The following is a 72089-nucleotide window of genomic DNA, read 5'->3' as shown; positions in this document are numbered from 1 at the left end:
CACCGCTTTGCTAAAGTTTTAGTAGATATAGGTGCCACTCATTCCTTTATTAATCCTGATTTCATGTGTGGCATCGATATAAAACCTACTAGTTTACCATACGACCTAGAAGTTAGTACCCCTACGGGGAATCATCGGCTGGTTACTAGTCTGGTTTATAGGGATTGTGAAGTTTGGGTAGGAGAGAAGAGGTTATTAGGAGATTTGATAAGCCTGTCCATCAAGGGGTATGATGTGATTCTGGGCATGGACTGGTTAGCTAAGTATAATGCCCAACTAGATTCTAAGAAGAAAGTGGTGGAGTTCCGTATTCCTAGGGAGGCGACCCTAAGGTTGGATATAAGGGGTAGGTTAGCCTCATCTGCTTTGATTTCGGGCTTTCGGGCTAGAAAACTGCTAAGTAAAGGGGCACAAGGATTTTTAGCCTTTCTAATCAACACCCCCACAGATAAAGCGAAGGTAGAGGATGTACACATAGTAAGGGAATTTTCGGATGTATTCCCCGATGAGTTAGTAGCTCTACCTCCGGAAAGAGAGATAGAATTCAAGATAGACCTGCTACCTGGAACCTCACCTATCTCCAAAACCCCATACCGGATGGCCCCTGCGGAGCTCAAGGAGCTAAAATTGCAATTACAAGACCTTTTGGAGCGGGGGTTCGTTCAAGAGAGTGGGTCTCCTTGGGGAGCCCCTGTGTTGTTTGTAAAGAAAAAGGACGGAAGTTTGAGGATGTGTATCGACTACCGGGGCCTGAACAACGTCACGGTTAAGAATAAGTACCCACTGCCCCACATTGATGAGTTATTTGATCAACTGCAGGGAGCAGTGGTCTTCTCAAAACTGGACCACCGACAAGGGTATTACCAGTTGTTGATTAGGAGAGAGGATATTCCGAAAACCGCTTTTAACTCGAGATATGGGCATTTCGAGTTCGCAGTTATGCCCTTTGGACTAACCGATGCTCCTGCCGCCTTCATGGACTTAATGCATAGGGTTTTTAAGCCCTATTTGAACCGATTTGTCATTGTTTTTATTGATGACATCTTGGTCTACTCCAAAACTCGTGAGGAGCATAAGCAGCATCTGAGAGTTGTGTTGCAGACCCTAAGGGAGCATCAATTGTGTGCCAAGTTCAGTAAGTGAGAGTTTTGGCTGGAGAAAATTAGTTTCCTAGGGCACGTAATTTCCCAAAAAGGCATCTCGGTTGACCCAGCGAAAGTAGAGGCTGTGACCAATTGGAAACGGCCAGAAAATCCCACGGAGATTCGTAGTTTTCTAGGGCTGGCTAGATATTACTGGAGTTTCATCAAGGACTTTTCCGAACTGGCCTGTCCTTTAACTGACCTGACGAATAAACATGGTCGGTTCGTATGGAATGCCCGATGTGAGACAAGTTTTCAAGAGCTAAAGAAAAGATTGACCATGGCTCCAGTTCTAGTCTTGCCTAATGAAGTAGACGGATTTACTGTGTATACTGATGCATCGCGAGAAGGCCTGGGATGCGTTTTAATCCAGAATCGTAATGTGATCTCTTTTGCCTCTAGGAAGTTGAAACTTTACGAGCAGAATTACCCGACCCACGATCTAGAGCTAGCCGCCGTGGTTTTCGCGCTGAAAAAGTGGAGACACTACCTATATGGGGTGACCTTTGAGGTTTACTCGGACCATAAGAGTCTTAGGTACCTCTTCTCACAGAAGGAATTGAACATGAGGCAGCGACGGTGGATGGAATTTCTGGAAAATTACGACTGCACTATCAATTACCATCCGGGGAAAGCGAATGTGGTGGCCGATGCCCTAAGTCGTAAGGTTCAAGTAGCAGGGTTGATGATCAAAGAGTGGGATTTATTAGAATCCGTTTGTGAGTGGAAACCCTGCCTTGTGAGTCATAAGGTGATTTTTGGCAATATTAAAGTGACCTCCACCTTACTGGAATGCCTTAAGGAAGCTCAAAAAGAGGATCTACTGGTGCGAAAATGGGGAGAGAAGGTGGAAAAAGGGGAAACGACTGATTTTAACTTTAGTCTTGAGGGTATTTTAAAATACCAGAACCGAATAGTGGTGCCGAAGGATGAATCGTTGAAAACGGAGATTTTAGAGGAAGCTCATCGGTCCAAGTATACAATACATCCGGGTAGTAGCAAGATGTATCAAGACCTGAAAGGAACCTATTGGTGGGACAATATGAAGAAGCAAATCGCTTTATACGTGCAAAAATGTCTCGTTTGCCAACAGGTTAAGGCGGAGCATCAAACACCATCGGGCTTGTTACAGCCCCTTGAGATACCCGAATGGAAGTGGGAAAACATCACCATGGACTTCGTGTCAGGGTTGCCGCGAACGCAAAAAGGATATGATGCCGTGTGGGTGATCGTCGATCGATTAACCAAATCGGCTCACTTCCTGCCGGTAAACATGAAGTATGCCATGGACAAGTTGGCTCAAGTGTACATGGACGAGATTATAAGGTTACACGGCGTTCCTGTGAGCATCGTCTCCGATCGAGATCCACGTTTCGTATCTAGGTTTTGGCAGAAATTCCAAGAGACTCTGGGGACGAAACTCAACCTGAGCACGACCTATCACCCTCAGACGGATGGACAATCGGAGCGAACCATCCAAACTCTCGAGGATATGTTACGGACTTGCATTCTGGATTTTGGAGGCAACTAGGGTCAACACTTGACCTTAGTAGAGTTTGCGTATAACAACAGTTACCATTCGTCGATTCAAATGGCTCCATACGAGGCACTATATGGGAGAAAGTGCCGGTCACCAATTTACTGGGATGAAGTGGGTGAAAAGAAAGTCCTGGACCCAATGGCTATTCCATGGATGGAGGAGGCGCGAGAAAAGGTGAAATTGATACGGCAACGACTTCAAACTGCTCAAAGCCGACAAAAGAGCTACGCAGACAATCGAAGGAAAGATTTGGAGTTCGAAATTGGGGACCATGTGTTTCTTAAAGTCACACCATTACGAAGCATTACGGCGGGTAGAGGAAAGAAATTGCAACCAAGGTTCGTCGGACCTTACAAGATTCTCCAGAGAGTCGGTACAGTAGCATATCGACTAGAGCTGCTGTCCAGTCTCTCTCGAATTCACGACGTCTTCCACGTCTCGATGCTCAAGAAGTACTATCCCGATCCATCCCATATCTTACAACCGGAGGAGCTTGACATAGATGAATCGCTCACTTACGACGAGAAACCTGTACAAGTACTTGATCAGAAAGTTAAAGAACTGAGAAACAAGCAAATTCCCTTAGTGAAGATACTGTGGAAAAACCACGGGGTAGAGGAAGCTACCTGGGAGATGGAAGAAGAGATGCAAAAGAAATATCCAGAACTTTTCGTGAGTCAAGGTGAGAAATTTTGAGGGCGAAATTCTTTTATGGGGGAGAGGGTGTGAGACCCCGTAATTTTCTCAGTTTCTAGGTTTTATTTTATTTAATTGCATGCTTTTCTGCATTTTCTTTATTAGGAAAATTTTTCAGATAATTTTTATGAGTAAATACAGTTTTTAGATGATTTTTCTAGTAGCGGGTAATTTTTGAGAAATTAAGAGCGTATGCCGGACGTGGGACTCGCTAGTGCGAAAATGTGAGAGCCCGTAATTTTTCCATTTTAGGGTTTTATGATATTCAATGGCTTGTTTTCTGCACTTTCTGTATCCGGAAAATTTTCTAGATAATTTTTATGAGTAAATATTGTTTTTAGATGATTTTTCTAGTATCGAATAGGTTTTGAGAAATTAAGAGCGTATACTGGACGTGGGACCCACTAGTGCGAAAAGTTCGGAAAAATTCGGCCAACTAGGTTAAGTTTTGGATACTGGATTTAATTTACCGGGTGTTAAGAGATAAGTAGAGGATGCTAAGTGGATTGGTGTGAGAGGAAACAAAGTGATAGACTTGCATTAATGGAGGTGACAAGTGTCACCATTGGATTGGTCCTTAAGTAAGACTACTATTCCTTTTCTTACCATTGACCAAATAAATCAAAAAAATAACCAAAAATTCACCATTTTCTCTTCATCTTGGCCGAGCTCCTTGAGCAACAAAAGAAAGAAAACTCTTCAAGATTTTGGCTTCAATCTTGCTTCAATCAACTTACTCAACCATCCAACCTTGATTTTGCTCCATAAAACCACTTAAGGGAGTGATAGTGAAGTGTTGTGTGGAGTTATTTGGAAAGTTAAGAGGACTTGTTGCTCTCTCTCTCTTGTTTCTAAGGTGAGTTGTGAATAACCACTCTCCTCCCTTTATTGATGCTTAAATCATGCTTAATGGTAGTATGAGATGCAATATTATGGATTATTTCTTGATTTGTGGTTGAATTGCTGAAGTTTTATAATTTTTGGGGATTTTTCAGTTTTAATATGAACATGATTGTGTGGCTATATATGATGATTGGAAATTATGTTTAAGGAGTCTATGAGGTGGAAAAAGTGGTTAATTGCAAACAATTTCTGTTTTGGAAGAAATCTTGGAAAGTTAGGGTTTATGATGATAACATTCTGCCCGGTTTTGTAGCTCCTAGTTAGAGGCCGAAATGACCTTGGATTAAAACATGAAAGTTGTAGGAAATGATATTTTAGAGGTGCCTACAAAATTTCAGGTCAATCGGAGTAGCGTAGCTTGAGAAAAATCGAAATTACCCTTGCTATTCTGGTTTTACCCGAATTGGAGAATTGCGTCTGTAATTGGTTATTTTGGTTAGGAATTCTTCCGAATTGGTTGTTGAGGCCTTTTGATGAAATGTAGCCCTGTTTCTTAGCTTTCAGCTGGTTTTGGAGTTTCTGGATTTGGACTTGGGTAGCCTGATTTATGATGTTTCCGCTAGAATGCGTTCTGTGAATCTGTTTTTGTGATTCTGGTGTAGTATCTTGCATTTTTGACCTGGTTACACTCAAAACTGGGTTGAGTGACCTTCTGTAATATTGTAGCCCTATCTCTTAGCTTCGAAACGGTGGGTCTTGGACCTTGATCCGATAATCGTAGAGTCTTTGGTGCCATTACCGTAAAATGAGGTCGAAAACTATTTTTTTTTCAGGGTTACAACTAGTTTCATTTCCGGATTTTCTGGTTAGTCCTGGCGAGAGTTGGGCAGGCAGTCCGCTAACCCCTTTGGTTCGCCTTAGGGGAAGGTGGGGCTGTCACAGGTGGTATCAGAGCCACTTCGCGTGGTCTCTACGCGGAGTGAGCTTGGGCCCGAGTGGCGTTATGGTCCTGCTTTTGGTGAAGGTATCTAAACATAAGTTATGAACCGGGCATGTTGTGAGGACTCGTAAAAAACTATTATTTTATGCCTAATTTATGGCTTAATAAATTATTTAATTGGATTTTTGCCACGAGGAATATTTTCTAGTCTTATTAGACCTAAATACATGGAAATATAACTTCGTCATATTTTTAAAATGATTCGTTTCGAAAATTAATTTCCCGGAGTGCGTTTAGTAAAAATAGTGAATAGTGCTTGGAGATTTTATCCGCGTAGTAGCACGATAAGCTTGGAATATTGGAGACTTGTACTATGGTCCTAAAATAGGTAATCTTATGATTAAATACTCAAGTGATAGTTAGTAGTGCAATCGTTATAAGAATTTCTCGGAAGTTTCGCGTTATAGCGGTAAAATTGACGGTACGCGTTTTCACACGCGCGACTTCATTTGAGGGACTTTAGATCCTTATTTCGAGACAATTAAGAGTGAAGAATATTTACATGAATATATATGCATTAGAGGTTTAGTGCATTAGTGAACCAAACGCGCGAGGAAATCGAGCCCTAATCACGCCAAACACACCCTAATGAGAGTTGACTTATGGGTGAATTTACACCACTTATTTCACCTTCTCTTGGAAGCTAAAGGAAAGTCTGATCACTCTCCCTCCTCCTCTCAAGACAGCCGACCAGCTCTCCCCTCTCTCTAACTCCATTACTTCAAAATTTCTGCTCACTAATCTCACTCAAAACCACCCCAAATCATCTCCAAATTCAACCAAACTTGCACCACACCTAGCTTGACACTTGAGGAGCATTTTGAGCTGCAAACAAGGGCTGGAAATCACGGTTTTTCTGGGGTAATAGAGGGCCGAAAATTCTGCTGAACATCAACCCAAAGTAAGTGATGATCCACTCTTGGAAACTTGAAGTTTGGAAGCTATCTTACCTTGTTAAGTTCATGCATGCATTTGGTTAGCTTGTGTATGGTGTAAAAATGTGATTGTGGGCTCTTTGAATTCCCACACTTGGGTTGTTGTTGCTGATTTGATGATTGATGGTGATTATATTGTTGGTTTAGTGGTTAAAATGATGCATTAGTGGTGGGTAATTAGTAGAAACTTCATTGGGTGTAAGAAGCTAAAATTTCCGATTCTGCCCCTGCCATGTTCGGCCATTTCCAGGCCAATTTTTAATGGTCTAACGGCTTGAATTGGATGTTTATAGGATGTATTAGATGTGTGAAAAATTTCATTGGAAAATATTGAGGCTTGATTGAGCAAATGAATTTTTCTTGAGAAACTAGCAAATCTGGAAAACTGTTCGCGTATGATTCTGACCAGTGGTAGTATTTTGGCTATAACTCTGTCCTCGGATGTCGAAATCGTGTGCCGTTGGTGGCGTTGGAAACTAGACATTCCTGGCTTTAATTTGGTATATAATTCACGTTCTTATTCTTTGTGAGCAAGCCGAACCAAATGTTTTAAGTTCGCTGTCCTGTTGCTCTGTTCATCTGGAATGAAGTGTTCAGGCAGCAACTTGATGCCCGAATTTGAACCAGATGGGTGCCGAATTTGGAAACGATTTCTTCTGTGATATTTTAGCCCTATGAATGTATTTTCCAACGGAGTAAGTCATGATCGATTTCGAGTTAAATTGACTGAGTTGTGACTGAAACAAGTGGACTGCTCTGTTTTGGAAAAACCCTAATGTTGGACTGGTTTGGAACAAGATCTTGGAGTGAACTTGTTAATTGATGTTCTTGATACTAAACATTTACCAAAGGCATTATGGATGTTTCTTAGGCCTTTATTTCACAAATGAAACATGATCGGATAGTTTGCTTGATTAAACGTTTTGAAATGGGTAATAAATGTCTAAAGGCAGATTGCCTTATAATTTTTCCTGAACTTTGGTTGGCTAATTAGCTATCTTTCCGAAAGTATTTTTCCCTGAAATTTGATAGAACGGTACCTCTCATATGGGAGTAAAATACTGCCAATTTTGGTACCAATCCAAGTTCGTTTCGATACCGAATTAAATTTCTAGTTTTGGAGGCTCAAAACTGGAAATTCTTCTCCAGTCTTGAATTTCCCCAACTTCGGGCTACCGTATCTCGGTACTCGAAACTCCGATTCTTGATCCGCTTGTTTTTTTATACACCTCACTTGTAACACTAATTGAGCTGCAAATTTCAGAGGCCGGTTTACAACGTGTGAATCGTGCCGAATTTCCAAAGTTGGCCGAGATCCAACTTAATTCTGCCATGAAAACCAATCCTGCGTCTTCAAGCTCAATTTTGACCACTTTTCACTTCGATTCATGGAAAAGTGTCTTCTAGGAACTTATGGTACTTTCTAAGAGGTTTCCAACGGTATAAAGTTTTCCAATTCTCGACTTGTACTGAGCGAGTTCCGATTTTTCAAAGGTTCATGATAAAACTGAAAATTTTCCAATTTCAAAGAAATAGAGTTTTTCAACAACTCTTTATTCTTTTAATTTTCTTAAACGTTTTGTTCACGATTTTCATGATAAAAACTCAAATAATGTTGTACATAATAAAAGGCAAGTTGAACCTCGATTTACGTGTAATTGAGGTTCCTTTTGCGAAATAATCCTTAGATTGTACTAGTGTACAATCTTCTTGATAAGTGGGTTAATTGTGTGATTATCCACTGTTAATTGCCAGGCGCACAAGGAGACCTTCAAGAGAATCTCACAGTGGACACTTGAACTTCCAGAAAATAATTCTTATTGAAGTGCTCGGTGAGTGTCAAGTGTGTGAAATTTGATACTTGCTTATTTGTGGTAATTGTTGGAAGTTTTAAGAAAATGGGGACGGGTGCGTACTTTATCGCACTTGTTCTAATTTCAAATGAATGAATGAAATGTATTGAATGAATGAATGAAATGCAATGTTATGTCATGAATGCATGTGTCGTTGGAGTGAACCTCCGCGACTTTCAAATGAATGGGGGACGCCCAAACTCATAGGCCGACCTTAGACCCGAGCCAGCAATGGGCTTGGTCGGGGACTTAGGCGTGCCATGAGATATAAATGAGCTCGACCTATTGAGAGGTTTTGCTCGGCATACTTGTGGAGTATCGCCCTATAAATGACTTGTGGGCCCTTGAGGTGTACGGTGGACGGAGGGAAGTAAGTGGTGATCTACGGAAATGGAAATACCGACCCGGTTGACAGGAGGGTCAACACGGGAAGGTATACGAATGACATCGGCAGAGCGAGTGGAACTTAACTCCTGAGAGCTATTATATCCTTGAATTGTTTCTGATTTCTTTCTTGTTTGAATGATTGTTTAATGTAGGGGCATGGTTTTATTTATTAAATTTGGGATTGTTATTTGAACAAAGTGCTTGCATGTGTGTTCTTGGCCTCACGAGCGTCTAGCTCATCCTATAGTTTTGTTTTCCTTAACAGGACCGAATCTTGGAGAAGTAAGGAGAAACCATTCGTGGTACTTTTGTTAAGACTCCTGTTATATTTTGACTAGGCCCTAGTTTGGATTGTACTTTTGGAAATTTGTAAACTTGAAAGTTTGGGCCCTGACGTGTACGTTGAATTTAAGTTGTTTTGTGATTACCGATGTAATGGTTATATGTTAAGTGATTCGATAAGATTGAACGCTTCCTCATTTTTGTATTCATGTTGTTCTCTTCGAAGTGTTTAGTCCGGTTTTAAATTGAACGGAATTGCTTGAGTCCTGGCGAGAGCTAGGCAGGCGTCCGCGGATACCCTTTAGTCCGCCTTAGGGAGATGTGGGGCGTCACACATGTTATAACTGTAAAAATCTTTATTATGAAACTTGAGGAAGATAGATATGTATGTCGGGTAGGAATCTATAATATGGATGATTTACTCTTGGGACCGGCCGGCTCGAGTTGGGAATTATCTTATTTTAGATTCTTGGACCTGAGTACTAAAGGGTAGAGAGAGCTAGAATGAGAGTCGGTATCTTGATTGAATTTGAGGCAAGTCTTGATGGCAAAGGTCAAGGTACGGAAGGTCTTTACATTTGACCTAGTAATTAGACCGATTGAGAGGATTGGAGGTGGAAGTGTTATCATGGACGGATCTCATACTCGTCTGGCTAGGGTTTTCTGGAGGAGGACTAGATTGTCAGGTACATGGAGAAATTCACACCTAAGACTTGTTTTCTTTTACTATGACCTCTGTACTCAGCTTAGGGAGACGCGTGAGCGCGAGTCTAAGAGAACTCGAAAGGTGAAGGTTCGAGCCGCATCGATCCTAAACCTCTGTACTGATGTGGTCGAGGGCGTGAGCGACGAGGACTCATGTGCTGGGCCTGAGGCTGGGGTTGGATCCACTCCGTCCGGTGGGTCTACTAGCTCGTCGTCGGACTAGGTCAACCCTTTTTGCTTCTGTACATAGGGCGGATAGGGAAAGAGCCTTAGCTAATCGTTTTGTACGGCTAGATTAGCTACGTGTATATTTCTTTGGATGAGGCCATTCCCTTGGGGATTGTCCATGTTTGTACTTGACTTGACTGTACTTGACTTGACTGCTTGTTGCTATGTGTGTTGTTTGCCTTGTTTGGAATGTATATATCTGCTTGGAAAAGTTTTGGGTTTTACTTACATGCATTGTTCTTATATTGGTTTAGTACATTTGTCTAGACCAAGTAAAGTTCATGGAAGGCACACGTAGTGGACGGGGCCGTGGGCGCGGTAATAGACAACCCACACCGGATAGGGGTGTGAGAACCCGTAATTTTCCATTTTCTAGGTTTTATTATTTTTCATGGCTTGTTTTCTGCATTTTCGTGAGTAGGAAAAATTTCTAGATAATTTTAAGGAGCAGATATAATTTTTAGATGATTTTTCTAGCATCAAATAGGTTTTGAGAAATTAAGAGCGTATACCGGACGTGGGACCCACTAGTGCGAAAAGTTCAGAAAAATTCGGCCAACTAGGTTAAGTTTTGGGTACTGGATTTAATTTACCGGGTGTTAAGAGATAAATAGAGGTTGCTATTTGGATTGGTGTGAGAGGGAACAAAGAGATAGAGTTGCATTAAATAAAGTGACACGTGTCACTTGGAGATTGGATGGGACTTTTGACTACTATTTCATGTCTTACCATTTGACTTAATAAACTCAAAATTTACCAAAAAATTGCTCCATTTCAAGCTCTCTTGGCCGACCACTTCAAGGTGAAAAGAAAGAAAGAAACTCTCCAAGTTCTTCATTCCATCTTGCTCCAAATCATCAAACCAACCATTTAATCTTGCAATTTCTCCATAAAACCTCTTCACTTAGTGTTAGTGAGTTGATTTGGAAAGCTAAGAGGACCTATTGCTCTCTCTCTCTTGTTTCTAAGGTGAGTTATGAAGAACCACTCTCCTCTCTCTAATGATGCTTAATTGATGCTTAGTGGTGGTATAAGGTGCCACTTTATGGATTATATTGTGATGTTTGGTTGAATTGATGAACTTTTATAATTTTTTGGGGATTTTCTGTTTTAATATGAACATGATTGTGTGGCTATATATGATGATTGGAAATGATGTTTAAAGACTCTAGAAGGCGGAAAAAGTGGATAATTGCAACCAATTTCTGGTTTGGAAGAAATTGTAGAAAGTTAGGGTTTTCTTGGGAACATTCTGCCTGGTTTTGTAGCTCCTAGTTAGAGGCCAAATTTGTGACGACCCCACCTCCCCCTAAGGCGTACCAAAGGGTTCGGCGGACCGCCTGCCCAGCTCTCGCCAGGACTCACTCACTATCTCAATCGAGTCACGTACACACATTCATGAACCAAAAATAACATTCCCAATTCAAGCTTATAATTTACATTAATAGAAATCGAAGTACGAAGTCTCAATACACCAAACTAGATCAAAACGAATACAATCCAAATACAACATGTTCCATTCGAGAAATAGCGTGAGTACAAGTCAAAATCAAACAGCTAGTCTATGCTAGACTTTACATATCTCACACCTCGCTCGTACCCCTGAAAGGAAAACAAATGGAGTGGAATGAGCTAAAAGCCCAGTGAGGTTCCAAATAGCAAATTGACCATTATTTATAAGTACGAGTTTTCGATATAGCAAAGTAACGAGCATAAAGTGTTCATAAATGTGAACAGTAACACGTCAAGTAGAAATCTTAAAATGGGCGAATGTAAAAATTTTTCAAAAGAAACAATAATCCAATAAACAATAATCACTCCAAAGTATAAGGATACGGATGACTCTCAGGAGCCAAATTCCCATGGCATTACCAGAAGCTTGATCCCGTAGTAGTTGACACTCCGTCAACTTTCAAGTAAGTAACCAATCCAGTAGAACACCACTTACACGACTCTCCGTCCACCGTTCAAACCCCCAGCTGGGCCCAAAATCCTCAATAAACACGGGTGGTAATACTCGAGTATACCGATTAGTCGAGGAGATATCACTCCACTCGACAATACAAGAGACCCAGGGTTCGTTACCCAATCGACCAAGCCCTTGCCGGCTCGACTAGAGTAACTCGCCACAGGGTTTCTGGAATTCCAGGAAGTGCGCGCATCATAAACAAGTATATCAAGTCAATTGCAACAATAAACAAGTATATCACGTAAGGGCAAGTGCGATAAAGTACACTCTTGCCCTTACAATTCACGTATATAACATGTAATCAGATTGGTCACGTATCAAGTTCAAGTATCAAGTTCAATTCGGTATTTGAAAGCACTCACCCAAAAGATATAGTGCTACTGGTCACTTTCAGGTTATACTCCGAGTTCGGAGTCCAAATCTGCGATAAAACTCAATTTGAGAACTTTGAAACATGACTAGAGTTCGAAACTTAGACGTTTCGTTCAATAAGAATCAAGAAATTGAAATTCACTTAGAGAATACTCGTGAGATACTCGTTCACTTTTTAAATGATAAAACTTTGTAACATTTATACTTGAAATGGTCATGCGGGTCGAAAGTACAAGGGAAAACGTACTTTGAGCAATCATTATTTCATTTCTCAAGGGTACAAGTTCGGCCAAGTCCTTACTTATATACCTCGAACAAGAAGACTCAAGTACCCTAGATGGTTCAAGTACTATTCATATCAACTCGACCCAAGTCGCAAGTGTATTTATATAGTCCTTGAGCGTAAATTTGGGCAGCATGCCCTTTGTGTTTACCTAATTTTCCAGCCATTTAGGCTTCATTATTTTTTTTCAACAACAGCCCAACAACATACATATCAGCAATTTATGTCAAGAGCCGTTCCATAGGCTCACAATATCATAACAACAAGAACCGCATCAAGTACAAGTGCAGAAATTCAATGTGGCACAAGACAGATTTGATGTAGACAAGCGGAAATAACTTGTCCGAGGCTACGCTTATCGGATTAAGGCGAAACCTATGCCGTTTCGAAGCTAAGACACAAAGCTACAACATTCATGAAGGTCACTTAGTCCATTTCCTAATGTAACTTAGTCAAAATCTCAGACTACTAAACCAGAAACCAATTCATCGGCTGTTTAAACGCATTATGCTGTAGCGGACCTAACTCAGTGTACACAAGTCCGAATCAGGTTTTCTTTGAGGAATTTTAAAGCTACTTCAGAACACTACAACTTTTATGTTTTGGCCCAGAGCTAAATCAGAATGGATCCTGATCAAAAATCGTGATAAACTGTACTGAACTGAAGAAACGGACTGCTGGGAAATTCTTAAAATAGTAGGGGTATTTTGGACTTTTCACGTTCTACGTTGCTCCGATTGAGCTGAAATTTTATAGGAACCTATAAAACATCATTTACTAAAACTTTCCTTCTTTGACCCAAGGCCAAATCGGCCTCTAACACATAGATACAAATTCGGACAGAAGTGATCAAGAATTTTCCAGAAATCTGGAATTTGTAGTTTCTAGTGAAATTTTCCCTAATTTCTCACTCCAATCACTCCCAAAACACCTTATAAAACCTCAATGGTAACATACAAGTATCACACATCAAGTTGGGCAGAAATTCCACAGCCCTAGTTCATCAATTAAATTGGGGAAAAACTTCTACACATGCTAGCATCCATGAATCCACCACCAATCAAGCTACTAAGCTTACTTTAACCATGATTGAAAGAGAAAGTTAGAGAGATATCATCCTCTTACCTTGATTTGAGTTCTCCAAGGGTAGCCCAAGCCTTCTCTTTCCAAAATTTCACCACCAAACACTAGCTAATTACTCAAGGAGAAGATTAATCGGTTTGGTTTGGTTTGATTCTTGCTTTATAGATGAATCCAAGAAGAAATGAAGAGGTTTCTCTCTTATTCTTCCTCTCTCCCTCTCTCGGCTCTTAGCAGCAGAAATGAAGGAAAAATGGGGCTTAACTTGTCTTATAAGAGAGTAAGAGAATTAGGACTAATGGTGTCCACAAATCTTGGCCAACACTTGGACTAATCTTGACCACAAAATTTTCTTTCTCTTGCCTTGCCTTTGAGCCACACATTCAGTCAAGCTATCATCATGAGGGGGAAGATATTTTGCTCAATTAGTAATGAGCTTATACAGTAAGAAAGTGGTGGTCAAGTGGTGCGTTCAAACGGTAGTGCGCGGGACCCGCCGGTTGGCGCCGTTTTTCTTAAAACTCACGTACTAGGGTTTTTACTTCCCATTCACTAACTTTATACCATTGCTACTAATCACATATTATTTCTCACTCAAAAGTCACTTTTAATCTCCAAATTTAATCCTTACTCTGTACCGAAAATTCATCCGGCGAAAAATCGCGAAAACCCTAATTTTGCTCCAAACTTGAAACCGAAGCGTAAAACCTTATTTTCTAGGTTTATTTACACTTATCATGGAATAATTGGATAGTAGGGCTTTAATAAATGATAATCTTCAAATAAAAAGAAATTTTTAAGAAAACGTGAGGAATTTTCCAATTCCAATAATTAAAATTAGGGTTTCAATTAAAATATGAGACATTTAGGAAAACCGGTTAGTCACAAGTAAACTAGGGTTTTTGGCTACAATATTAGGGTTTCTAGTCTTTTAAACCAAAATAAGGTTTTAAATCAACCCAAAGAAATACACTTTAATATTTTCTTCACAAACAACCTCCTAATTTTCGGGATGTTACAATCTCCCCTCCTTAAAAGAATTTCGTCCTCGAAATTCATACATGCACTTCGAATAACATAGGGTATTTTCCTTATATATTCGTTTCCGACTCTCAGGTCTCACTATAGCCAAAACTTAGTTAAATAGTAGGAATCACGGATCGTACCTTCTACGTTCCCTTCCTCATTCGACGGTCCAGGGTTGGTCTTGGTCGAGTTATGGGCCCTTTTCTTTTCTCGTAATAGAACTGGACAATCAGCAATCCAATGCTTGGTACACCCACATCGCAGGCATTCTCCCCCTCTTTTCCAACAATTCTCCTTAGTATGATTGGTTTTTCCACAATAGCCACAAGATAAGTGGAGGATTGAAGTTTGATCTCCTTGTGAGACAGCTTTTAGTTGCCCTTCTCCAGCTGAGGCTCCTCTCGGAGTACCTTCTTTTGATGTCTCCAAAATTTTCACACCACTAGCTCCTCGACCTACTTTAAAGGGCGGCCTATCTTGTTCGCCTTGCTCTTGACTTTGACTTTCACTAGGTACATCCCTTTTTCTTGAATAGAAGCCCTTCACTTGTGCCCTTGAAATTGCTATCCTTTGGGCTTTTTCTGGGTTCTTCGTAAAAGTTTTACCTTGTGCCATTGCTAAAACCTCTTCAGGCATCCCTTCGTATTGTCTTTTTAATTCTATGTTCTCGTGCAATAGCTCAATTTTCTCCGAATATTCGTGTTTCCATTGCCCTTCCCAATGCTCGGCTAGTCTCTTTTGGACTTCTATTTCATTTCGAAGAACCTCGATTTCCTTATATATATCATCCAATTGTGCCATCTCACAGATTCACTGGGACTCAAGTGATAGCCTGTCAGGCAGATCAACAGATCAGGGTAAGTAACTAAGCACAAGTAATAATCTAACCATATATCGGTTGGTTGAAAAATCGAATTAAACGGACGGGAGGGTAGAACATAATCAGGGCCATATCTTAAAATAACATCAAGGGAGCATAACCAAGGGAAGAAGAAAGAAATCGGTCTTCGGCAAGACTTTCTCGTCATATACTACAACCTAATCATCCTCTATAGGAACCCTAGCCAAACTATTACTCGATTCGTCCATGAAAACACTCCTGGGTGTTCAGGTACAAGAATCCACAATAAGGGAATTCACAACTCGAGCCGGCCGGTCCCAAGAGTAAATTACCCATATTAGAGATTCCTACCCAGCATACATATCTAAGGTCCCCAACAATAGACAATTGTTCCACACTTAACAAGTCAATCCCCACAGTCCAAGAACCTTCTCCCGGCACGAGCTCGATAGGAGCTCTGATACCATCTGTGACGACCCCACCTCCCCCTAAGGCGTACCAAAGGGTTCGGCGGACCGCCTGCCCAGCTCTTGCCAGGACTCACTCACTATCTCAATCGAGTCACGTACACACATTCATGAACCATAAATAACATTCCCAATTCAAGCTTATAATTTACATTAATAGAAATCGAAGTACGAAGTCTCAATACACCAAACTAGATCAAAACGAATACAATCCAAATACAACATGTTCCATTCGAGAAATAGCGTGAGTACAAGTCAAAATCAAACAGCTAGTCTATGCTAGACTTTACATATCTCACACCTCGCTCGTACCCCTGAAAGGAAAACAAATGGAGTGGAATGAGCTAAAAGCCCAGTGAGGTTCCAAATAGCAAATTGACCATTATTTATAAGTACGAGTTTTCGATATAGCAAAGTAACGAGCATAAAGTGTTCATAAATGTGAACAGTAACACGTCAAGTAGAAATCTTAAAATGGGCGAATGTAAAAATTTTTCAAAAGAAACAATAATCCAATAAACAATAATCACTCCAAAGTATAAGGATACGGATGACTCTCAGGAGCCAAATTCCCATGGCATTACCAGAAGCTTGATCCCGTAGTAGTTGACACTCCGTCAACTTTCAAGTAAGTAACCAATCCAGTAGAACACCACTTACACGACTCTCCGTCCACCGTTCAAACCCCCAGCTGGGCCCAAAATCCTCAATAAACACGGGTGGTAATACTCGAGTATACCGATTAGTCGAGGAGATATCACTCCACTCGACAATACAAGAGACCCAGGGTTCGTTACCCAATCGACCAAGCCCTTGCCGGCTCGACTAGAGTAACTCGCCACAGGGTTTATGGAATTCCAGGAAGTGCGCGCACCATAAACAAGTATATCAAGTCAATTGCAACAATAAACAAGTATATCACGTAAGGGCAAGTGCGATAAAGTACACTCTTGCCCTTACAATTCACGTATATAACATGTAATCAGATTGGTCACGTATCAAGTTCAAGTATCAAGTTCAATTCGGTATTTGAAAGCACTCACCCAAAAGATATAGTGCTACTGGTCACTTTCAGGTTATACTCCGAGTTCGGAGTCCAAATCTGCGATAAAACTCAATTTGAGAACTTTGAAACATGACTAGAGTTCGAAACTTAGACGTTTCGTTCAATAAGAATCAAGAAATTGAAATTCACTTAGAGAATACTCGTGAGATACTCGCTCACTTTTTAAATGATAAAACTTTGTAACATTTATACTTGAAATGGTCATGCGGGTCGAAAGTACAAGGGAAAACGTACTTTGAGCAATCATTATTTCATTTCTCAAGGGTACAAGTTCGGCCAAGTCCTTACTTATATACCTCGAACAAGAAGACTCAAGTACCCTAGATGGTTCAAGTACTATTCATATCAACTCGACCCAAGTCGCAAGTGTATTTATATAGTCCTTGAGCGTAAATTTGGGCAGCATGCCCTTTGTGTTTACCTAATTTTCCAGCCATTTAGGCTTCATTATTTTTCTTCAACAACAGCCCAACAACATACATATCAGCAATTTATGTCAAGAGCCGTTCCATAGGCTCACAATATCATAACAACAAGAACCGCATCAAGTACAAGTGCAGAAATTCAATGTGGCACAAGACAGATTTGATGTAGACAAGCGGAAATAACTTGTCTGAGGCTACGCTTATCGGATTAAGGCGAAACCTATGCCGTTTCGAAGCTAAGACACAAAGCTACAACATTCATGAAGGTCACTTAGTCCATTTCCTAATGTAACTTAGTCAAAATCTCAGACTACTAAACCAGAAACCAATTCATCGGCTGTTTAAACGCATTATGCTGTAGCGGACCTAACTCAGTGTACACAAGTCCGAATCAGGTTTTCTTTGAGGAATTTTAAAGCTACTTCAGAACACTACAACTTTTATGTTTTGGCCCAGAGCTAAATCAGAATGGATCCTGATCAAAAATCGTGATAAACTGGACTGAACTGAAGAAACGGACTGCTGGGAAATTCTTAAAACAGTAGGGGTATTTTGGACTTTTCACGTTCTACGTTGCTCCGATTGAGCTGAAATTTTATAGGCACCTATAAAACATCATTTACTACAACTTTCCTTCTTTGACCCAAGGCCAAATCGGCCTCTAACACATAGATACAAATTCGGACAGAAGTGATCGAGAATTTTCCAGAAATCTGGAATTTGTAGTTTCTAGTGAAATTTTCCCTAATTTCTCACTCCAATCACTCCCAAAACACCTTATAAAACCTCAATGGTAACATACAAGTATCACACATCAAGTTGGGCAGAAATTCCACAGCCCTAGTTCATCAATTAAATTGGGAAAAAACTTCTACACATGCTAGCATCCATGAATCCACCACCAATCAAGCTACTAAGCTTACTTTAACCATGATTGAAAGAGAAAGTTAGAGAGATATCATCCTCTTACCTTGATTTGAGTTCTCCAAGGGTAGCCCAAGCCTTCTCTTTCCAAAATTTCACCACCAAACACTAGCTAATCACTCAAGGAGAAGATTAATCGGTTTGGTTTGGTTTGATTCTTGCTTTATAGATGAATCCAAGAAGAAATGAAGAGGTTTCTCTCTTATTCTTCCTCTCTCCCTCTCTCGGCTCTTAGCAGCAGAAATGAAGGAAAAATGGGGCTTAACTTGTCTTATAAGAGAGTAAGAGAATTAGGACTAATGGTGTCCACAAATCTTGGCCAACACTTGGACTAATCTTGACCACAAAATTTTCTTTCTCTTGCCTTGCCTTTGAGCCACACATTCGGTCAAGCTATCATCATGAGGGGGAAGATATTTTGCTCAATTAGTAATGAGCTTATACAGTAAGAAAGTGGTGGTCAAGTGGTGCGTTCAAACGGTAGTGCGCGGGACCCGCCGGTTGGCGCCGTTTTTCTTAAAACTCACGTACTAGGGTTTTTACTTCCCATTCACTAACTTTATACCATTGCTACTAATCACATATTATTTCTCACTCAAAAGTCACTTTTAATCTCCAAATTTAATCCTTACTCTGTACCGAAAATTCATCCGGCGAAAAATCGCGAAAACCCTAATTTTGCTCCAAACTTGAAACCGAAGCGTAAAACCTTATTTTCTAGGTTTATTTACACTTATCATGGAATAATTGGATAGTAGGGCTTTAATAAATGATAATCTTCAAATAAAAAGAAATTTTTAAGAAAACGTGAGGAATTTTCCAATTCCAATAATTAAAATTAGGGTTTCAATTAAAATATGAGACATTTAGGAAAACCGGTTAGTCACAAGTAAACTAGGGTTTTTGGCTACAATATTAGGGTTTCTAGTCTTTTAAACCAAAATAAGGTTTTAAATCAACCCAAAGAAATACACTTTAATATTTTCTTCACAAACAACCTCCTAATTTTCGGGATGTTACAAAATTGGCCTTGGATTAAAACATGAAAGTTTTAGAGAATGACATTTTAGAGGTGCCTACAAAATTTCAGGTCAATCGGAGTAGCGTAGTATGAGAAAAGTCGAAATTACCCTTGCTGTCCTGGTTTTACCCGAATGTAAGAATTGCGCCTGTAATTGGTTGTTTTGGCTGGAATTTCTTCAGAATTGGTTGTTGAGGCCTTCTGATTAAATGTATCCCTGTTTCTTAGCTTTCAGCTGGCTTTGGAATTTCTGGATTTGGACTTGGATAGCCTGATTTATGATGTTTCCGCTAGAATGTGTTTTGTGAATCTATTTTTGGGATTCTGGTGTAGTATCATGCATTTTTTACCTGGTTACACTCGAAACTGGGTTGAGTGACCTTCTGTAATATTGTCGCCCTATCTCTTAGCTTCGAAACAGTGTATCTTACACCTTCATCCGGTAATCGTAGTGCCTTGGGTACCATTACCGTAAAAAGAGGTCAAAAACTGTTTTTTTCAGGGCAAAGCTAATTCTATTTCCGGATTTTTTGGTTTCCTCTATTGCTTGTGTATGTTTAGGGAACCCTATTTTGGTGGTATGTAGAATTGGTTTATGACTTGTAATCGAGTCTTATTGTGTTTATTTGAATAGTTTAGGGCTTGACTTTCATATCCGGTCATTTCCTAGCTAAATTTTGTACTTGAATGCCATTAAGCCTAGTGAACGGCTTTTGGGAATGAGATTATTTTTGTACGAAATGTTGGGACTGATTTGAGGAAAGAATGAAGCCATGATGGCTGGAAAATAGGTAAACACAAGGGATATGCTGCCGGAATTTTTTCTTGAAGGCTAGTTGGATTTACTTGTGATTTGAACGAAGGGCTTTTGGGTTGTTTGAGCCTAGGTCTTCATGTTACCTTTTCGTTACCAAAAATCATGTTTTGCACCCTTGCTTTAGTAATTATTTGGCGAGGCATATGACTGGTAGTCGAGCCTCACATGTGCATTCTGTATACTCGATTTTGAAAGTGGAACCTTCAATTGTTTTCCTTGGATTATTTTAGGGTTTCTTGGTAATTAAAGCTCTCTTTTGGGAGGTATCTGCACTGACCCTGGTGAGTGTACTACTCACTTGTGTGTTACTATATAGCTTTGATACTTGAACTTGATGAGTTGAATGTTAATTGATTGAAGTGAGAGCGTACTTTTTCACTCTCACTTATTGTTTCTCATGTTATTGGAATGTTACCTGAAATGTTACATGAAATGAAAGTACTTGACTTGGTGTCGATTGGACGAGTATCCAACGACTACAAATGTTATCATTGAGCTCAACCCCAATGGTAGTTGATTGAATCGAGCCGGCAAGGGCTTGGTTGTGACAATTAATGAGCCTTGGGTAAAGTTATAAGGAATCTTGTAGTATGAGAGACTCTCGATTCCGGTATACTCGAGTAATACCAAAGTGCAAGTGTTTGGAGTTCGGGCCCGGTAGGGGTATGTTGGGTGGAAGGAATGGAAGTAAAGTGGAGTCTACGGTTGGTTACTTTTAAACATTGACGGAGAGTCAATGAACTTCGATCAAGAATGCAAATGCGGAAAAGGGCTCTTGAGAGCCGCCCGTATCCTTTTGTCACTACCATTAATGTGTGCCTTTGTTTACTTCTGATGATTTTGACTGAAAAGCTTGATGCATCTATGAACTCGGTTGCTTGAGTGGTACTATCTCACTGGGCAATTAGCTCACCCCGTTCCTTTTGTTTTCCTTACAGGAATCTGACTGCTTATGGAATGACTTTTGATAATTGGTTGCCGAATGAACTAAATAAATATCCCTTTTGTATAGTTTATGAGTTGAAACCCTACATGTGCCTTTGGGGCCGTTTTCACTTTTATTTTGGCAACCGTACATGTATTAATTTTTGAGGAACTTTCCTATTCCATTTTGGCTTGTAAACGCTGAATTTGATGTTGTATATGTGTCTTTGATGTTTGGTTGGGTTCTGACGGGTCGGTTACTATTCATAGCCGACTCCGAATTTCATTTTTTTTTATTTTTGGGATATTTTGCCATTTTGACTTGTTTATGCGCGTTATAAGTTCCGGAACGCAATAAATCGCTCTAATCAGCACCGTTAGTCCTGGCGAGAGCTGGGCAGGCAGTCCGCTAACCCCTTTGGTTCGCCTTAGGGGAATGTGGGGCTGTCACAAGGGGTACTGGGGAAACCTCTTCTGGACCTAACCCTGACCCCAATGTGCAAATCGCTGCCGCTATGCAGCAAATGACTAACATGCTCGTACAAGTGGTGCAGCAACAAGGCCGGAACCCAAACCCTAATCCTGGAAACCCTGGAAACCCTGGCAATCATGTCGAGAGCGAAGACAGAGCTCTCGAACATTTTCAAAAGTTTGCTCCACCCAAGTTCATTGGGGGACCCGATCCGGATGTCGCCGAGAGGTGGCTTGAAAAGATGATCGATATTTTCACTACCCTGCACTATACTGAAGAACGGCAGGTGACTTTTGCCATTTTCCAGCTGGAAGGGGCGGCCCGCTCTTGGTGGAACGTCGTTCGGCAAAAATGGGAGCGGGAGCAAACGCCCAGGACGTGGGTAAATTTTATGAGAGAGTTTAATGCGAAATTTTTTCCTCCTCTAGTTCAGGAGTGGAAGGAAGACGAGTTCATCCGACTCCGCCAAGGGGCTCAATCTGTAGCGGAGTACGAGAGCCAATTCACTCGCCTGTCCAAATTTGCCCCTGAGTTGATTGTGACGGAGCAACGGCGAATTAGGCGTTTTATCCAGGGCCTAAACGTGGAGATTCAGAAGGACCTCGCAGTGGCTCAAATCAATGCTTTTAGCGAGGCCGTTGAGAAGGCCCAACGGGTAGAGAGTGCTAGATTGCAAGTCCGGAACTTCCAGGCGAAAAAGCGAGGATTTCCTGGAAGTAGTTCGGGGTAGGGGGATGAGAGTACCCCTTCCAAGTTTGGGCGGGGAACGGGAGGAGAAAGGATGCCGGGAGTGTCTCGAGAGGGCTCGTCACGAGGCGGCCAAGTGGGGAAAGGCCAGAAAGGAGGCTCGGCTTCTGCAGAATGCGGACCTTGCGGGTATTGCGGAAAGTCAAACTACTCGGAGAGCAATTGCTGGAAGAAGGAGGGAAAATGTTTGCGCTGTGGAAGTGCAAACCATCAACTCGCCACTTGTCCAGTCCTATCACGAGATGGAAAGGGGAGTCAGCAATCGATGAAGACTAATTCCGAACCGGCAATGGCGGAAGGGACCAAATCTAAGGTGGCAGCTCGAGTGTATTCACTGGAGCCACAACAGGTCTCCGATTCTCCTGAAAGTGAGGAAGGTACGATTGTGGTATTTCTGCGGAAATATTAGTAGATCCCGGTGTTACTCATTCATTTGTCAACCCCAATTTTGATAGACGGAATAGATACCAAACCTGCTCGTCTACCCTATGACCTGAAAGTAGTATTCCTATGGGGACAACATCGTTTGAGCACTGGTATGGTTTGTAAGGATCGCAGTGTTTGGGTAGGAGAGAGGATAGTGTTCAGGAATTAAAGCGAAGGTTAACCATGGCTCTTCTTTTGGCCTTGCCTAAAGGTAAGGACAGTTTTACTGTTTACCCTAATGCTTCTAGGGAAGGTTGGGGTGTGTGTTGACGCAAAACCAGAATGTGATATCGTTTGCCTTTGGGAAATTGAAACCCCACGAACAAAGCTATCCAACCCACGATCTGGATTTAGTCGCAGATGTTATCGCTCGGAAAAAAAAAATGGAGACATCATAGGATAGAAGAGGCTACCTGGGAAGTGGAAAGGAATACCCTGAACTGTTTGTGAACCAAGGTGAGAAATTTCGAGGACGAAATTCTTTTAAGGGGAAGAGAGTGTGAGAGCCCGTAATTTTTCCATTTTAGGGTTTTATGATATTCAATGGCTTGTTTTCTGCACTTTCTGTATCCGAAAAATTTTCTAGATAATTTTTATGAGTAAATATAGTTTTTAGATGATTTTTCTAGTATCGAATAGGTTTTGAGAAATTAAGAGCGTATACCGGACGTGGGACCCACTAGTGCGAAAAGTTCGGAAAAATTCGGCCAACTAGGTTAAGTTTTGGATACTGGATTTAATTTATCGGGTGTTAAGAGATAAGTAGAGGATGCTAAGTGGATTGGTGTGAGAGGAAACAAAGTGATAGACTTGCATTAATGGAGGTGACAAGTGTCACCATTGGATTGGTCCTTAAGTAAGACCACTATTCCTTTTCTTACCATTGACCAAATAAATCAAAAAAATAACCAAAAATTCACCATTTTCTCTTCATCTTGGCCGAGCTCCTTGAGCAACAAAAGAAAGAAAACTCTTCAAGATTTTGGCTTCAATCTTGCTTCAATCAACTTACTCAACCATCCAACCTTGATTTTGCTCCATAAAACCACTTAAGGGAGTGATAGTGAAGTGTTGTGTGGAGTTATTTGGAAAGCTAAGAGGACTTGTTGCTCTCTCTCTCTTGTTTCTAAGGTGAGTTGTGAAGAACCACTCTCCTCCCTTTATTGATGCTTAAATCATGCTTAGTGGTAGTATGAGATGCAATATTATGGATTATTTCTTGATTTGTGGTTGAATTGATGTAGTTTTATAATTTTTGGGGATTTTTCTGTTTTAATATGAACATGATTATGTGGCTATATATGATGATTGGAAATGATGTTTAAGGACTCTATGAGGTGGAAAAAGTTGTTAATTGCAAACAATTTCTGTTTTGGAAGAAATCTTGGAAAGTTAGGGTTTATGATGATAACATTCTGTCCGGTTTTGTAGCTCCTCGTTAGAGGCCGAATTCGCCCTGGCTTAAAACATGAAAGTTGTAGGGAATGATATTTTAGAGGTGTCTGCAAAATTCAGGTCAATCGGAGTAGCGTAGCTTGAGAAAAGTCGAAATTACCCTTGCTGTTCTGGTTTTACCCGAATTGGAGAATTGCGTCTGTAATTGGTTATTTTGGTTAGGAATGCTTCCGAATTGGTTGTTGAGGCCTTCTGATGAAATGTAGCCCTGTTTCTTAGCTTTCAGCTGGTTTTGGAGTTTCTGGATTTGGACTTGGGTAGCCTGATTTATGATGTTTCCGCTAGAATGCGTTCTGTGAATCTGTTTTTGTGATTCTGGTGTAGTATCTTGCATTTTTGACCTGGTTACACTCGAAACTGGGTTGAGTGACCTTCTTCAATATTGTAGCCCTATCGCTTAGCTTCAAAACGGTGGGTCTTGTACCTTCATCCGATAATCGTAGTATCTTTGGTGCCATTACCGCAAAATGAGGTCGAAAACTATTTTTTTTCAGGGTTACAACTAGTTTCATTTCCGGATTTTTTGGTTTTCCCTAATGCTTGTATATGCTTATGGAACCCTATTGGGGTCGTATTTGGCATTGTTTTATGACTCGTTATCGAGTCTCATTGTACTTGTTTGCATGTTTTAGGGCGTGACGGTGGTTCACGACGTTCTTTTGACGGTAGTGCATGAAACACCATTTGCAAGCTTGGTGAGTGTACTACTCACTTATGTGTTACTATATAGCTTTGATACTTGAACTTGATGAGTTGAATGTTAATTGATTGAAGTGAGAGCATACTTTATCACTCTCACTTATTGTTTCTCTTGTTATTGGAATGTTACATGAAATGTTACATGAAATGAAAGTACTTGATTTGGTGTCGATTGGACGAGTATCCAATGACTACAATTGTTATCTTTGAGCTCAACACCATTGGTGGTTGATTGAATAGAGCCGGCGAGGGCTTGGTCGTGCCAATTAATGATCCTTGGGGAAAGTGTTATATGGAATCTTGTAGTAAGAGAGACTCTCGATTCCGGTATACTCGAGTAATACCACAGTGCAAGTGTTTGGAGTTCGGGCCCGGTAGGGGGATGTTAGGTGGATGGAATGGAAGTTAAGTGGAGTCTACGGTTGGTTACTTTTGAACATTAACGGAGAGTCAATGAGATCCGATCAAGAATGCAAACGAGGAAAAGGGCTCTTGAGAGCCACCTGTATCCTTTTATCCTAAATATTGACGTGTGCCTTGGCTTACTTTTGATGAATTGAAATGAAAAGCTTTATGCCTATGTGAACTTTGTTGCTTGGGTAGTATTCTCACTGGGCAATTAGCTCACTCTATTCCTTTTATTTTCCTTACAGGAAAATAACTACTTTTGGACTGCAATTGATAATTGGTTGCCGAAATGAGCTAGTTGGACATATCTTTTGTGTAGCTCATTTATTGAAACCCTAAATGAACTTTTGGGTATGTTTCTCTTCTGATTTGGCAAACCATACATGTATCCACTTTTGAATACTTTTGTATGCAACTTTGGATTGTAAATACTAAAGTTCAAGATGTTAACGTTTGCTTGGTTTTGGTAGGGTTCTGACGGGTCGGTTACTATTCATGGCCGACTCTGGATTTCATTTTTTTTATTTTGGGTTATTTTGCCATTTTGACTTGTTTACGCGCGTTTATAAGTTCCGGAACGCGATAGATCGCGCTAAACTGCACCGTTATTCCTGGTGAGAGTTGGGCAGGCAGTCCGCTAACCCCTTTGGTTCGCCTTAGGGGAAGGTGGGGCTGTCACAGGTGGTATCAGAGCCACTTCGCGTGGTCTCTACGCAGAGTGAGCTTGGGCCCGAGTGGCGTTATGGTCCTGCTTTTGGTGAAGGTATCTAAACATAAGTTATGAACCGGACATGTTATAAGTGTAAAAATCTTTATTATGAAACTTGAGGAAGATAGATATGTATGTCGGGTAGGAATCTATAATATGGATGATTTACTCTTGGGACCGGCCGGCTCGAGTTGGGAATTATCTTATTTTAGATTCTTGGACCTGAGTACTAAAGGGTAGAGAGCGCTAGAATGAGGGTCGGTATCTTGATTGAATTTGAGGCAAGTCTTGATGGCAAAGGTCAAGGTACGGAAGGTCTTTACATTTGACCTAGTAATTAGACCGATTGAGAGGATTGGAGGTGGAAGTGTTATCATGGACGGATCTCATACTCGTTTGGCTAGGGTTTTCTGGAGGAGGACTAGATTGTCAGGTACATGGAGAAATTCACACCTAAGACTTGTTTTCTTTTACTATGACCTCCGTACTCAGCTTAGGGAGACGCGTGAGGGCGAGTCTAAGAGAGCTCAAAAGGTGAAGGTTCGAGCCGCATCGATCCTAAACCTCTATACTGATGTGGTCGAGGGCGTGAGCGATGAGGACTCATGTGCTGGGCCTGAGGTTGGGGTTGGATCCACTCCATCCGGTGGGTCTACTAGCTCGTCGTCGGACTAGGTCAAGACTCCTAGGGTTTGTTTTGGATAGTTTTGCTTCTGTACATAGGGCGGATAGGGAAAGAGCCTTAGCTAATCGTTTTGTACGGCTAGATTAGCTACGTGTATATTTCTTTTGATGAGGCCATTCCCTTGGGGATTGTCCATGTTTGTACTTGACTTGACTGTACTTGACTTGATTGCTTGTTGCTATGTGTGTTGTTTGCCTTGTTTGGAATGTATATATCTGCTTGGAAAAGTTTTGGGTTTTACTTACATGCATTGTTCTTATATTGGTTTAGTACATTTGTCTAGACCAAGTAAAGTTCATGGAAGGCACACGTAGTGGACGGGGCCGTGGGGCGGTAATAGACAACCCACACCGGATAGGGGTGCTGGGGAAACCTCTTCTGGACCTAACCCTGACCCCAATGTGCAAATCGCTGTCGCTATGCAGCAAATGACTAACCTGCTCGCACAAGTGGTGCAGCATGTGACAGCCCCACCTTCCCCTAAGGCGTACCAAAGGGGTTAGCGGACTGCCTGCCCAGCTCTCGCCAGGACTACTAAAGCGGTAAAACATTAATTCAAGTCGTTCGGGAAACTACTAACGCGCTTAACCCAACCATCAATCAAGAAACGAAAAACAAAAGTTAAAACGTAAAGTGAATAGTGACTGCCACGTCACAATCAGCCAGAACCCAATCAAATGCAAATAACTGCTTACAATCCCGGAAAGGAATATATATACAAGCGAAGTAGAATACATGGAACATGAATACCCACACACTGTTACCAACCACATTTGTATGATTACAAGCCAAAAGGAAACATGTAAATCCAAGTACAATCAAGTTGCCAACTATTGAGGAGCTATACAAAATCTCTCAACTAGCTCTACTCAACTCATCTTCAAACTCAAAAGTCCAAAAGGTAAATCCCTGTAAGGAAAATAAAATTCACGGAGTGAGCTTTCGCCCAATGAGGTACCATCACCAAAATATACCAGGATCACATAAACACAAGAATATTCAGTCCAAATACGCACGTCAAGTAAGTAAAATCAACAACACCCAAGTGTAGGGAATAAAAGGATACGGATGGCTCTCAAGAGCCCTTTTCCTCTTTTGCCATGCTTGATCTCATCTCATTGACTCTCCGTCAATGTATACCAGGTAATCATGACCGTAGACTCCTCTTTACTCCAATTATCCGTCCACCTCACTTTCCCCTTACCGGGCCCGAACACAAAACAGTACAGAATTGGTATTACTCGAGTATACCAGAATCAAGGGTCTCATACCCAAAGATTCCCAACTACCGTCCCCATGGCTTGTCAAATATCCCCGACCAAGTCCTTACTGGCTCGAGTCCATTGACTTCCAATGAGGTAGAGCTCAGAGTGAACAGTAAAGTTGGTATCCAAGCGATACCAAATCCAGTATAGTCAATAATATTCAAGTAATATCATAAACAGTCAAGTAAGCTTAGTATAATACCCAGTCAAGGAGGCTAGAGAGTACGAGAGTGGTAAAGTACACCCTCGCCTCACCTAGCTCAAACAATCATCACAACTAGTCCAAACCACAGAATTCACGTACAAGAAAGCCACGGAATAACAAACATGTGAGTAGTACACTCACCAAGTTCAACAAAGAAATTTCACAAGTTTTCGTCCGACGTGAGCCTCGGATCACCGGCACGCCCTATAACAATCAAGAAAGTACAATGAAAACTCAAACACAAGTCGAATACCTTTTTCTAGGAACTATTCAGGCAAGACCCAAATATAGCTTGAAAATGTAAAATACATAACATTTAGGGTTAAAAGTAGAAACAAACCCAAAAACTGTTCATTTCTAGTCAATCTCAACCCAACTCACAAGAATCTAATACCCTAGACACTAGGACAGCATTTCCCCTACAATTTCAGCTTTTCCAACCTGCAAGACAACCAATAAAACTATCCAACACAACCACAAGCACCCAAACAAGTCATAAGCCACTCAATATACTTCATTAGGGTCACAATACCCTTCACTTATAGCCAATTAGAAGTTCAACAATCAACTATAGAAAACCCCCAAATTGAAACCCTAAATCTGAAATTTTCCGCACAAGCGGCAATTTCCCGCAATTAACTCCAATTAACTCACAAGAGAGCTATAAAACACCATTTGGAACCATCAATTCAAGCTCAATCATAATCAATCATGGAAAACAGAAAAATTCCAACAAAAATCAGAAAATTAGGAAACTTCACTCCAAGCCACCAAATCTTCCGGAAAATCACGTATATAACTAATATAAGGCACCAATTGGCCAAAATTAAAACCAAAAGATGAGTTCCAAGCAAGATACCTTAGTTCTTCAAGAAAGGTTGTAGCTTAGGTGATTTTCTTCCAAAACAACACCACCAAGTTCTTCAAAGACCCTAAGCAAGATGTTTTTATGGACTAATTCAAGAAACAAACGGCTAGTTTTCAAGATTTGAGCAAGGATTTGAAGATGAAGGTTGAAGAATCTTTTCCTTTTGCTTCCAAGGAGCATTCGGCCAAGAGGGAGGAAGAAGTGAAGTCATCTTGGTCAAAATTAGACTTTAAGTAAAGTTAAAGAAGTTAGGCCAAAAGTTAGGCAAGTTTAAGCTAATGACAAGTGGACACTTGGCACCTTATTGTTGCTAGAAGTCATGTTCTTGTCTCCTCAGTATTAATTCATCTAGGTAACCTCCAATTATCTCCTAACACCTAGTAATTAAATCCCTATAGGCAATATTTAACCGAATCGGCCGAATTTCTCTCACTAAATGCACTAGCGGGTCCCACGTCCCAAAATACGTTCCAAATTTCTCACGAACTACCTTATACTAGAAAAATGATTTTAAAACTATATTTACTGATAAAATGTTGATAAAAGGAATATAATAAAGAAAATAAAAAAAAACGGGTGCACAGGAATAAAATAATAAATAAATAAATAAAAAAAAAAATTTTTCTGGGTTCTCACACAGCAACAAGGCCAGAACCCAAACCCTAATCCTGGAAACCCTGGAAACCCTGGCAATCATGTCGAGAGCGAAGACAGAGCTCTCGAACGTTTTTAAAAGTTTGCTCCACCCAAGTTCATTGGGGGACCCGATCCGGATGTCGCCGAGAGGTGGCTTGAAAAGATGGTCGATATTTTCGCTGCCCTGCACTATACTGAAGAACGGCAGGTGACTTTTGCCGTTTTCCAGCTGGAAGGGGCGGCCCGCTCTTGGTGGAACGTCGTTCGGCAAAAATGGGAGCGGGACCAAACGCCTAGGACGTGGGTAAATTTTATGAGAGAGTTTAATGCGAAATTTTTCCCTCCTCTAGTTCAGGAGAGGAAGTAAGACGAGTTCATCCGACTCCGCCAAGGGGCTCAATCGGTAGCGGAGTACGAGAGCCAATTCACTCGCCTGTCCAAATTTACCCCTGAGTTGATTGTGACGGAGCAACGGCGAATTAGGCGTTTTATCCAGGGCCTAAACGTGGAGATTCAGAAGGACCTCGCAGTGGCTCAAATCAATGCTTTTAGCGAGGCCGTTGAGAAGGCCCAACGGGTAGAGAGTGCTAGATTGCAAGTCCGGAACTTCCAGGCGAAAAAACGAGGATTTCCTGGAAGTAGTTCGGGGCAGGGGGATGAGAGTACCCCTTCCAAGTTTGGGCGGGGAACGGGAGGAGAAAGGATGCCGGGAGTGTCTCGAGAGGGCCCGTCACGAGGCGGCCAAGTGGGGAGAGGCCAGAAAGGAGGCTCGGCTTCTGCAGAACGCGGACCTTGCGGGTATTGCGGAAAGTCAAACCACTCGGAGAGCAATTGCTGGAAGAAGGAGGGAAAATGTTTGCGCTGTGGAAGTGCAAACCATCAGCTCGCCACTTGTCCAGTCCTATCACGAGATGGAAAGGGGAGTCAGCAATCGACGAAGACTAATTCCGAACCGGCAAAGGTGGAAGGGACCAAATCTAAGGTGGCAGCTCGAGTGTATTCACTGGAGCCACAACAGGTCCCCGATTCTCCTGAAAGTGAGGAAGGTACGATTGTGGTATTTCTGCGGAAATATTAGTAGATCCCGGTGTTACTCATTCATTTGTCAACCCCAATTTTGATAGACGGAATAGATACCAAACCTGCTCGTCTACCCTATGACCTGAAAGTAGTATTCCTATGGGGACAACATCGTTTGAGCACTGGTATGGTTTGTAAGGATCGCAGTGTTTGGGTAGGAGAGAGGATAGTGTTCAGGAATTAAAGCGAAGGTTAACCATGGCTCTTCTTTTGGCCTTGCCTAAAGGTAAGGACAGTTTTACTGTTTACCCTAATGCTTCTAGGGAAGGTTGGGGTGTGTGTTGACGCAAAACCAGAATGTGATATCGTTTGCCTTTGGGAAATTGAAACCCCACGAACAAAGCTATCCAACCCACGATCTGGATTTAGTCGCAGGTGTTGTCGCTCGGAAAAAAAAAATGGAGACATCATGGGATAGAAGAGGCTACCTGGGAGTGGAAAGGAATACCCTGAACTGTTTGTGAACCAAGGTGAGAAATTTCGAGGACGAAATTCTTTTAAGGGGGAGAGAGTGTGAGAGCCCGTAATTTTTCCATTTTAGGGTTTTATGATATTCAATGGCTTGTTTTCTGCACTTTCTGTATCCGAAAATTTTCTAGATAATTTTTATGAGTAAATATAGTTTTTAGATGATTTTTCTAGTATCGAATAGGTTTTGAGAAATTAAGAGCGTATACCGGACGTGGGACCCACTAGTGCGAAAAGTTCGGAAAAATTCGGCCAACTAGGTTAAGTTTTGGATACTGGATTTAATTTATCGGGTGTTAAGAGATAAGTAGAGGATGCTAAGTGGATTGGTGTGAGAGGAAACAAAGTGATAGACTTGCATTAATGGAGGTGACAAGTGTCACCATTGGATTGGTCCTTAAGTAAGACCACTATTCCTTTTCTTACCATTGACCAAATAAATCAAAAAAATAACCAAAAATTCACCATTTTCTCTTCATCTTGGCCGAGCTCCTTGAGCAACAAAAGAAAGAAAACTCTTCAAGATTTTGGCTTCAATCTTGCTTCAATCAACTTACTCAACCATCCAACCTTGATTTTGCTCCATAAAACCACTTAAGGGAGTGATAGTGAAGTGTTGTGTGGAGTTATTTGGAAAGTTAAGAGGACTTGTTGCTCTCTCTCTCTTGTTTCTAAGGTGAGTTGTGAAGAACCACTCTCCTCCCTTTATTGATGCTTAAATCATGCTTAGTGGTAGTATGAGATGCAATATTATGGATTATTTCTTGATTTGTGGTTGAATTGATGTAGTTTTATAATTTTTGGGGATTTTTCTGTTTTAATATGAACATGATTATGTGGCTATATATGATGATTGGAAATGATGTTTAAGGACTCTATGAGGTGGAAAAAGTTGTTAATTGCAAACAATTTCTGTTTTGGAAGAAATCTTGGAAAGTTAGGGTTTATGATGATAACATTCTGTCCGGTTTTGTAGCTCCTCGTTAGAGGCCGAATTCGCCCTGGCTTAAAACATGAAAGTTGTAGGGAATGATATTTTAGAGGTGTCTGCAAAATTCAGGTCAATCGGAGTAGCGTAGCTTGAGAAAAGTCGAAATTACCCTTGCTGTTCTGGTTTTACCCGAATTGGAGAATTGCGTCTGTAATTGGTTATTTTGGTTAGGAATGCTTCCGAATTGGTTGTTGAGGCCTTCTGATGAAATGTAGCCCTGTTTCTTAGCTTTCAGCTGGTTTTGGAGTTTCTGGATTTGGACTTGGGTAGCCTGATTTATGATGTTTCCGCTAGAATGCGTTCTGTGAATCTGTTTTTGTGATTCTGGTGTAGTATCTTGCATTTTTGACCTGGTTACACTCGAAACTGGGTTGAGTGACCTTCTTCAATATTGTAGCCCTATCGCTTAGCTTCAAAACGGTGGGTCTTGTACCTTCATCCGATAATCGTAGTATCTTTGGTGCCATTACCGCAAAATGAGGTCGAAAACTATTTTTTTTCAGGGTTACAACTAGTTTCATTTCCGGATTTTTTGGTTTTCCCTAATGCTTGTATATGCTTATGGAACCCTATTGGGGTCGTATTTGGCATTGTTTTATGACTCGTTATCGAGTCTCATTGTACTTGTTTGCATGTTTTAGGGCGTGACGGTGGTTCACGACGTTCTTTTGACGGTAGTGCATGAAACACCATTTGCAAGCTTGGTGAGTGTACTACTCACTTATGTGTTACTATATAGCTTTGATACTTGAACTTGATGAGTTGAATGTTAATTGATTGAAGTGAGAGCATACTTTATCACTCTCACTTATTGTTTCTCTTGTTATTGGAATGTTACATGAAATGAAAGTACTTGATTTGGTGTCGATTGGACGAGTATCCAACGACTACAATTGTTATCTTTGAGCTCAACCCCATTGGTAGTTGATTGAATCGAGCCGGCGAGGGCTTGGTCGTACCAATTAATGATCCTTGGGGAAAGTGTTATATGGAATCTTGTAGTAAGAGAGACTCTCGACTCCGGTACACTCGAGTTATACCACAGTGCAAGTGTTCGGAGTTCGGGCCCGGTAGAGGGATGTTAGGTGGATGGAATGGAAGTAAAGTGGAGTCTATGGTTGGTTACTTTTGAACATTGACGGAGAGTCAATGAGATCCGATCAAGAATGCAAACGAGGAAAAGGGCTCTTGGGAGCCACCCGTATCCTTTTATCCTAAATATTGACGTGTGCCTTGGCTTACTTTTGATGAATTGAAATGAAAAGCTTTATGCCTATGTGAACTTTGTTGCTTGGGTAGTATTCTCACTGGGCAATTAGCTCACTCTATTCCTTTTGTTTTCCTTACAGGAAAATAACTACTTTTGGACTGCAATTGATAATTGGTTGCCGAAATGAGCTAGTTGGACATATCTTTTGTATAGCTCATTTATTGAAACCCTAAATGTACTTTTGGGTCTGTTTCTCTTTTGATTTGGCAAACCATACATGTATCCACTTTTGAATACTTTTGTATGCAACTTTGGATTGTAAATACTAAAGTTCAAGATGTGAACGTTTGCTTGGTTTTGGTTGGGTTCTGACGGGTCGGTTACTATTCATGGTCGACTCCGGATTTCATTTTTTTATTTTGGGTTATTTTGCATTTTGACTTGTTTACGCGCGTTTATAAGTTCCGGAACGCGATAGATCGCTCTAAACTGCACCGTTAGTCCTGGCGAGAGCTGGGCAGGCAGTCCGCTAACCCCTTTGGTTCGCCTTAGGGGAAGATGGGGCTGTCACAGAAACGTTCAAAAAAATTCGGCCAGTTAGGTTAAGTTTTGGATATCGGATTTATTTTACTAGGTGCTAAGAGATAATTAGAGGATATCATTTGGATGAGTGTTGAGGAAACAAAAGGATAGCTTAGCATTTAATGAAAGTGACAAGTGTCACTTTAAAATTAATTCTTACTTGTTGACCACTATTCATGACTTTACCAAATAAATCAAAATTGACTAAAATTACTCTTCATTTTCAAGCTTCTTAGCCGGTTCTCTTCAAGGGAAAAGAAAGGAAAAGCTCTCAATTTTCTAGTCTCCAATCTTGCCCAATCTTTCAATTCAACCGTTTAATCTTCAAATTACTCCATAAAACCTCTTAGTTTGGTGATATTAAGGTTGGTTGTGAAGTTGTTTGGAAGGCTAAGGTGGTTAGTTTCTTCCTTTCTTGCATTTTAAGGTGAGTATCTAAGGAACTCCTCTTTTGTTCTTGATGATGTTTAATTAATGGCTTGTGGTAGCCTAAGAGGTGTTTTTGTGGGTTATTTCATGATTTTAGTGAGATTGATGACATTTTTCTATTTATTCATGATTTTTCTGTTTTAAGATGATTACTATTGTGTGGCCATGTATGATGGTTGGAAATGATCTAGAATGAAGCTAGAATGCGTAAAATGTGGTTGTTTGCAAAAAATTTCCGCATTTGACGGAAAATTTCAGAAGTTAGGGTTTCATGTAACCCCATTCTACCTGGTACTGTTGCACATAGTTAGAGGCCGAATTAGCCTTGGGTTAAACCATGAAAGTTGTAGGGAATGATATTTTATAGATGCCTACAAAATTTCAGGAGAATCGGAGCAACGTAGCCTGTGAAAAGACTGAAATACCCATGTTGCCCTGTTTCTGTCCGAACTTGGTAATCAGCTTTGGTATTTGGTTAATTTGATTGGGAATACGATTGATTTGGTTGTTGATGTCTTCTTAAGAAATATATCTGGTATCTTAGCTTTCGGATGGCTTTGGAATCACTTGAATTGGACATAGGTAGCCTGACTTATGATGATTTAACCAGAATGCGGTTTATTAACCTGTTTATGCGGTTCTGGTTTGGTATATTGATCTTTTGACCTAGTTGCACTACAAACTGGACTGAGTGTCCTTCTTCAACATTGTAGCCCTATCTTTTAGCTTCGAAACGGTGTATAGTTTACATCCATCCGATACTCGTGGTGCCAGTTGTGTCCAATACGCTTAATGGCATCAAAACTGTTTTTAGGTCTTAGAGCTCAACTTGCATTTCCGGATTTTCCCTAACCTACTCTAGTACCTGTACGTTTAATTGGAGCCTTATTTTGGTAGTATGTAGATTTGGGTTATGACTTGTAATCGAGTCTTATTGTGACTATTTGAATGTTTTAGGACGTGACGATGGTTCAAGACGCTCTTTGGGCGGAAGTGTATGAAATTTCACTTGCTTGCTTGGTGAGTATACTATTCACTTGTTTGTTTACAATGTGGCTTTGTTATATTTGAACTTGATGCCTTGAAGGCTTATTTGCACCGGTGAAACTGATTAAAGTGAGGGTGTACTTGATCGCCCTCACCCCTTTTGTATTATACATGACTGTTAACTGTGGTACTTGAATAGTACATGAAATACTGGATTTGGTGTCGTATGGACGAGTATCCAACGGCCATTACTGTTACTACTGAGCTCAACCCCATTGGTAGTCAATTGGATCGAGCCGGCGAGGGCTTGGTCGTGAAAATTGACGAGCCATGGGGACTGTTATATGGAATCTTGTAGTATGAGACTCTCGATTCCGGTATACTCGAGTATTACCAAATTTATACTGTTTGGAGTTCGGGCCCGGTAGGGGTATGTTGGGTGGAAGGAATGGAAGTAAAGTGGAGCCTACGGTTGGTTACTTTGTAAACATTGACGGAGGGTCAATGAAATCCGATCAAGTATACAAGCGAGGAAAGGGGCTCTTGAGAGCCGTCCGTATCCTTTTAACCATGTTGTGAATGTGTGATCTTGGTTTACTTCTTTATTGAACGTTTTATGCCTATATGAACTTGGTTGCTTGAGTGATAGTATCTCACTGGGCGTAAGCTCACTCTATTTGTGACGCCCCGAAAGAATAAGTGTGAGAACCCAGAAATTTTCTAATTTTCTAGGATTTATTTTATTTAATCGCCCGCCTTTTCTACATTTTCTTTATTAGAAAAATTCTCCAGATAAAGTTTATGAGCAAAGATAGTTTTAAAATGATTTTTCTAGTATCGGTTAGTTTTTGAGAAATTAAGAGCGTATTTTGGACGTGGGACCCGCTAGTGCGGTAAATGCATTATATTTTTGGCAACTTGTTGGAATTTTGTATTAAGTGATATTATTTTACAAGGTGTTAAGATATTTGTATTGGAGAGACAAAAAGATAAGTTTTAAACCTAAAGGTGACAAGTGTCACCATCTAATTTACTCTTGACTTTGACCATTGAACTTTACCTTTACCTTTACCAAATAAATACCAAAAATTGGCCAAAATCATCTTCATTTCTTACCTCTCTTGGCCGACTTTCTTGCTCAAAAAAAGAAAGAAAAGCTCTCAATTTTCTAGTCTCCAATCTTGCCCAATCTTTCAATTAAACCGATTAATCTTCCAATTACTCCATAAAACCTCTTAGTTTGGTGGAGTTGAGCTTGGTTGTGAAGTTGTTTGGAAAGCTAAGGTGACTAGTTGCTCTCTTTCTTGTGTTGCTAAGGTGAGTTGTGAAGGACCCCTTTCCTTCCTCTAATGATGTTCAATTCATGATTGGTGGTGGTATAAGATGCACTTTTATGGATTATATCTTGATTTTGGTTGAATTGATGAAGTTTTATAATTATTGGGGATTTTTCTGTTTTCATATGGATATGATTATGTGGTCATGTATGAGGATTGGAAATGATATTTAAGGAAGCTAGAAGGTGGAAAAAGTGGATACTTGCAAGCAATTTCTGTTTTGGAAGAAATCTGGAAAATTAGGGTTCTTGGCAATTACATTCTGTCCGAATTTATAGCTCCTAGTTAGAGGCCGAATTGGGCTTGACTTAAAACATGAAAGTTGTAGGGAATGATATTTTAGAGGTACCTAAAAAATTTCAGGTCAATCAGAGTAGCGTAGAATGAGAAAGGTCGAAATTACTATTGCTGTTCTGGTTTTACCCGAATGTAAGAATTGCGCCTGTAATTGGTTGTTTTGGCTGGAATTGCTTCCAAATTGGTTGTTGAGGTATTCTGATGAAATGTATCCCTGTTTCTTAGCTTTCATCTGGTTTTGGAATTTCTAGATTTGGACATGGATATCCTGATTTATGATGTTTCCGCTAGAATGCGTTCTGTGAATCTGTTTTTGGGATTCTGGTATGGTATCTTGCATTTTTGACCTGGTTACACTCAAAACTGGGTTGAGTAACCTTCTGAAATATTGTAGCCCTATCTCTTAGCTTCGAAACGGTGGGTCTTACACCTTCATCCGACAATCGTAGCGCCTTTGGTACCATTACCGCAAAATGACGTCAAAACTATTTTTCTGGTTTTGAGCTTAACTTTCATTTCCGGACTTTTCCCTAGCTTGACTTGTACTAGTACTACTTGGAGCTTGCTGAATGGCTATTGGATGAACTTGTTTTTGTGTGTGTGTACCTTTGGGTTGGAATGAGGAAATAATGAAGCCATGATGGCTGGAAAAGTTAGCAAATTCAGGGGAAGTGCTGTCCGAACTTTGAAGGGATTTGTTTGCATTGAGTTTGTGATCTAAGACTTGGATTTGAGCAAGGCAATGTTATATGCTGGATGATTTCTGAGCCATGGAGGTGAGTGACCCTAAACTATTTCCAAAGTACTTGTGAAACATTTTTTTGCAATATTTACTTTTGAACTGTTTCCAAAGTTATTTCTGAACTGTTTCCAAAGTTACTTTTGAACTGTTTTCTTGCATATCATGCGTGCTTATATGAGAGTGTTCCTTGTTTGATATATTTCCTTGACTTATTGGCTTGTTATTATGGATTGATAATGTGTTAAGTGCTTTCAATGATTGTTAAAACGAGTTTTCTAGGCGAGTGTGTACTTTATCGCAATCGACCTAAATAAATGTGAAATTTTGATGATTAATGATTAAATGCTACTTGCGCATGAATGTAAGCCTTTTGGGCTGAACTGGCCATTGCCCCTTGTTATCAGTCGTCTCGAGCCAGAAGCGGACTCGGTCGGGCGATTAGGGACCTGGGTGAACGTTTGGTATACTCGAGTATTACCTTTGTAGGTTAGTGGAGGTTGGTGGAGCCTGGACGATGTCCGGGAAAGGTTGAATGAAAAAATGCAATTTCAAATGAAACAAAAAAAAAAAAGGAAATGGCAGGAGAACGAACGTATCCTTTTCATGAATGTTACAATCGCTTTCCATTGTACATGTTTCTTGAATTATTGATACTCCATATTTAATGTTTTGTAAATGTTGAAATTGTTTCTGGACTTATCATTTGATTTATGACATCATTGATTTATGACATCATTGAAATGAACTATTGTTAAACCGATTTGATTACTGATTTTTCTGGTTACTCGCTGAGCTTTTAGCTCACCCCAAAACTATTTTATTCCCCTCCACAGGGCTCGTGGCGAAGGAAGGCTTGTTGTGATTTTATTGTTGTGGAATTCCTCTGGTATAATAATTGGGATCATGGATCAGAGTGGCGCAGTGGAAGCATGGACGCTTCGCTTTTGATATGTAAATATTGGAACATTTGATGTAATATTTGAGATTTATATTGTAATATTTGAGGTTTATTCTTGCAATTTATTTGAGGACTTAAGTGAACGACTGAGTCCCGGCGAGAGCTGGGCAGGCGGCCCGCCGAACCCTCTGGTTCGCCTTAGGGGGAGGTGGGGCTGTCACACTATTCCTTTTGTTTTCCTTACAGGAATATAAACACTTTTGGAATGGCTTTTGATAGTTGGTTGCCGAGTTGAGCTTGTTGTAACTATCTTTTGAATAGCTCCTTTTGGGCAAAACCCTAAGTGCATTTTGATCCAACCAAGTCGTTGAGTTGTAATTTGCAAACCGTACATGTACAAACTTGTTGGATAACTTTTGTATGCTACTTTGGATTGTAAATTCCTAATTTCAAGGTGTATATGTTTGATGGATGTTTGGTGAGATTCCGGCCGGATTCTGACGTGTCAGTTACTATTCATGTCGGCTCCGATTTTCATTTTTTTTTATTTTGTGATTTTGACTTGTTTAAGCGCGCTTGTATGTTCCGAAATGTTTAGACCGTATTGAATTGCCCCGTTAGTCCTGGCGAGAGTTGGGCAGGCAGTCCGCTAACCCCTTTGGTTCGCCTTAGGGGAAGGTGGGGCTGTCACATTTTGAATTTTGTAATTGTACTCGCACTAGTCGCTCAATTAGGGTTGAATGTATTTAGAACATCAATCTTTTGATGTATTTGGGATTGTATGGATGGTTGAGCTAGAAATAAATGTATTTGTATGTCCCAAACTTGGGAACTGTTATTTCGCTTATTATTGAGGTTGCACCCTATTTTATTTGATGTGAGTGAGTGAGTTCTGGCGAGAGCTAGGCAGGCGACTCACTAAACCCTAGGGCCTGGTGGAATGTAATTGGGCCTAAATGAGAAAGAGAGGGGACTGCATGGACTTGGGTGAATTTTGTACGAGAGTTTAATGAGAAATAGCTTCCATCGATAGTCCATGAGAAGAGGGAAGATGATTTTATTAAGCTTCGTCAAGGAACCCTACGTGTATCTGAGTATGAGACTCAGTTCACGAAACTATCTAAATTTGCTCCCAAATTGATATCTACGGAGCAAAGGAGGGTGAGAAGGTTTGTCCAGGGACTGAATGTGGAAATACATGAAGCTTTGGCGGAGGCACAAATTAATACTTTTACGGAGGCTTTGGAGAAAGCCCAAAGAATAGAAATTGCTAGGGCACAAGTGAGGGTTTTTCATGCAAAAAGGAGAGGTGTGCCTGGTGGAAGTCAAGGACAGGGACAAGGTGATGTAGATATGCCACCCTCTAAGGTGGGTCGAGGGGATGGTGGTAGGCAAATTTCGGGGACACCTAAGGAAATTACTCCAAGCGGAGCCTCGAGTGGAAAGGGACAAGCAAGAGGTGCCTCGCAAGGAGGTCAGACCTCAGCCCCTCGAGTATCTTGTGGGTACTGTGGGTAGACCAATCATACTGAGGATGATTGTTGGCAAAAGGCACGAAAATGTTTATGGTGTGGTAGTGCCGAGCACCAACTTGCAACTTGCCCCCGAAGGTCACACCTAAATTTTGAACAAGTAAGTGTAGGAGGGACTAAACCAAGGGTACCAGCTAAAGTGTACGCCTTGGACCAACAGGCAGTTCCTGAACCATCGGAGGTAGTAGAAGATACGAATTGTGTTTTCCATTGTTTAGCTAAATTGTGGCTATGGTGAGACCTGGGACCTAGAAGCGGATATGCAAAGAAAATATCCTAAGTTGTTTACGACTAAAGGTACGAATTTCAAGGTCAAAATTTTCTTAAGGGGGAGAGAGTGTAGGGACTTGTAAAATTTCTTATATTTTTCTTAAAATCCCCTTTTATTTGGAATTTATTACTTTAGAATTGCCATACTACTCATTTACCCCACAATAAGTGCAAATAAACATAGAATCAAGGGTTTTTCCTTTCGTTTTCAAGTTATCGTAAATTAGGATTCTTACGCATTTTCGTCGGTACGGAGTGTGTATCAAATTTAGTGATTAAGAGTGAGTTTTAGATGATATTAAGTGTGTGATTGGAAGTGATAATAATAAGTTAGTGAATCATATGTGAATACCCTAGTACGTGCGAGTTAAGGAAAAATGGTGTGAACCGACGGCTACCGTTCACTACCGATTGAAAACACCATTTGACCACCATTTTATCAAGTTAATCTCATTGTTATTAGAGCCTATATATCAGCTCTAAATCTGATCAAGGTGGCAAAAAATGTTGACTTCAAAAACCAAGAGAAAAGAACAAAATTTAGATGTAAATTGGTGGTGACAAGTGGAAGCAATCCATGCATCTTTGTCCCAAACTAGGACTAAGCCTTATAACCTTTCTTGGCCTTTATTCCTCTTCATTTTTCAGCTATGGTGGCCGAGATATTGAGGGAGAAAAACAAGGGGAGAGAACTTCATTTCATCTTGGGATTTTAGCTTAGTTTTAGTGAAAATCAAGAAACTAAACCGATTAATCCTTTCTTTGACCACTTGGGAAGCTTGGTGAGCTAAAACTTTACAAGGAGAGGTGGTGGATATCTCTTACAAGCATCTTAGTGAGGTAGATTGGCTGTCCATCATCTTTATTTCCCTTAATCTTGCTTAAGTTGCTCATATTCTTGGTTAATTGATAGCTATGCAACAAGTTTTGATGATTATGGAGAATTTGTGAGTTATTTGAATTGTTCAGCTATATTTATTCTTGTTTAGATAGAATATGATGTGAATAAGCTTAGATAAGGAGGTGAAGTAGTGGTTCAAGCTAGAATAAGAAGAGTATCACTTGAATTTATCAAATTCCAGAATTTAGGATTGAAGTTACCCTGTTCTGCCAGTTTCATTCGGCCATGATGGAGGCTGAATCAACCTTAGGTTAAAACATGAAAATTGTAGGAAATGATGTTTTATAGCGACCTACAAAATTTCAGCTCAATCCGAGTAATGTAACATGTGAGAAGACAAAATTACCCTTGCTGCCATAGGTATAGTTTTGCGGACAGTTTTGACATTTCATCATTCTGGCTGCATTTTTTCACCTTGATCCACATCAAATTAGCCTTTACCCAAAACACGAAACTTTTAGCCCTATGTTTCAGCTTTCCAACGCATCTGAAAACACCTCAAACGAAATTGTGTAGCCTAAGTTATTGTCATTTGAATTCAGTACTGCCAACCATACTGACAAGGACATTCTGGTTCTGTAATTTGTACTTTCGACATGGGTCAATTGTGAACTGGATTGAGTTGTCTTCATGAACATTGTATCCCTTTGTCTTAGCTTCGAAACGGTACAAAATTCATACCAATCCGATAAACGTAACTCTAGTTGTGACCAAAATGTTATAAGATGTCGAATCTGCCATTTAGTCTTTTGCCTTCAAAACTTGATTTCCGATTGGATTATTATACTTGTGTTGTACTTGGATGATTTTGAGCCTATTGAATGGCTATTGTGATGTGATTATTTGCATGTGTTTTGGGGCAGAATTAAGAAAAACAATGAAGCTATAAATGGCTGGAAAATAGGTAAACACAAAGGGCGTGCTGCCCAAATTTTCACCCGAAAGATATACTCACGACTTGAGTGAGGGTTTGAGGACGAATCGAACTTGAATCGTCTAGGGTATTCAAATCTTATTTCATAGAGGTCTATAAGTTAGCATTCGGCCGAAACTTGTACCCTTGAAAAAATGAAATTTACGACTAATAGAAATACGTTTTCTCCATTTCTTCGACTCACATGGTATTTCAAAGTATAATTGCTTCAAAGTTTCAAAATTTTAAGAGCGAGCATAAATTTTTTGGAATTTGATAAGTATCTTGAATACTACTTAAACGAGTTGCACTTACTTGATTTTCTTGAAGCGAAACTCCTATGTTTCGAACTCTAGAGAGTTTTACATTCGCAAAGGATATTTTATCGCAGATTTGGATGCCAACCAAGGAGTTGGACCTGAACGTGACTTTTGAGAGGCACTAGACCTTTGGTGAGTGCTTCCAAATACCTGATTGAACTGGACCCTTGTTTTCAATACTTGACCAATGTGATTTAATGATATGTAATTTGTTTAATCGGGCAAGAGTGTACTTTATCGCACTTGCCCTAATATGATATATACTTGTTTATTGTTGCAATGGATTTGATATATTTGTGTATAAGGTGCGCACTTCCTGGAATTCCAGAAACCCTGTGGCGAGTTACTCGAGTCGAGATGGCAAGGGCTTGGTCGATTGGGTAACAAACCCTGGGTCTTTTGTTTTGTCGAGTGGAGTGATATCTCCTCGATTAATCGGTATACTTGAGTATTACCACCAGTGTTTATTGAGGATTTTGGGCCCAGTAGGGGGTTTGGATGGTGGACGGAGAGTAGTTTAAGTGGTGCTCTACTGGATTGGTTGCTTACTTGAAAGTTGACGGAGTGTCAACTATTACTTGATCAAGCTCTGATGATGCAATGGGAATTTGGCTCCAGAAAGCCATCCGTATCCTTATACTTTGGAATGATTAGTACTTATCGTGTTATTGTTTCGTTTTAAAAGAAAAACTTTACACTCACTCTTTTTGAGATTTGCTACTTGAAGTGTTATTGCTCACTTTTATGAACTTTTCATGCTCATTACTTTGCTACATTGAAACTTGTACTTATAAACAATGGTCGATTTGCTATTTGGAACCTCACTGGACTTTTAACTCATTCCACGTCATTTGTTTTCCTTACAGAGGATACGAGCGAGGCGTGGGACTGGTGCAGACTAGCGTAGTCTAGTTTTTGAATTTTGTAATTGTACTCGCACTAGTCGCTCAATTAGGGTTGAATGTATTTAGAACTTCAATCTTTTGATGTATTTGGGATTGTATGGATGGTTGAGATAGAAATAAATGTATTTGTATGTCCCAAACTTGGGAACTGTTATTGTCGCGCCTCATTTTTTACAAGAAAAATAAATGTGTTGATAAATGGTTTAAAAATGTGACTTTCAATTTGATTTGAAAAATGAATTTTTGATTTAGTAAAGAAAATGAAATGGGCCTAAATGGGACTTTGAAATGCGACAATTTTGACCCAAAGTGAGTTTAAAAAAGGGTTTTGAAATAAAAATCGAAGTCGCCACTTGGTATTGAGTTAAGGTGTACCAAGTCACCAAAAATGAGTTTTCAAAGGAAAAAGTAGAAAAACCCTTTTAAACGACTCCTAGTCTACGAAAATCAAAGGAAAGGTTCGTGAGTCACATTTAACGAAGGGGAAGGCAATGATACAAATACAAGGCACCCCTTCGACCTAGCCAAGGCTAGTTGCGTGATTTAGTCAAAAAATTTTCTTGTTTTAACCTAAAGATTTATCACATTTGGATGTACTATATGAATGCAAACCCTAGACCTAGGAGGGTATCGGGGGGATCGAAATTTCTCTTCAAAGCTCGAATGGTGCCAATCACATTAATTGTGACGCCCAATAGTGATTCTTTGGAGAAGTCACGAATAATGCAAAATATGAGACTCTAAGAAAAGAAAAGGAATAAAATAATCATACAAATATACATGTCTTAAAGGAGTGCATCATGTCGGGTACGGGGGACTAATGTTCGTGACTCAATTTTCCCTTTAAATAGAGGGAATACGAGCGTGCTAAGGTTAGAAAGCCAAACTCGTCCATATCCCATATCCAAGGGGTTATCTCTAGTCCAATCAGGCAAAATGCACTAATCTACCCCCTAATTTCCTAAATGAGATGCAAATCTAAATGTTATATATACATAGGGGTAAGGGATATTTTATTAGAGGAAATATTATGTAAAATGATAAGATCCTAAAATGGAAAAATATGCATGAAGTGTAATGTAATCATACAAACATGATCTAACGAGGGAGGTCCCTAAGGGTCTAGCATTGGACTAGCCCATGTCTATGAATCCTCACTAGCATTGGACTAGTGAGAAATCGGAGTAAAGAGCCACTACTAGCGTTGGACTAGTGTGGTGACGGGAAAGGAATCACATCTAGCATTGGACTAGTGTGTGATGACATGCATTTATCACAGTCTAAGAAAATCAGATAAAGCAAAATAAAGCAAATAAATGCATAAATCACATAAGACACATAGCACATAGGCATGATATCTAGATGCACGTCCTAAGAAAGCGGTAACACATAGCACGTAGGCATGCAAATCACACACAGCGAAAATAAAACGAATAAATCCCTATCTATTACATTCGGGGGGAAGCCTACTACAATCTAAGAGGGGAAGCGGAATAAAAATAAATAAAATAACCTATCTATTACAACTTTGGCATTCGAGTGCCTCCCAAATGATAAAATTGAACTAAAATTAAAGCGAAAACTAAGCAACTAAAGGAGTAAATAAAGTGAAAATGAAATAAACACTTAAAGATGTCCTAATCATGATTTCCAGAACTTTGGGGGGAAAAATCGAAGGAAAGATGAAGTTCAAGGACCAATTTGCAATTGCAGCAGGGACTCTATTGAAAGCATTTATAAAAGTCTTGGGGTCAAATTATGAAGTCCTAAGACTTTGGGGTTAAATTACAAAGAGATGGGAAATGGAAGGACTAAAATTGTAAATCAAAAAATAATCATCTTCTCCAAACGGCTCAACATCAGACAACCATTTTCGTTTGTTTTTCGCGATCAGAACAAACCACATAAATTCATTTTCTACTCTAGCCATTCCCAATCAAAACGAAAATCACACAAGCCCCTTCTCATACCCTTTCAATTTGAATTCATACAACAACAAGCATGTCAGGGCCACTCGAAACATAAGAAAAGAAAACAACAGCAAGCCTATCAGAGTCACTCGGAACTCTGCTTTCTACCATGAATTCTTACTCGTTTTTCTTCACGCAAAGACACAGATAAATCATCTTTCCAATACAGCGCTTAGTTAGGCATTTCGTCGAACAGGTTGGGGACATTAAAATTTTCACTAATTCCTTACTCAAATGCAGCTATAATTGGCCCAAAATTATTCAGTAATCCAAAGAACATCAGCCCAAACAAACACAGAAAACATGTGCGATCAAAAATTTACAGAGAATCAACAGGAAAATTGCAATTTCAAATTCACAAGACATGTTTCGGGATTCCAGCGTTTATCTTCGACGAAGAAAGAAAAACTGATATTCAAAGGGAAAGAGATGGCTTGCCGTGCTTTTGCTCGGTGAAAATCTGCAGGCTGCGACGGTGGAGTCGGTGAAGTGGTGATGGCTACGAGCGGCGGTGGCTCTGTGTTTTCCCCGTCGTCCGCCATCCTTTCTTTTCTCTGTTTTTCTTAACGCCCGAAGCCCCCCTTTTTGTTTCATGAAGCCCCCTTTTTATTTTCTTTTCCTCACTCTATTTCCTTTACCAGCCGTCCGCTCTGTTTTCCTTTGATTGTGCTCAGGCCCCAGACAAAACTTGTTTCTTTTCTTTCTCTTTTCGCTTTCCTCTAGCCGAAGCCCTTACTCGAATCCCCTTTTTTGTTGCTCTGTTTTCCCCTTTTGTTTCTTCACTGGCTCTCTCTCTCATTTAATTCCAAGAAACCCTCTCCAATTTCCCAGATTTCCCCCTTTTGTTCTTGCTCGGCTTTCTTGTTCGGTCGTCCCTCTGTTTTTCTTTCTTCTCCCCTGTTTTTTTTTGTTGAGCCGCCACACCTCTCTTGCTCTCTTTTCCTTTTCCTCTCTTTTGCCGAAGCTCCCTCTTCCCAGTTTTTCTTTTTCCTTTTCTGTTTTTCTAAAACCTAGCCGTCACTCACCTTTGTTTTCTTGTTCTTGTCTTTTTCCTTTTCTTTGTTTTCAAATCCTCAACCTACAAGTGTCTCACTCTCCCCCCCTAAGTGATGTGTTGTCCAAATATAAAAGGGACACTTGTCCAGCATGCAACACATATTCACATATTTTCTTTTTCCTTCTTTTCCATTTTTCATTTTCATTTTTTTCAAAATCAATTTAAATAAATAAACCAAATTATAAATGTGAGAACCCGTAAATTTCTTTATTTCTAGGCCTTATTTGATTTATTTGCACGCCTTTTATGCATTTTCTTTATTAAAAAAATTTTCTAAATAATGTTATTGGGTACATATAGTTTTTAGATGATTTTTCTAGTATCAAATAGTTTTTGAGAAATTAAGATCGTATACCGGACGTGGGACCCACTAGTGCAAAAAGTTCGGAAAAATTCGGCCAACTGTCGCGCCCCATTTTTTATAAGAAAAATAAATGGTTTAAAAAGTGAATTTTTGATTCGAAAAATGAATGAAAAACATGGGTCTAAATGGGACATTGAAATGCGACGATTTTGACCCAAAAATGAGTTTAAAAAGGGTTTTGAAATAAAAATCGGAGTCGCCACTTGGTATTGAGTTAAGGTGTACCAAGTCACCTAAAAATGAATTTTTTTTTAAAGAAAAATAGAAAAAACCCTTTTTAAACGACTCCAAATCTACGTAAATCAAAGAAAAAGATTCGGGAGTCACATTTGAAGAGAGGGAAGGCAAGGACGAGGTCCAAGACACCCTCTCGACCTAGCCAAGGCTAGTTGCGCGATTTAATCAAGAATTTTCTTATTTTAACCAAAAGATTTATCACATTTGGACGTGCTATATGAATGCATCCCTAGACTTAGGAGGGTATCGGGGGGGTCAAAATGTCTCTTCAAAGCTTAATTGATGCCAATCACATTAGTTGTGATGCCCAATTGTGACTCTTTAAAGCGGTCACGAATAATGCAAGAATATGAGACTCTAAAAAAAGAGAAGGAATAAAATAATCATACAAATATACATGTCTTAAAGGAATGCATCACGTCGGGTACGGGGGACTAATGTTCGTGACTCAATTTTCCCTTTTAATAGAGGGAATACGAGCGTGCTAAGGATAGAAAGTCAAACTCGTCCATATCCCATATTCAAGGGGTTATCTCTAGTCTAATCAGGCAAAATGCACTAATCTACATAGGGGTAAGGGATATTTTATTAGGGAAAATATTATGTGAAAATGATAAAGATCCTAAAAAATGGAAAAATATGCATGAAGTGTAATGTAATCATACAAACATGATCTAACGAGGGAGGTCCCTAAGGGTCTAGCATTGGACTAGCCCATGTCTATGAATCCTCACTAGCATTGGACTAGTGAGAAATCGGAGTAAAGAGCCACTACTAGCGTTGGACTAGTGTGGTGACGGGAAAGGAATCACATCTAGCATTGGACTAGTGTGTGATGACATGCATTTATCACAGTCTAAGAAAATCAGATAAAGCAAAATAAAGCAAATAAATGCATAAATCACATAAGACACATAGCACATAGGCATGATATCTAGATGCACGTCCTAAGAAAGCGGTAACACATAGCACGTAGGCATGCAAATCACACACAGCGAAAATAAAACGAATAAATCCCTATCTATTACATTCGGGGGGAAGCCTACTACAATCTAAGAGGGGAAGCGGAATAAAAATAAATAAAATAACCTATCTATTACAACTTTGGCATTCGAGTGCCTTTCAAATGATCGAAATTAAAAATAACTAAAACAAATAGAGTGGATAAGTAAATAAATGAAAACATTCAAAAGGCATGCAATTGAGCACATAAATCACATAAACACATAAGGTCAAATAAAGTAAGAAACCAAGGGATAGGGTGTACCTCCCTTGAGTTGGGGCCCTAATGAAATGGATTTACTTATTTACCCTCCAAAAAAACAAAGAAAGGGTCAAGGCATCACTTTAGTTAACAAATAATCACAAAAGATAAAAAATAAACATGAAATTGAATCAATTAAATCATGTCAACAACCCACGTTTAAGAAGTCAACAGAAGAAAGGACTTGATTGCAAAAATTAACAAAGTTTTGGGGCCAGAATTAAAGAAAAATAAGGTTTAGGGGCCTATTTGCAATTAAGTTAAGGACCCAATTGAAAGAAATTTAAAATAGTTAGGGCCATAGCATAATTACTTAGAAGTACAGGGACTTAATTGCAAATTCAATTTCTGGTTTCTTAATGGATCAAATCATTGGGCCATATTTTATTTGTTTGGGCCGAAACCTCACCAGCCCAACCGAAAATCCAATTCAAAAGGAGTGGGCTAGTCTATTACTTTTATCAAGTAAACCCAACGAAAAATGCATGGGTTTTAATCCCCAAGCCCAAATTACAAACCCAGGAAATAAACAAACAAAACCCAATCAAAACAGGCAAACCCACCATCAAGACCCAATTAAATTAAACCTAATCCAATTCTCAACTAATTTTTGTTAAACCCAACAAAATAATAAGATAACTAAAAAGTATTAAAACCTAATCATACTATAAATCTCAGAATTAATCAACCTAACAACTCACTGAAGATATAAAAGGAGGATTAAAACTTAAAAGGGCCAAATTATTTCGATTTTTATTCTTTTTGGAGCACAGTGAAATTAGACAGAAATTAAGGGGTTAAATTGCAAATTTTCAGAAGTTTATGCTTCATGCTTCGCAGAAGCTTTCTTCTTCGATGCAACTGAAAGGGAAAAGCTTCTGCAACCTCTAATGCTTAAAAAAAATCCAGCAGCTTTACACGGCAAAACACCACACCATTGCAAGATACAAAAGCAGCGACAATGAAAAACAACTCAAAAAATCATTTGGCTTCTCTCCCCTCCCCAACTGGTGAAACGCACAGGTTCTGGCCAACTTTGGACTGGCCCGGTTCCTCTTGAATGCAAACAGAAAATGCATAAGATTTACTCTTTTGGTTTGAGATTCTTGTTTGGGCATTTTATCAAACAGGTTAGGGGTATTAGAAACTTCATCAATTCTTTATTCCATTGAAACTATAATCGGCCCCAAAATTGTCAGCAACAAAAAGGATTTCAATTCCAATCAACATATAAAATATCCATATTTCGACATCGTGTATAATCAGCAAAACATCGTAATGAACCAATTTAGGAAAAGAACGTGCTTTGAGAGAAAAATGAAATTTTAACGGAAGAAGATGACTTACAGTACCTTCTCGGTGAAGATTTGCAGGCGGTAATGGAAAATTCCGGAACTGGCAACAAGCTTCAACCTCTCAGTCCGCCGCCCTTTTCCTTCGTTTGGTTTCTTGTTTTTCTAGCTTTTTCCCATCCTCTCCCTCTATCACTCTTGCTCTCTTTCGTTTTTGTCCCGAAGCTCTTTCCTAATTTTCCAGATTTTCCCTTTCGCTTGCTCTGTTTTCTTGCTCCTAAGCTCTCTCTTCAATCCGCCCCCCTGTTTCTTCCTTGTCCGCCGCCCCTCTGTTTTTCTCCTTTCCTTTGCTCTGTTTTTTTTCAGTCGAAAAGCCCCCTTTTTTCTTGCCTGATAGTTCCATTCTTACTCCCTCTGCCCCCTGTCTCTCAGCCCTCCCTCGGCTTTTTTCTTTTTTCCCAGCCGGCTCCCCCCAAAAATTCTTTCCTCTTATCCTCATTTTGCACTGCGCGTAACATTGGTTAAACACGATGTAACTTTTTTTTCACATGATGTATTTTCAGAACAGATAGTGGTGGTGTGAGAACCCGTAAAACCCTAATTATTTTCCTAGGGTTTATTTCCCCTTAATTGCATGTTTTCTGCATTTTCTGGCTTAGAAATATTTTCTTAGTGGATTTTATGAGCAGTTATAGTTTTAAGATGATTTTTCTAGCATTGGTGAAATTTTAGAAAATTAAGAATCTATATTGGATGTGGATGTGGCTTATGTAATTTGATGTTTGGTTGGGTTCGGACGAGTCAGTTACTATTCATGGCCGACTCCGGATTTTATTTCTTTTATTTTGGGTTATTTTGCCCTTTTGCCTTATTTGCGCGCGTTATAAGTTCCGGAACGTGAAAGATCGCTCTATACTGCACCGTTAGTCCTGGCGAGAGCTGGGCAGGCAGTCCGCTAACCTCTTTGGTTCGCCTTAGGGGAAGGTGGGGCTGTCACAGGTGGGCCCCACACTTGACGCGGAAATCGAGTTACATGGTGTAATCTCAGCCGCACAAAATTTTGAGGGCAAATCTTGGCCCTTAACCGTGCAGGGACGGTCATACTGATGACCAAATCCTTTCCTCTCTCAGATTTTCTTCAAATCTTAGGCCTCCAGGTGTCTCAAACACCTACCCCTCCCTAAACACTTGTCCTACAATTCCTTAACCACTTGTCTAATGCTTATTTGCACACTTGTTCAACATGCAATTGACACACTTGTTTAATATGCTAATTTTTAAAATTACCTTGCAAAATGCCTTAGCAAAAAAAATCAAATTTTAAAAAGATAAAATGGATCTTTATTAAGGATTTTTCTAAAATTTAGTGTAAAATTGCTTTAAAAAGAAAATGATAAATTTTAATGTATTAAAAATAAGAATGAACACCAATTACCATTTGCAACCTTAAATCAATTAAAAATAATAAATATGAAACAAGAATAAAAAATAATAAAAAACTAAAATTGAATCAAAGAAAGTCAAAATTTGAATGAATAAAACTAAATAAAGTTTAAAATTGAATCAATGAAATTTTTGGTGTCTACACCAACTAGGTTAAGTTTTGGATACTGGATTTAATTTACCGGGTGTTAAGAGATAATTAGAGGAAGCTATTTGGATTGGTGTGAGAGGGAACAAAGAGATAGAGATTCATTAATTAGGTGACAAGTGTCACCATAGGGTTGGTAGAACTTTTTGACCATTATTTCTTGTTTTACCCTTTGATTTAAATAAACCAAAAAATTGCCAAAAATCATCAAAAATCTTTATCTTGTGGCCGACTCTCCCTCTCTCTTTCTCTCTCTCTCTCTCTCTAAGCAAAAGGAAGAAAACTCTCCAAGCTTTGCTCCAAATCATCAAAACCAACCATTAATTCTTGTTTTTGCTCCATAGAAAACATTAAGGAAGTGATAGGGAGGTGTTGTGTGGAGTTATTTGGAAAGCTAAGAGGACTTGTTGCTCTCTCTCTCTTGTTTCTAAGGTGAGTCATGAAGAACCACTCTCCTCCCTCTAATGATGCTTAATTTATGCTTAGTGGTGGTATAAGATGCAACTTTATGGATTATATTGTGAATTTTGGTTGGATTGATGAACTGTTATAATTTTTGGGGATTTTTCTGTTTTAATATGAACATGATTGTGTGGCAAATATATGATGATTGGAAATGACGTTTAAGGACTCTATGAGGTGGAAAAAGTGGATAATTGCAATCAATTTCAGTTTTGGACCAAAAATTGAAAAGTTAGGGTTTATGAAGTTACTTTCTGCCCGATTTTGTAGCTCCTAGTTAGAGGCCGAATTGGCCTTGGCTTAAAACATGAAAGTTGTAGAGAATGATATTTTACAGGTGCCTACTAAAGTTTAGGTCAATCAGAGTAGTGTAACTTGAGAAAAGTCGAAATTACCCTTGCTGTTCTGGTTTTACCCGAATTGGAGAATTGCTTCTGTAATTGGTTATTTTGGTTAGGAATGCTTCCGAATTGGGTGTTGAGGCCTTCTGATGAAATGTGTCCCTGTTTCTTAGCTTTCATCTGGTTTAGGAATTTCTGGATTTGGACTTGGATAGCCTGATTTATGATGTTTCCGCTAGAATGCGTTCTGTGAATCTGTTTTTGTGATTTTGGTGTAGTATCTTGCATTTTTGACCTGGTTACACTCGAAACTGGGTTGAGTGACCTTCAGAAATATTGTAGCCCTATCTCTTAGCATCGAAACGGTGGGACTTTCACCTTCATCCGATAATCGTAGTGTCTTTGGTGCCATTACCGCAAAATGAGGTCGAAAACTGTTTTTTTCAGGGTTACAACTAGTTTCATTTCCGGATTTTCTGGAACCCTATTGGGGTCGTATTTGGCATTGGCTTATGACTCGTTATCGAGTCTCATTGTACTTGTTTGCGTGTTTTAGGGCGTGACGGTGGTTCACGACTTTCCTTTGACGGAAGTGCATGAAATATCACTTTCGAGCTTTGTGAGTGTGCAACTCACTTATGTGTTACTATATAGCTTTGATACTTGAACTTGATGAGTTGAATGTTAATTGATTGAAGTGAGAGCGTACTTTATCACTCTCACTTATTGTTTATCAGGTTATTGGAATGTTACATGAAATGAAAAAATACTTGACTTGGTGGCGTTTGGACGAGTATCCAACGACCATGCTTGTTACCTTTGAGCTCAACACCTGTGGCCAGTTACTCGAGTCGGGCCGGCAAGGGCCTGGTCGATTAGATAACGAACCACGGTAGTCTGTTTTGGGATCTTTGGGTATTGAGACCCTCGGTTTCGGTATACTCGAGTAATACCATAGTGCAAGTGTTTGGATTTCGGGCCCGGTAGGGGTATGTTGGGTGGAAGGAATGGAAGTAAAATGGAGTCTACGGTTGCTTACTTTTAAACATTGACGGAGAGTCAATGAGCTTCGATCACGAATGTAAACGCGGAAAAGGGCTCTTGAGAGCCGCCTGTATCCTTTTATCACCACCATTAATGTGTGCCTTTGTTTACTTTTGATATATTGAAATGAAAAGCTTGATGCTTATATGAACTTGGTTGCTTGAGTAGTATTATCTCACTGGGCAATTAGCTCACTCTATTCCTTTTGTTTTCCTTATAGGAAAATAAATACTTTTGGACTGCAATTGATAATTGGTTGCCGAAATGAGCTAGTTGGACATATCTTTTGTATAGCTCATTTATTGAAACCCTAAATGTACTTTTGGGACCGTTTCCCTTTTGATTTGGCAAACCAGACTTGTATCCACTTTTGAATACTTTTGTATGCCACTTTGGCTTGTAAATGCTAAGTTTCAAGATGTGAATGTTTGCTTGATATTTGGTTGGGTTCTGACGGGTCGGTTACTATTCATGGCCGACTCCGGATTTCATTTTTTTTATTTTGGGTTATTTTGACATTTTGACTTGTTTTACGCGCGTTTGTAAGTTCCGGAACGCAATAGATCGCTCTAAACTGCACCGTTAGTCCTGGCGAGAGCTGGACAGGCAGTCCGCTAACCCCTTTGGTTCGCCTTAGGGAAAAGTGGGGCTGTCACAGGTGGTATCAGAGCTGCTTCGCGTGGTCTCTGCGCGGAGTGAGCTTGGGCCAAGTGGTGTTATGGTCCTGCTTTTGGTGAAGGTGTTTAAAGGGTTGAGTGCTCTTTTGAGCATAAGCTATGAACCGTGCATGTTATAAGTGTAAAATCTCTATCATGGAACTTGAGAAGACAGATAAGTATGTCGGGTAAGAATCTTTAATATGGATAATTTACGCTTGAGACCGGCCGGCTCGAGTTGTGAATTATCTTAGTTTAGATTCTTGGACCTGAGTACAAAAGGGTGGAGAGCGCTAAACCAAGGGTCCGTATCTTGATTGAATCTGAGGTAAGTCTTGATGGCCAAGGACAAGGTACGGAAGATTTTACATTGGACCTAGTAATTGGACTGGTCGAGGGGGTTTGATATGAAAGTGTTATCATGGACTACTCTTGTAGTATTCTGGCTTGAGTTTTCTAGAGGGTGGCTAGATTGTGAGGGAATTCGCACCTAAGACCTGTTCCCTTTTGCTATGACCGTAAGGACTTGATAAGTGATTACTTGACTTTGAGTTAGTCTAACTACAACCATAGAGGTATTTTCTACCCTTCTTGTGAGATTCGATAACCGTAGCTTGGTTCTCGATAAACTAACCTTGCCTATGTTTTCTTGATATTTATCCCTTGATGTCAAAGTATGGACCTGACTTGATTATTATTATGTCGAGATCGAGAGTTTGGAATTAGGTATGGAAATTTGAGAGAAAAGATTTGGCCTCTATACCTGTATGCTTCTAAGTTTAATTTTTCGTGGTTGGTTTGGAAGTGAGGGAACTTAACAGTCATATGGTTAAACTCCCAAGTGTATTTTGTTATCTATTTTAATTCTCTAATTTGCCTGGCAGGCTATCACTCGAGTTCGAGCGAATCGGTAAGATGACACATTTAGCTTATATATATAAGGAGATAGAGATTCTTCGAAAGGAAGTAGAGTTCCAAAAGAGATTAGCTGAACACTGGGAAGGGCGATGGAAACAGGAGTATTCGGAGAAAATTGAGCTGTTGTGCAAGAACATAGAGCTGGAAAAGAAATATGAAGGGATTCCAGAAGAGGTACGAAGTAGGTTTGAGTTAGTGCCTTCGTCTGGTCAAATGGCCTCTCAGGACCTTCCTAGTAATAAAGATGAGAGAGGTGAAGGAAATGCTCGCGACCACAAAGGGAAACGTAAAGAGATAGATGGAAATGGAGCTGCTATGAGGGATAAAGGAAGAAAGAAGAAAAAGAATGGACCCTTCAAGAAGAGGTGTGTGGCTGCTAGGTGTGAAACGTGTAACAAAAGTCATATGGGAATATGTTATGTGAAAATTGGTGCCTGCTTTAGATGCGGCCAACTGGGACACCAAGTGAGGAACTGCCCAGAACAAATGAATTTTGGGATGGTGAAGCTGCTGTAATAGTTAAAATCGGCAAGTAGTGGTGTGTTAGCTGAAATAATTGTATTTATAAACCAATGTGTATGCAACCTATATGTAGTAAGTATGTTTCCGATAACAGTAGTGGATCTAGTACTGGATATTTTGATGAGTAATATTAAATAGTGGTGATTTGACAGTATCTTTTATTATCTTTTAGCCTTGATATTAAGTGGAACTTGCGTCTGTGGTTCGGAAAGGGGAAACTTTCGATGTCTTCACTGATTTGCTTAGCATGGCGTTTTGGTCATAACACTATTACGATTTCTCTTTAGCTAGCTTGTGGTATGTGAGAAAATTTCGAGGGCGAAATTCTTTTAAGGGGGAGACAGTGTGAGAACCCGTAAATTTCTTTATTTATAGGCCATATTTGATTTATTTGCACGCCTTTTATGCATCTTCTTTATTAGAAAAATTTTCTAAACAATGTTATTGGGTACATATAGTTTTTAGATGATTTTTCTAGTATCAAATAGTTTTTGAGAAATTAAGAGCGTATACCGAACGTGGGACCCATTAGTGCAAAAAGTTCGGAAAAATTCTGCCAACTAGGTTAAGTTTTGGATACTGGATTTAATTTACCGGGTGTTAAGAGATAATTAGAGGAAGCTATTTGGATTGGTGTGAGAGGGAACAAAGAGATAGAGATTCATTAATTAGGTGACAAGTGTCACCATAGGGTTGGTAGAACTTTTTGACCATTATTTCTTGTTTTACCCTTTGACTTAAATAAACATAAAAATTGCCAAAAATCATCAAAAATCTTCATCTTGTAGCCGGCTCTCCGTCTCTCTTTCTCTCTCTCTCTCTCTCTAAGCAAAAGGAAGAAAACTCTCCAAGCTTTGCTCCAAATCATCGAAACCAACCATTGATTCTTGTTTTTGCTCCATAGAAAACATTAAGGAAGTGATAGTGAGGTGTTGTGTGGAGTTATTTGGAAAGCTAAGAGGACTTGTTGCTCTCTCTCTCTTGTTTCTAAGGTGAGTCATGAAGAACCACTCTCCTCCCTCTAATGATGCTTAATTTATGCTTAGTGGTGGTATAAGATGCAACTTTATGGATTATATTGTGAATTTTGGTTGGATTGATGAACTGTTATAATTTTTGGGGATTTTTCTGTTTTAATATGAACATGATTGTGTGGCAAATATATGATGATTGGAAATGACGTTTAAGGACTCTATGAGGTGGAAAAAGTGGATAATTGCAATCAATTTCAGTTTTGGACCAAAAATTGAAAAGTTAGGGTTTATGAAGTTACTTTCTGCCCGATTTTGTAGCTCCTAGTTAGAGGCCGAATTGGCCTTGGCTTAAAACATGAAAGTTGTAGAGAATGATATTTTACAGGTGCCTACTAAAGTTTAGGTCAATCAGAGTAGTGTAACTTGAGAAAAGTCGAAATTACCCTTGCTGTTCTGGTTTTACCCGAATTGGAGAATTGCTTCTGTAATTGGTTATTTTGGTTAGGAATGCTTCCGAATTGGGTGTTGAGGCCTTCTGATGAAATGTGTCCCTGTTTCTTAGCTTTCATCTGGTTTAGGAATTTCTGGATTTGGACTTGGATAGCCTGATTTATGATGTTTCCGCTAGAATGCGTTCTGTGAATCTGTTTTTGTGATTTTGGTGTAGTATCTTGCATTTTTGACCTGGTTACACTCGAAACTGGGTTGAGTGACCTTCAGAAATATTGTAGCCCTATCTCTTAGCATCGAAACGGTGGGACTTTCACCTTCATCCGATAATCGTAGTGTCTTTGGTGCCATTACCGCAAAATGAGGTCGAAAACTGTTTTTTTCAGGGTTACAACTAGTTTCATTTCCGGATTTTCTGGAACCCTATTGGGGTCGTATTTGGCATTGGCTTATGACTCGTTATCGAGTCTCATTGTACTTGTTTGCGTGTTTTAGGGCGTGACGGTGGTTCACGACTTTCCTTTGACGGAAGTGCATGAAATATCACTTTCGAGCTTTGTGAGTGTGCAACTCACTTATGTGTTACTATATAGCTTTGATACTTGAACTTGATGAGTTGAATGTTAATTGATTGAAGTGAGAGCGTACTTTATCACTCTCACTTATTGTTTATCAGGTTATTGGAATGTTACATGAAATGAAAAAATACTTGACTTGGTGGCGTTTGGACGAGTATCCAACGACCATGCTTGTTACCTTTGAGCTCAACACCTGTGGCCAGTTACTCGAGTCGGGCCGGCAAGGGCCTGGTCGATTAGATAACGAACCACGATAGTCTTTTTTGGGATCTTTGGGTATTGAGACCCTCGGTTTCGGTATACTCGAGTAATACCATAGTGCAAGTGTTTGGATTTCGGGCCCGGTAGGGGTATGTTGGGTGGAAGGAATGGAAGTAAAGTGGAGTCTACGGTTGGTTACTTTTAAACATTGACGGAGAGTCAATGACCTTCGATCAAGAATGCAAACGCGGAAAAGGGCTCTTGAGAGCCGCCTGTATCCTTTTATCACCACCATTAATGTGTGCCTTTGTTTACTTTTGATATATTGAAATGAAAAGCTTGATGCTTATATGAACTTGGTTGCTTGAGTAGTATTATCTCACTGGGCAATTAGCTCACTCTTTTCCTTTTGTTTTCCTTACAGGAAAATAAATACTTTTGGACTGCAATTGATAATTGGTTGCCGAAATGAGTTAGTTGGACATATCTTTTGTATAGCTCATTTATTGAAACCCTAAATGTACTTTTGGGATCGTTTCCCTTTTGATTTGGCAAACCAGACTTGTATCCACTTTTGAATACTTTTGTATGCCACTTTGGCTTGTAAATGCTAAGTTTCAAGATGTGAATGTTTGCTTGATATTTGGTTGGGTTCTGACGGGTCGGTTACTATTCATGGCCGACTCCGGATTTCATTTTTTTTTATTTTGGGTTATTTTGACATTTTGACTTGTTTTACGCGCGTTTGTATGTTCCGGAACGCAATAGATCGCTCTAACTGCACCGCTAGTCCTGGCGAGAGTTGGGCAGGCAGTCCGCTAACCCCTTTTGGTTCGCCTGAGGGGAAGGTGGGGCTGTCACAATAAACAAATTAAAAAAACAAACTAAAACTTTCAAAAATATCAATTACATTTTTTCTCTTCTTCAAATTGAAACTCAAAAATGATTAAAACAATTTTTGTGGGCATTTTCTTTTTTTTGAAAAATAATAAAGCTAAATAAATAATAAAAAAAAAATAATAAAGAAATAATAAAATAAAATAGCCGATATTATCAATAAAAGTAAAAATGAAATAAATTAAAATTTTGGTGTCTACAGTTTGCCCCTCTTTGTCTGAGTTTTGGAAAAACTTGAGACAAAGAAGTAGACACCAAATACTCACCTGTTATTCGACTGTGAACAACTCGAATGATTGACGCTTTCTGAAATGGGGACTGACCCCTTTAACAAAATTTTTTAAAAAGAATGGGACTGACCCAGATGAGAAATTTAAAACGAGACTGACCTGAACAAGAAATTTAAAAGGGGACTGACCCCAACAAGGAAATTTAAATCATGGGACTGACCCGAACAAAATTTAAAATCATGGGACTGACTCGAACAAAATTTAAAATCATGGGATTGGCCCGAACAAACTTAAATCATGGGACTGGCCGAACAAAATTTAAATCATGGGACTGACCCGAATAAAATTTAAAATCATGGGACTGACCCGAATAGAATTTAAAATGGAATGCACACTAGTGGGACTGACCCATGTTTAGTGGCAATGAAAATGAAATGCACACTGGTGGGACTAACCCATGTTCAGTGGCGGTGTAAATGAAATGCACGCTAGTGGGACTAACCCATGTTTAGCGGCAAAGAAAACAAAATGCACACTAGTGGGACTAACCCATGTTTAGTGGCAATGAAACATGAAATCCACGCTAGTGGGACTGACCCATGTTTAGCGGCAATGCAAATGAAGTGCACACTAGTGGGACTGACCCACAGCTAGTGGCGATGGAAATAAAATGCACGCTAGTGGGACTGACCCATGTTTAGCGGCAAAGAAAACAAAATGCACACTAGTGGGACTAACCCATGTTTAGTGGCAATGAAACATGAAATGCACGCTAGTGGGACTGACCCATGTTTAGCGGCAATGAAAATGAAATGCACACTGGTGGGACTAACCCATGTTCAGTGGCGGTGTAGAATAAAATGCACGCTAGTGGGACTGACCCATGTTTAGCGGCGGTGTAAAAGAAAATGCTCACTAGTAGGACTGACCCAACGGCTAGTGGCGTGAAAATGAAATGCGCACTAGTGGGACTGACCCAACGACTAGTGGCAGTACAAGAGAAATGCTGGTATGTATGAAGAGACTGTATAAGACTTGCTCGAAAAATTATCCAAAGATTTGCCCCAGTGTGATGAATTGGTCAGTGGGATTAAACCCGAGCCTGCCTTTGACAAATTGGTCAGTGGGATTACACCCGAGCCTGCCTTTGATAATCGGTCAGTGAGATTACACCCGAGCCTGCCGTAAGAATCGGCCAGTGGGATTGAACCCGGTCCTGCCGAGGTTGGCGGGATAAAACCCGGTCCCAACGTGATATAAGCGGTCAGCGGGATTGAATCTGGTCCTGCCGAGATTGGCGGGATAAAACCCGGTCCCAACGTGATATAAGCGGTCAGCGGGATAAAACCCGGTCCTGCCGAGGTTGGCGGGATAAAACCCGGTCCCAACGGGATATAAGCGGTCAGCGGGATTGAATCCGGTCCTGCCGAGGTTGGCGGGATAAAACCCGGTCCCAACGTGATATGAGCGGTCAGCGGGATAAAACCCGGTCCTGCCGAGGTTGGCGGGATAAAACCCGATCCTAACGGGATATAAGCGGTCAGCGGGATAAAACCCGGTCCTGCCGAGGTTGGCGGGATAAAACCCGGTCCCAACGCGATATAAGCGGTCAGCGGGATAAAACCTGGTCCTGCCGAGGTTGGCGGGATAAACCCGGTCCCAACGTGATGTTTGTGAATGGTCAAGAAATTAAGTGTGATTGTCAAGAAAGGGGGGAGATAGAAGGGAGCGCGGCGGACGCTGAGACATTGCCAACAAGAATTCAATTTGATTTTTCAAGAAACAAGAAATTGAATTTGATTTTTTTTTGATTTTTTTTTTTGGATTTTTTTTTTGACTTTCTTTTTTTTTTTTGACTTTTTTTCCGTTCGAGAGAACCTTTTTCAAAAATAATTTGCCCCAGTGTAGGGCCCTTTTTCCCTCTTCTTTCTTCTCTTTTTTCCGGTATCGGCCTTCCACATCACCAGATGCTCTTTCGTCGATTTCAGCCATGAATGCCTGCACAGGGGGCTTACCAAAGTATGACATGCACTTAAATTTCATGAAAAGAGAAGCGTGATTGATTTGGAAAAATGTATTATTTGATTCTTGGACGAAACCTCAAATGTATTATAAAAAAATTTGCCCCAGTGTGGGCCCATTTAATTGCAAAAATTTGTTTGGATGACTCTCCATTTAATTAAACAAAGTAAGAGACTATGTTTCCTAACAGACAATTTCATGATGAATTTCTCGAAATAATACCAAATTACAGAAGATTTCTTCCTCATCTCTGCATCGATGCTTAGAGTAACGGGTCACCACTTCTTTTTGGCTCATCTTTCAGGATCAATCAAGTGGGGCGTTATTTCTGATTTGGAAATGGGAGGTCAAGATTTGTCTTATTCTTGTGCCCAAATTGCATGTAATCCCTTCAATACCACATCTTAGTGAAAGCAAAGAGTTTGTCACCCTTATTTCTTAAGAAAATTTAGTCAACATATAAGCTTTATAAGCTTGTAACGTATGGGCAGAAATGATAGCTAAACATGTGAAAACTGGTTATACCCAATTGATTGATGGATTTCTTTGAGCATAATCCTCACTTTGGGTTGTCATGAAGGATAAGTCAGCGATGGACTTTATGAGCTTGTAATGTGGCTTGAAAACGATAGTTAAAGAATAAGACTTTCAAGGACATTGCACCGAAGATCGCATTTTTCCAAAATTGCCCCTATTTTGAACTCAAAGATCTTAGATTTGGTGACTTTTATCATCACTTAATGGGGACTTCACCATCAAATCTTTTCCATTTTCTTTGCATTTATTTTCTTTTCCCATTTCTTTTCAAAGGTGGCCTGGCGGATTTTCAGATGTTTGTCAACTTCACAGCTAATCAATTCAGAAATATATCTAAAAAAAAATTTCTTGGTATCAGTATAGGAGCATCACTTGCCAATTAGAAAATTTCTTGGCAGAGATATTGCAAAGAACAGAAGTCAGGACTTTCGGCTTTTGTAATGGGGTCAGGTGGGGTGCTTAAAAAAGTTAAGGCTTGAAAGCGGATTTCAAAAACGGTTTGAAGAATCCGAGATCGCATTGTTGCGCCAACCCTATTTTAGGGCTAAATCAGAATTTGCCCTAGTTTTATTCTCAATTGAGGCTTTTTCTCTTTCATTTTCTTTCTTCTTCTGATTTTTCGGCCTTCTGCCATTCTTTTGAACTTTTCACAAAATTTGCCCCAATTTATTTTTGAACTGAGGTTCTCTTTTCTTCTTTTGTCTTTTGATTTTGTTGCATTATCACTTTTCCACTTCCTGAAACTTTTCCTTTTCAACCCAAACTTGCCCCAGTGTGGGGTTTGCGATTCTCAGTGTGAGGCCCCAGTTCGTTCTACGTTGAGATATTCATTATTTGGGCGGTAACGTTTGGTTTGGGAGTATTTCGAAAACCCTAAGTAGGGATTAAGATTTAAACCCTAAGTTCCGGTTAAGATTGAAAACCCGTTTTTTCTACATTTTCTTTATTAGAAAATTCCCCAGATAATTTTTATTGAGTAAATAGAGTTTTTAGATGATTTTTCTAGTATTATTTAGTTTTTGAGAAATTAAGAACGTATATCGGATATGAGACCCACTAGTGCGAAAAGTTCGGAAAAATTCGGCCAATAAGGTTAAGTTTCGGATACTGTGTAAAATTTATCGGGTGTTAAGAGATAAGTAGTGTGTGTGAAGTGATTGATGTGAGAGAGAAAAGAAAGATAAGAAGGCATTAATGGAGGTGACAAGTGTCACTTTCCTATTGGTTGGACTTTAAGAATTACTATTTACTTTCTTGACTTTTTTGACCAAAGGATTAAATATAAAAAAAAAATGCCCAAAATTCACCATTTTTCTCTTCCTTGTGGCCGGCTCTCTCCTTGCAAAGAAGAAGGAAATTCCACCAACTTTCAAGCTTCCATAAGCTTCAATCTTCTATAAACAAAAGCTTAGACTAGATTTCACTCCATAAAATCCTATCTTCTAGTGCTAGTAAGGGTTGTAGTGAAGTTTGTTTGAAGAGCTAAGTGTCCAACACCTCTCTACATCTCTTGTTCTTAGGTAAGTGATGTTTTACTACTTCCTTATACTTAATGATGGTTATTTTGTGCTTAATGGTGGCATAAGTGTTAGAATATATGATTTATTTCTTGATTTGAAGAGTTTTGGTGAAGTTTTCCATTTTATGATGAATTTTCTGGTTTAAAATGAATGGGATGTTGTGGCCTTGTATGATGATTGGAAATGGACTATAATAACTCTAGTAGGTGTGAATTGTTGATAAATGCAATCAATTATGGATTTGGATGGAAAAATGGAAAGTTAGGGTTTATAAAATCCCAATTCTGTCCGGTTTTGGATCATAGGGTTAGAGGCCGAATTAGACTTTTCTCAAAACATTAAAGTTGTAGGTATTGATGTGTATAAGGTGCCTGTAAAATTTCAGGGCATTTGGATTAGTGTAGAGTGAGTTATGACGAAATTACTGTAGCTGTTCTGCTTTGATCAGAATGCGAAAACTGCGTTGGTATTTGGCTGTTTTGACTGGAATTGGTTTGGATTTTGAAGTTGGTGTCTTCTGATGAAATGTAACTGGATGTCTTATCTAACATATGCCTTTGGAATTTCGGCATTTGGACTTGTATGGACTGAGTTATATCGATTACAGTTTTCTGCATTTTGCAAACCTGTTTTGGTGAATCTGGTTTAGTATTTGGTACATTTGACCTAGTTGTGCTAGGACCTGGATTGAGTGGCCTTCTCCAATATTGTAACCCTATTTCTTAGCTTCGAAACGGTGGGTCTTACACCCCCATCCGATAACCGTAGTGAATTTGGTGCCATTACCGCATATTAAGGTCAAATACGGTTTGTGATCCTGTTTTGCAATTCTGGTATAGTGTCTTGCATTTTTGACCTTGTTACATTCAAAATTGGACAAAGTTTCCTTCTTCAACATTGTAGCCCCTTAAGTCCCGGATATCCCTGTAAATTTTCAGGTTAAACGGATTAGTATATCCTGAGCTATAAACGACATACTCAGACCTGTTTTGACCGTCAAATTCTGTTACGTTTTTGGACAGTTTATGACTGGAACTTTGGCTTCACATTTGACTGGGTTACAAGCTGTTTGGGCTTGCGACTAAAACACCAAACGTATAGCCTTATATCAGAGCTTTCTAACGCCCTTGGAATTTCATGAATCGGATTTATAAAACCTGAGATATAGCCGAGCAAATAAGGCCTGGCCGTGAAGATGACCATTTTCTGGTCAGATCTGTTTTGGTCTTGATGACCAATTTCCGTTCCGAATTTGGATTGCCGACCTTCATGAAAGTTGTTCCATTTGGAATGAACTATCTAACTGCCAATTTTCAGCTCTTTTGACCATGTGTAGCATAGAAAACAGTTCGCACTCAAAACTGACCATTTGTGCATTGGCCAGATTTCGTAAGTGATTGTGTTTGGTCATTTGGGACTGAAGCCTCCAGTTTCAGTTCTGGATGTCTTCATAACAGTTGTTGTTCATCCTTTAAGCTTCGATTTGGCATCTCATACGCCTTAATCCGATATTCGTAGCTCAACTTATGGGTAAACTAGAAATGAGTATCAAATCTGCCGTTTCCGTTTCCGTCCGTCATATTTACGTGCGCGCGTGTCGTTTTGCCGTTTTGCTTGTTTTGGGCATGTTAGTGGCCGTTTGTGATAAAATCTTCTATTTCAGACAGCGGTGAGCTAGGCGGAGCCGGTGGGGCCCACTACTAGCGAACGCGCGAAGCGATTTTGCTTTCGTACTACTTTTGGTATTTTGAGTAAGTATTCAGGCCAGTTTGATGTGTTTTCTTGGCTATGTGTTTGAGATATGTGAAAAGGGTACTTAGGCGAGGGTGTACTTTATCGCACTCGACCTAAACCCTAATTTGAATGTATAATTGTACTTGGCATATGTATATGAACCTTTTGGAACCAAAACCCTTGAGCTTGTGGCTCGGGGCGACTTTCGAGTAAAGTTTGTGAAGTTTGCAAAGTTTGTGAGTTCGTGGGCCCGATCTAAGACCTGTTTGGACTATTCGAGCCGGTTAGGGCTTGGTCGAAGTCAGTCCAACTTAGTCTGAGGTCACCAAGTTTGTAGGTTCATGTTATGAACCAATTTTGTGAATCCGGTTCACCGAGAAGGTGACCAAGTTTGTGACCCGAGCTTGTGACTCAAGCTCAAGTTTGTGATTTCGTTCGCCCGGGCAAGTTTGTGAGGTGACTGGCCAGTGAGGGTGATAAGGTGTCGGTGGGTGTACAAGTGAAGTTCTACGGACCATTGAGTGTGGTCGACGGAGTGTCGGCAGGAGATCACGCATGGCATATGAATTGGCTTTGGAGCCACCTGTATCCTTATTATATGATGTTGTTCTTTTTTGCTTTTGCTTTACTCTTATTGTGTAATTGTTGCTACGTGAAATTTATGCTTTCGCCCCTGTTTACTTACTAAGCATATAGCTTACCCCTTTCCTTTTGTTTTCCTTAGCAGGGGCCGACGCGGGGACTTTTGGCTCGTATACTAGTATAGGTAGATTGGCTTGTAATAGTTGAACAGTTAGGATGTTTGTTTTTGTTTTGGTGGTTTGTATAAGGACCCTTCTTAGGGTCTACCTTTTGCTGGTTATTGTTATAGTATATTAGAGCGGTTTGGCTTGATGCTTTTGAAGATGTAAATAGACTTTTGGTGGTTGTATATATTATGAATCGTGTTCTTGTGGCTTAGAAGAGTTTTATTAGCTTTAAGTTTTGAGACCTGGCGCGAGCTAGGCAGGCGGCCCGCCGATACCCTTGGGTTCGCCCTTGGGAGAAGTGGGGTCGTCACACTCAGGGGTTGCCAAATGAAGTATTTTATTCTGAAGGTTCAAAAGGGATAACTAGGGATAGAATGTTTGATTGGAAAAGAAGAGGGCCTGACTTTTATTCCGTTCCTTACAATAACTCTGAAAGGAAACTTTCATTAATGCGAAATTTCTTGCATGTATCTGAATTAACTGACTGAGGAAGACCCTTGTTCATCCATATCTGTGAAACATAGGCGATCCGCGCGGACAAAACTCTTCCTTTTCTTTTCTCTTCTTCTTTTTTCCCCAAAATTGAAACCCAAGTGGAATCAAATTTCTCCAATTTGTGATTCCCTCTTTTCTTTTAGTTTTAGCATTTTTGCTTTTCTCCTTTTTGGAAAATTCTCCAATCTCCCTCCCCAATACGGGGGTGCGATCGTAAGTGCTTTTGAAAAGAACCACCAATTTTAGCTCAAATGAGGATGCAAGGGATAAATGGTGTTTAGGTTGTAGAAACGATGGCCAAAGTATCATTCTTACACCTCATGACAACCAAAGTAACGAAATGCTCATTGAGAATCCATTCCTTTTTTTGATATTTGAAAATTTTCCAATGAAGGGTAGTAATCATCAAGGCGCTTATTTGAAACAAAATTATTCTTGTAAAGGCTCAAATGGGTGAGCAAATGATAAAATCTGTATAGGTAGAGAAACGAATGCTCGAAGTATCATTCCAAATTTTCAAAACAAACAAGAATAATGCACATTGTTGCTTTCACTTAGATGTAATTGAACCGGATTAGACACCGTGAACATTTTCAAGCAAAAATTGCCCCAATTTATCAATCAATGTGACTGATTTTATTTTGGGGTTAATAGAAGTGGGCAAAATATGAATTGTACAGTGAAGGAGAAAAAGGTATCGTATTGGGTCTTTTGAGTGACCTCTTTTAATTTTGAGCACTCTTATTGTATAGCTCGGATCACCCAGCTAGCGTATACATTTGTGAGTTTTCAGGCTAGAGGTTGAAAAATCTCAATTCGGTCTTATTTCTTGAAATTCATCATGAAATCCCTCAAATAGCCAAAAAAGAATGAAATATACATGATTATATACAAAACAACAAGTGTATAAATAAAAAACTTTATTGCTGAAAAAGTTTGAAACAAAATTTCTACAAATGAGAAGAGAAAGACTTCTGAAGAGCTCCACATATACACACTTGTTTGCCTCCTTTTCGGAATAGAATTTTCCTTTTCTTTGACAAATAATGATGAAGACTCTTAGAGGCTTTAGCCTAGTGCTTCCAAATAGATCCTTCATGTTTTCATTGCAGGGTCTGCCCAAGTATTACCTTTCAAACTTTATCGGATCAAAATTGTTATCAGATATAGAAAAAGTATTTCCACCTTATTGAAACATTTTTATGAATGCAGGGGAAAGGGAAAAAATAAAAGGAAAAATACCCCGAGTCAGTAAGCAAAATTGTAAAATTGGTATGCATGTCCTATAGGGGAGCCCTTTTATGCCAAGGGTAGGTCTAGCATGAAAATGCAATCCTCTAGGGTAGGTACTATACAATACCTGATGAATCCGACCAACTTATTGAGTGAAAAATAATTTTAACAAATTTGATCAATTGGGGTAAGAAGAGACATTTATCCTAAAAAATGAGGACAAAGTCCGAATGGATGGCCTGCTTTGATCAACACACAAAATGATGTGAGAAAGAGCCTACTCTTGAAAGGATTGCAATGTCTTGACTAATTTATTCAGTGAACTTTAGACTTAAACCCTAAAAAGGAATAAGCGGGTCAAAAGGATAGGATGAAATTGATGATTTATTCAAAATCGATAAGATTGCCCTAATAACTAATCAAATGAATTGAATGAACTTGGTGATCTATTCAAAATCGACTAGATTTCCCTAAAATGGGTAAACTAGTCAAATGAATTCAAAATCGACTAGGTTGCCCTAAAAATGAACAAATTGATAAAATGGACTGGATGAAATTGATGAATAAAATGGTCCAATGGATTGAATGGAATTGACAGCTTATTTAAAAATCAATCTATCCATTGGTAGTTTCAAAAATTTATTGTGATGCATTAGTCTATGAGTCTTCTAAAATCAAAATTTGGCCTCTATATTTATCGTCTCAACAATGAGAAATCATTTGTGAATTTCTTCAAATTAATGTCCTTTGTGCAAGGGAAATTTTACCAATTTTGCTTAAAATGGCCAAAAGATGATTGTTAGATGCCCATATTCTAATGTGCAAAAATCGCTTTGCCATCTTTGAAAAGATCGGATCCTACCTTACCTCGTGCACTACCCCTTTGGATGGTACAGGAAATATAAACGTGCAAGTCTCGTTGGATTATATATCCGAGACACAGGGTGGTTTATTCATAGCACGGGATCCCCTAAATGGCATTCCCTTCTAGGGTTTATGCATGATGCTATTTTATCAAAGAGCGTAAATATGCGGTACACAAATGAAACGTGACCTAAAGGGAACCCCTTTTTGTATGCCGGGGTGAGCCTAAAATGAAATGTATTCATGTTACAAATGCGAAGCATTGAATTCAAACGTGTCACATCAAATAAGGTAGGCTCCTAGAGAGTACCATGCCAGGACTCTTATTTTCTAGGGCTTATGAATGCAATGGAGACAAAAACCAAGAAAAGTTAGTTCAATCAGATAAATACACATAACACATTGTAGCAAAGCAATACAAAGAGGTAAAGCAATAAAAGGAAAAAGGGGGTTGGATCCCTCCCCTCGTGAATAGAGTCCCTAATAGGGTAAGGCAGACTCTACCCTAGGTACACTATCATGGATGCATGCGGTATTGGCTCACTAATGCATCTAGACTCGATAGGCCTTAGGTCCCCGAGCCTTCAGACTTGGAAACCAAGGGTCATCAATCCCAAGATTCTTTGTCAGTGGCTTGAGCGATTCCCCAGACATTGCTACGCACACGTCGTGTTACGGCTACATGTCTGAGCGAATCTATCAAAAATCCTCAACCTTCAACCAAAAGCTAAAGGCTATTAACCCAAAGCTTAAAGCGGAAGATTGAGTGACCCCTCGGATCGTGCTACGCACACGTCGTGTCGCGATCACACGTCCAAGTGGGTCGCCTAATCCTAATAGGGTGGAGTGGCGTGACAAGCCTGTGACAGCCCCACCTCCCCCTAAGGCGAACCAGAGGGTTCGGCGGGCCGCCTGCCTGGCTCTCGCCGGGACTCAGTCGTTCACTAAAGTCCTCAATTAAATTACAATATAAATCTCAAATATACATTAAATTCTCCAAGAATTACATATCAAAAGCGAAGCGTCCACGCTTCCGCTGCGCCACTCTGATCCTTCATACCAACCATTCACACGGAGAACTTTAATACAAACGTTTCCTTCGACTCGAGCCCTGTGGAGGGGAATAAAACATTTTTGGGGTGAGCTAGAAGCTTAGCGAGTAACCTGTAAAATCAGTAATCAAATATATTTCACAATATAGCATTTCGATCCTTTCGATGATGTCATGATTCAAAGAACAAATGTCCGTTTATTGCTCTCGTGAGCCAGTGAAGTCATAGCACTTGAACACCCAACGCTCAAATAGATCATTTAACATTAACATTAACATTAACATTAAGAGGGAGCCCCTTTTTGAGCTCCGGAGCCATTTGCTCCAAGTAAACAGAGGTGGAGACGTTGGTGTCCAGCACAAGACTCCCCAAGATCTCATTGAAGCCAAAATCATATCATGAATTCACATGCAAGCACGCATGAGATGCAGTCGAGTAAATAATGCAAGAAACATTTCATAAGAAGCTTTAACAATAGTTTGGGGTCACTCACCTCCATGGCTCAGAAACCATCCAGCATATAACATTGCCTTGCTCAAATCCAAGTCTTAGATCACAAACTCAATGCAAACAAATCCCTTCAAAGTTCGGACAGCACTTCCCCTGAATTTGCTAACTTTTCCAGCCATCATGGCTTCATTATTTCCTCATTCCAATCCAAAGGTACACACACAACAACAAGTTCATCCAATAGCCATTCAGCAAGCTCCAAGTAGTACTAGTACAAGTCAAGCTAGGGAAAAGTCCGGAAATGAAAGTTAAGCTCAAAACCAGAAAAACAGTTTTGACGTCATTTTACGGTAATGGCACCAAAGGTACTACGATGGTCGGATGAAGGTGCAAGATACACCGTTTCAAATATAAGTGTGAGAACCCGGAAATTTTGCAGATTTTCTAGGGTTTAATTTTTTTTTAATCGCCCGCCTTTTCTACATTTTCTTTATTAGAAAAATTCTCCAGATAAAGTTTATGAGCAAAGATAGTTTTAAAATGATTTTTCTAGTATCGGTTAGTTTTTGAGAAATTAAGAGCGTATTTTGGACGTGGGACCCGCTAGTGCGGTAAATGCATTATATTTTTTACAACTTGTTGGAATTTTGTATTAAGTGATATTATTTTACAAGGTGTTAAGATATTTGTATTGGAGAGACAAAAAGATAAGTTTTAAACCTAAAGGTGACAAGTGTCACCATAAGATTTAGTCTTGAGTTTGACTACTATTCATAACTTTACCATTTAATTAAAATTGGCCAAAAATCTCTTCATTTTGCAAGCTTCTTGGCCGAATTCTCTTGCTCAAAAAAGGGAAGAAAAGCTCTCAATTTTCTAGTCTCCAATCTTGCCCAATCTTTCAATTAAACCGATTAATCTTCCAATTACTCCATAAAACCTCTTAGTTTGGTGGAATTGAGCTTGGTTGTGAAGTTGTTTGGAAAGCTAAGGTGACTAGTTGCTCTCTTTCTTGTGTTGCTAAGGTGAGTTGTGAAGAACCACCCTCCTCCCTTAATTGATGCTTAAATCATGATTAGTGGTAGTATGAGATGCAATATTATGGATTATTTCTTGATTTGTGGTTGAAGTGATGAAGTTTTATTATTTTTGGGGATTTTTCTGTTTTACTATAAGCATGGTTGTGTGGCTATCTATGATGATTGGAAATGGTATATAATGATTCTAGAAGGTGGAAAAAGTGGACAATTGCAATCAATTTCTGTTTTGGAAGAAATTTCAGAAAATTAGGTTTTGTGAAGGAACATTCTGTCCGAATTTATAGCTCCTAGTTAGAGGCCGAATTTGCCTTGGCTTAAAACATGAAAGTTGTAGGGAATGACGTTTTAGAGGTCCCTACAGAATTTCAGGTTATTCCGAGTAGTGTAGAATGAGAAAAGGCGAAATTACTATTGCTTTTCTGGTTTTACCCGAATGTAAGAATTGCACCTGTAATTGGTTGTTTTGGCTGGAATTGCTTCCGAATTGGTTGTTGAGGTCTTCTGATGAAATGTAGCCCTGTTTCTTAGATTTCAGATGGTTTTGGAATTTCTAGATTTGGACTTGGATAGCCTGCTTTATGATGTTTCCGCTAGAATGCGTTCTGTGAATCTGTTTTTGTGATTCTGGTATGGTATCTTGCATTTTTTACCTGGTTACACTCGAAAATGGGTTGAGTGACCTTCTGAAATATTGTAGCCCTATCTCTTAGATTCGAAACGGTGTATCTTTCACCTTCATCCGACCATCGTAGTACCTTTGGTGCCATTACCGCAAAATGACGTCAAAACTATTTTTCTGGTTTTGAGCTTAACTTTCATTTCCGGACTTTTTCCTAGCTTGACTTGTACTAGTACTACTTGGAGCTTGCTGAATGGCTATTGGATGAACTTGTTGTTGTGTGTGTACCTTTGGATTGGAATGAGGAAATAATGAAGCCATGATGGCTGGAAAAGTTAGCAAATTCAGGGGAAGTGCTGTCCGAACTTTGAAGGGATTTGTTTGCATTGAGTTTGTGATCTAAGACTTGGATTTGAGCAAGGCAATGTTATATGCTGGATGGTTTCTGAGCCATGGAGGTGAGTGACCCCAAACTATTGTTAAAGCTTCTTATGAAATGTTTCTTGCATTATTTACTCAACTGCATCTCATGCGTGCTTGCATGTGAATTCATGATATGATTTTGGCTTCAATGAGATCTTGGGGAGTCTTGTGCTGGACACCAACGTCTCCACCTCTGTTTACTTGGAGCAAATGGCTCCGGAGCTCAAAAAGGGGCTCCCTCTTAATGTTAATGTTAATGTTAATGTTAAATGATCTATTTGAGCGTTGGGTGTTCAAGTGCTATGACTTCACTGGCTCACGAGAGCAAGAAACGGACATTTATTCTTTGAATCATGACATCATCGAAAGGATCGAAATGCAATATTGTGAAATATATTTGATTACTGATTTTACTGGTTACTCGCTAAGCTTCTAGCTCACCCCAAAAATGTTTTATTCCCCTCCACAGGGCTCGAGTCGAAGGAAACGTTTGTATTAAAGTTCTCCGTGTGAATGGTTGGTATGAAGGATCGGAGTGGCGCAGCGGAAGCGTGGACGCTTCGCTTTTGATATGTAATTCTTGGAGAATTTAATGTATATTTGAGATTTATATTGTAATTTAATTGAGGACTTTAGTGAACGACTGAGTCCCGGTGAGAGCCGGGCAGGCGGCCCGCCGAACCCTCTGGTTCGCCTTAGGGGGAGGTGGGGCTGTCACAAAGCCACTAAAAGAAAAATAAATAAGGGGTAAAAAATTAAAGCGTATGCACGTATGCTAGTGCTCGTTTGGAGGGGAGGGATCGAGAACCAACGCGAGACTCTAGGGTAATACCCCCCACCCAAATGCAATGCAAAGCGCAGAATCACATAAATAAACCATCCATTCATCAAAACAATCGTACGCCAAATGGGTGAGGGAGTGAGTTGATACGCGCGAAATGCAAAAACCCCTAAAAACGAAAACATGCAACCCTAAACAGCCAAATGCGATATATGAAGAGGTTAAAAGAAGAAAAAGATTGACTAAATCAAATTTGCTC

The sequence above is a fragment of the Coffea eugenioides genome, chromosome 9, assembly GCF_003713205.1.
Source record: "Coffea eugenioides isolate CCC68of chromosome 9, Ceug_1.0, whole genome shotgun sequence".
Taxonomy (NCBI): domain Eukaryota; kingdom Viridiplantae; phylum Streptophyta; class Magnoliopsida; order Gentianales; family Rubiaceae; genus Coffea; species Coffea eugenioides.
Note: the sequence above shows the minus strand (reverse complement) of the source record.